General features: G+C 44.8%; 1 protein-coding gene across 2 annotated transcripts; it reads left to right on the top strand.

Moving 5' to 3' along the window:
• Positions 1 to 12,814: 12,814 nt before the first annotated feature.
• LOC133905062 (uncharacterized protein At3g27210-like) lies at positions 12,815 to 15,652 on the top strand. 2 transcript variants are annotated; one of them, XM_062346764.1, is made up of 4 exons: positions 12,815 to 13,194; positions 13,312 to 13,489; positions 14,998 to 15,081; positions 15,182 to 15,652. In XM_062346764.1, the coding sequence occupies exons 1-4, from the start codon at positions 13,111 to 13,113 to the stop codon at positions 15,451 to 15,453; spliced, it is 618 nt and encodes a 205-aa protein (XP_062202748.1). In that variant the 5' UTR covers positions 12,815 to 13,110; the 3' UTR covers positions 15,454 to 15,652. The 2 variants fall into 2 exon arrangements, with proteins under 2 accessions (XP_062202748.1, XP_062202749.1); XM_062346765.1 differs by having other exon boundaries at positions 12,816 to 13,489; positions 15,182 to 15,651.
• The last annotated feature ends 55,633 nt before the right edge of the window (positions 15,653 to 71,285 follow it).

The raw sequence follows: 71,285 nt of genomic DNA, 5'->3' as shown, positions 1-71,285 counted from the left end.
CATGTCATGAAGGATTGCCCAAGCCAGCGAGCATACTCCGCAACAGCAGATGGTGGATATGTTAGTCATAGTTATGTCGAGGAAGAATATGCATTTGAAGCTAATCTTGCAGCCGATCATGACATGGATAGTGAGGGGGGGGGGGGAGATTAGTGATACCACTGCCACGAAGAGTTATGCAGCACGCACCTTCATTGTGAAGCGAGTTTTGAGTTCTCAAATGGAGCAAGCAGAGCAGCTACAACGCTATAATCTATTCCAGACATTCCTCATTGTCAAAGATGCACGTGTTCGTACCATAACTGATGGCGGGAGTTGCAACAACCTCTTGAGCTCCGATCTTGTGAAGAATCTTTTCTTGCCAACACGTGCACATCCTCATCCATACTACATTCAGTGGTTCAATAACAGCGGCAAGGTTAACGTAACACAATCTGCGAGAGTACATTTTTCTATTGGTTCCTACAATGATTATGCTGATTTTGATGTAGTGCCTATGCAAGCATGTTCACTTTTGTTATGCCGTCCTTGGGAATTTGATACCGATGCTACACACCATGGTAGAAGTAATAAATACTCTCTCATGCACAAGGGAAAGAAAATCACATTGCTTCCTTTGACACCTGCTGAAATTGTGCAATGTGATAAAGTGCTAGCTGAAAAAGAAAAGAAAGAACGTGTTTTGGAATCTCAAAATCAGCAAGTAGCTCAATCTGTTTTCCCACCTAAGAAAGAGAAGAACACACCTAGGTCCGAAGGCATTAAGTTAAACGGTGGTGTTATACTTGCTACTAAATCTGACCTTGCTGAAATTCAAGATAATGATGTTTTGTGCTATGCTTTGGTATGCAAAGAGGTTTTATTTTCAATTGATGATATACCTAGCTCTTTGCCTGCTGCTGTCACTAACCTTTTGTAGGAGTATAAGGATGTCTTTCCAGCTGAGATACCCCCGGGGCTGCCACCATTGAGAGGGATAGAGCACCAAATAGATTTGATCCCGGGAGTGACTTTGCCAAACCGCGCTGCATATAGGACCAATCCGGTAGATACTAAAGAAATTCAGCGACAAGTCCATGACCTGTTGGACCGTGGGTACGTACAAGAGAGCCTTAGTCCTTGGTGATGTTCCTGTTCTTTTGGTTCCTAAGAAAGATGGTACATGGCGCATGTGTGTTGATTGTAGAGTCATTAATAATATCACAATAAGGTATCGTCACCCTATTCCTAGGCTAGACGACATGCTTGATGAGTTGAGTGGTTCTATTATTTTCACGAAGATTGACTTGCGTAGTGGTTACCACCAAATAAGAATGAAATTGGGAGATGAATGGAAAACTGCTTTCAAAACTAAGTTCGGTCTATATGAGTGGTTAGTGATGCCTTTTGGTTCAACTAATGCACCTAGCACTTTCATGAGATTGATGAATGAGGTTTTACGTGCTTTCATAGGAAGATTTGTGGTGGTGTACTTTGATGATATTTTGATCTATAGCAAGTCACATGAAGAACACATTGATCATCTACGTGTTGTTTTTACTGCTTTGAGAGAGGCACGTTTGTTTGCTAACCTTGACAAGTGCACCTTTTGCACGAATAGAGTTGCTTTTTTTGGCTATGTTGTTACTCCACAGGGAATTGAAGTGGATGAAGCTAAAATTGAAGCCATCAAGAGCTGGCCGACCCCTGGGACTATCACACAGGTGAGAAGCTTTCATGGTCTTGCAGGTTTCTATCGGTGTTTTGTGAGAAATTTCAGCACCATTGTTGTCCCACTCAATGAGTTGAAAAAGAAGGGTGTTCCGTTCCAATGGGGGCCAGCACAAGAACAAGCTTTTAATACGCTGAAAGAGAAACTTACACATGCACCTCTACTCCAACTTCTGGACTTTGGTAAGACTTTTGAGTTAGAATGTGATGCTAGCAGCATTGGAATTGGAGGAGTGCTACTACAAGGAGGTAAACCCGTTGCTTATTTTAGTGAGAAAGAATGGGCCATCTCTGAATTATTCGACTTATGATAAGGAGTTGTATGCTTTAGTGCGAGTTTTAGAAACATGGCAACATTATCTTTGGCCCAAGGAGTTTATTATTCATTCTGATCATGAAGCTTTGAAACATATTAGAAGCCAAGCCAAACTGAACAAACGTCATGCTAACTGGGTTGAATTTATAGAGTCGTTTCCTTATATCATTAAACACAAGAAAGGTAAAGACAATGTCGTTACAGATGCGTTATCTAGACGTTATACCATGCTGTCCCAACCCGATCATAAGATTTTTGGTTTAGAAACAATTAAAGGATTATATGCTACTGATTTTAAAGATGCTTTTGAACATTGTAAAGAAGGAAGAACTTGGAATAAATATGTGCTGAATGATGGATTGCTATACCGTGCTAACAAGCTATGCATCCCAGCTAGCTCTATTCGCCTATTATTCTTGTAGGAAGCGCATGGAGGTGGTTTGATGGGACATTTTGGAGTGAAGAAGACCGAGGATGTACTGACTGCTCACTTCTTTTGGTCTAAGATGAGGCGCGACGTCGAGCGCTACATGGCACGCTGCACTACTTGCAATAAAGCTAAGTCTCGCTTGAACCCACATGGACTTTATATTCCTCTTCCTGTTCCTAGTGTGCTTTGGGAGGATATTTCTATGGATTTTGTTTTAGGATTGCCTAGGACCAAGAGGGGGAGGGATAGTACATTTTATACCTTGTCACAAGAGCGATGATGCTACACACATAGCTGATTTATTTTTCAGGGAAATCATTCGCTTGCATGAAGTGCCTAACACCATTGTTTCGGATCGTGATGCAAAATTTTTGAGCCACTTTTGGAGGTCACTTTGGAATAAACTTGGGACAAAGCTGCTATTTTTGACAACATGTCACCCTCAAATCGACGGACAAACGGAGGTTGTGAACCGCACATTATCCACCATGTTACGGGCTGTTTTGAAGAAAAATTTGAGAATGTGGGAAGAGTGTTTACCCCATATTGAGTTCGCTTACAACAGATCAGTTCACTCCATCACCAAGGTAAGTCTATTTCAGGTAGTGTATGGTTTTAATCCCCGTGCCCCTATTGATTTACTGCCTTTACCAACATCCGAGAAATTGAATTTTGATGCTAAGACACATGCTGATTTGATTCTGAAAATGCATGAGTTGACTAAGGAAAATATTGAAAAGATGAATGAGAAGTATAGAACTTATGGTAGCCAAGGTCGGAAACATATTACTTTTGAAATTGGTGATCTTGTGTAGTTACATTTGCGCAAAGATAGGTTTCCTGATTTCAGAAAGTCTAAATTGCTGTCTCGAGCTGATGGTCCTTTTAAAATTGTGGAAAAGATCAATGATAATGCATATAAGCTTGAGTTGCCTGCAGATTATGGGATTAGTCCCACATATAACATTTCAGATTTGAAGCATTACTTGGGAGAAGAAGATGACATTGCGTCGAGGACGACTCCAATTCAAGAGGGGGAGGATGATGAGGACATCACTCTTTCGGATACACAGACACCGAGTATTCCTCCAACAATAGGTCCATTGACATGAGCTCGTGCACGTCAACTAAATCATGAGGTGAGCTCGTTCCTTAGTGTTCCTTTATATTTTGATAAGGATGGGATGCTACTGAATAATTGTGATGTATTGTTACTTAGGAACACGGGAGAAGACCAGCAAGGGCGCCCAAGCCAAGGTGGAGGTCCAATCAAGTTCGAGTCCGTTTCGGAGTCCAGGATGAGACTGCACTAAAATCGTCGCCCAGGACGCATACGGACTCCGTTTTTGATGTTCTACACATGGTTGGAAAGCTAAGGAGATAGGCTTTCCAACGGGACTGGTCCCATGTCCAAATTCTTTATGAGTCAACAGGAATAGTCAAAATAAGTGGATGTCCAGAATCTGTTAGGGTGCTGCGCCACCATCTTTTGGCCCGTTGGGCCGTGTAACGTGTTGGAGTCCATTAGGGACGCATCCAGGGGTCCTTGGCCGACCCTAGTCTCTTATATACAGTAGCTGCCACCCCAATTAGGGTTGGATTTTTCTTAGATATTGATCTACACACAGATTGTGAGATTTTCGCTCTTGTTCCGGACCGACTAGGCCGCCGCAAGTGTTTGTGGAACCCCAACTTTGAGTGCTTGAATTCTATTCGCAATATTTCAGATTGCATCTTCTATGTTCTTGCTTGTATTCTTGGTACGCTTGCAGGGATTGAGCCTTCTTGGCGAGGTCAACCGAGCGACACGGTTGATAACCAACGGAGCTGTGGTGTAGTGATTGCAAGGGAGACGATCTGTTCGGGTCGAAGCCTTTGGATCATCAATGTCGAGTTCTCCACCTACCGACTTATCGCTACCTATCGGAAGATCAGGCCAACAATCTCATCAGTACAAACCTGAGTTTGATCTCGATGTGAGTGGTGGAGCGTTTAAACCTCGTCGTGACCGAGGCTGATGCCTCCGAGGTGGCAGAGGGGTTGGGCCTTCGAGGTGCGAAGGGTTTCAACCTCGACACCAGTGGTGGAGGGTTTGGACCTCGATGCCAGCGAGGCTGATGCCTTCGAGGTGCAGAGGGTTTGGATCTCGATGCAATCGAGGCTGATTCCTTTGAGGTGGTGAAGGGTTTGTACCTCGACGCGAGTGGTGTAGGGTTTTGACCTCGACACGACCGAAGCTGATGCCTTCGAGGTGGTGGATGGTTTGGACCTCGATGCGAGTGGTGAAGGGTTTGGACCTCGACACGACCAAGGCTGATGCCTTCAAGGTGGCAGAGGGTTTGGACCTTGACACGAATATTGAAGGGTTTGGACCTCGATGCGACTGAGGTTGATGCCTTTGAGGTGCAGAGGGTTTGGACCTCGATGGGACCGAGGCTGATCCCTTCGAGATGGCAGAGGGTTTGGACCTCGACGCGACCGAGGTTGATGCCTTTGAGGTGCGGAGGGTTTGGACCCCGAAGCGAGTGGCGGAAGGTTTGGATCTCGACGCAACTTAGCTGATGCCCTCGAGGTGCCGAGGTAGCAATGTGTCTTGACTTGTAGTAAGTAACTAACTGATGGGTGTGATGAAGGTAGCATCCCTGATTTAGATAGAATTGGTCTGAGCTGTGAGTTAAATCACCGTGGGTTCTGTACGTTAGAAATGCTGCCATAGGGTAAGGCTACCGTAGGGAAATTGTTTGTTTGACTCCTTGGGTTTCGCATTGGCTGCCACATGCACGCGCCGAAAGTAGGTTGGGTAATAACTCTGATGGGACGCATGCGCGAAAAACCGGGGCATTTATGTGGCCATTTGTTTTATATCTTGAATTGGACTCGTCACGAGCGGCTTTATAAGCCAGGTGTGTCCTTGGGACGCTCCTGGCCCTGAGTAAGACGAGATATTTTCTTTGCAACTCTTATTGTGTCGCCTCCTAATGCGGGCGCAAATGGTTGGGGTGACCTACCGCGAACACCGGCGCCAGTCCCCCAGGCTATATTGCCGCTAGGGTGGGTGATCTCTGGGCCCTCGTCACCGAACTACCACTACCCACCATTGTCCTGGCCTCCCTGCAGAGGGGGCCATGCTCGGTTATCCCAGGCCGACCTTCAGCCCTTGCGGTTGCCCCGATCAAGGTTGTCAACATCTCTGATTATGAAGAGGAGGTTGACTGGGATCTCCTGGAGAAGGAGATCAACGAGGAGGAAGCCAGAGTGAAGCCTGAGGAGGAGTCCTCTTTCTCATCGTCATCTTCTGACGATGGACACTACTACATCAGTATTCGAGCTGGTGCACCATGTCTGAAACGCATGCGCCAGCCTTAGGGCCTCGGATTCTGCTACTCTTTTTTTTCTTTTCTTTTTTTAGCCCAGAGGGATGATCTCCATTTGGCATCCGCCATTGTATGTATGACTTGTTGATTTGAATGGCTTGAAGATGTGCTTCTTGGAGATGCTCTTGGAGATGTCTGAAACATCATTAATTTTTTATTAGCATATACATGTGCTCTTGGAGGTGCTCCGCTAGCTCCCTATTTTTACATGTAGTACCTCCAAAGTGCCTCTGCATTCTAGGTGTGCTCGAGGAGGGCCCCTTCCGTATTCGCCAAGTGATAGGAACCTGGTCTGTTAGACGTGAGGATGAGGTAGGGCCCTTCCCATTTGTTGCACAGCTTCCCCGGAGCCAGTGCTCGCCGTAGGACTTGATCTCCAGGCTTGAAGGCTCGTGGCGCGACCTTAGGATTGTATTAAGCCTTGGTTTCAATGATATAGCGGTCGAGGTTTTGAACGTCATGAAGCCTCGTGTCCTTTGTAAGGTCCAGGGATACCTCCCTTTCTCCGGTGATTTCCGGTAAGTGGACCCAGAGGGAGCGTCCCTCGATTTCTGTTGGTGTCATGGCTTTGCCATTGAACAGGAGATGAAACAGGGTAAACCCGATGGGATGGATGCTCGTAGTGCGGAGGGACCACATCCTCTTTGGGATTCTTAGACCCATAGGCCTTTAGCAAGGCCGACGAGGCATCGGTTTAGTCCAGCATGGATGTTGTCGTTGGGCTCAACTACCCCATTGGACTATGGGTGATGAACCGCTGTGAAGCACATCTCAATGCCAAGGTCAGCATAGAATTCCCGGAATGGGTCGGAGTTAAACTGCGTCCCATTATTGATAGTGAGGTGTCATGGGACACCGAAGCGGCATATGACGTTTTTCCAAAAGAACTTCTGGACATTCTTGGATATGATTGTTGTAAGGGGCTCGGCCTCTATCCATTTGGAGAAGTACTCCAAGGCCATGACTACATACAGGAGGTTTCCCTTGGTGGAAGGGAATGACCCAATTAAGTCCATCCCCCACCGCGCCACGGGCCAGATGGGGGTGAGTGGCTATTACGGTGTTGGAGGATGGTGGCTCTGGCGTCCCATCTACTAGCACCCTTGACAGTTGTGGATGAGTTCCTCTGCATCAGCCATGATAGTGGGCCAATACAGCCCCTGGAGGAGTGCTCTGCCTGCGAGGGCATAGGGTGTGAGGTGGCTGCCGCAGAGCCCTTCATGGATGTCCCTTAGGAGGTCGGCCCCCTTCTCCTTAGTGACACATTGGAGGAGGGGGCTGCAAACTCTGGCTTTGTAAAGGCCTCCGTCTACCAAGAGGTAGCCCTTGGCGCGCTGTTGGATACGCTTTAGTTCAACCGAGTCGTCCTGTTCTTTGGTCCCTTTTAGGAAAGACAAGAGGGAGGCCCTCCAGTCCGATGGCCCAATGGGTAGGATGGCAGCGGTGGCTTCGTAGGAGCCACATGCTACTATCTTGTTGAGGACTTCGAAGAAGGCCCCCAAAGGGAGGACCCCTCCTCTGGATGTGGCCTCTGCCAAGGCGTCTGCCTGATGGTTGTTGGTGCATGGTATGCTTCTCATTGAGATGCCCTGGAAGAATCCTTCAATCTTGCAGATGGCATCAAGGTACCTTACCAGCTCTGGGTACCTGACCTCAAAGCTTTTATCAACATGCCCAGCTACAACCTATGAATCTATTTTGACAATACCACATGCTCATCCACCCTGTGAACCTGTTTTAACAATCACATGCCACCCATCAGAGGAGCTCCACCCTTGAGGTCATCCGGGCCTCGGGTATCTCCACTACCAGGGTCCGGATGCACCTGATCTCCCAGTTGGTAGAGCGAAGAGAGGACCCAGAACCTACATCACCATAGAACCACCTCTTCGACCACCCGGTGTAGCACTGCTCATTGATGGCCTTCACCGGGAACACTCCATGGTACTCCGGCCTCATCTGGAAGTTCATGCTCGTGAAGCTGAGCGCTTTCTTCACTCCACACTTCATCTGAAGCTTCGGCTGGCAGTTTGCCTCGTGGAGGGTGGCAAAGAACTCCGTGCACCCCTCACGGCCCTTCGCCCACATAGTCCACTCAAAGATGGCCAGGCGGGTGATGGCGTTTTTTGAGAGCTAGGGGAGCTCCTCAAAATAATGCCGAAGCACCCCCTCGAGGAGCAGTGCCACTGACTAACCTAGGGAGTTCCTGCGGGGACCACACGAATACATCGGAGTTGTCCCTTAGAAGGGCTACCAGCTGGGCTTCTTGCTCCGGAGCGAGATCTGCCTTGATTTGGAACATTCGATCAGGGTTCCTCATACCCAACGGGACGTGCTTGACATCTCCCTTTGGTCGGGGCTTCAGAGGGGCCTGGTGCTCAAGGCACACTGGAGGGGGGGGGGGTCTTTGGCCACGTTGTGCATGTGGTGGCTGTCGAGTGGGGTCGGGTGCCCGTATTTGTTGTGCCTAGCTAGGTGTTGATCACCATGGATGGTGATCAACCCCTGGGGCTCTGGCATCTTCACGCAGAGGTAGTTGTGATGGGGGACTGCTCCGAATTGGTTAAGGGTATACCAGCCTAGGATGACATTGTAGGTGTAAGGTGTGTCTACGACGTCGAAGGTGATCATCTCAGTTCGCATGGAGGGGCCTTCGCCGAAGGTGACTAGTTGTTCTATATGATCCAGGGCATCGAGGGGAGCCATGTTGAATCCTTGAAGATGCCTTTGGGCCGGAGAGAGTTGGCTTCGCGGAATGCGGAGCTGGTCGAAGGCATGTGCGAAGAGGATATCCGTTGAGCTTCCACCATCGACCTGCACCCTCCGGACTTTGACCTCGGCAATGTTAGTGGTGATGACCAGTGCATAGATATCGGGGAAGTTTACCCCCATAGCATCATTATGGATGAAAGTCATTGAGGCCTTGGCCCATCTGGGATTTAGCGGTGGATGCTGGTGGCGCCGATGTGGTTGACCCCCCGCGCATAGTCTCACCGCTACCGCTTTGAGGAGCCATCGGAAGGTCCTGCTCCCATTATGGCGAGGACTACATGTCTAGCATGACCCCCCTCATCGACGTGCTGCACCGTGGGCAGCGGTGGTGGCAGAGATAGAGCCAGCGGGGGATGGTTTGGCAAGGCTAGGTGGTCAATCTGGCGACCTGTTGCCAACCTATAACCCTCGCTGCTCGTCCCCAGCCCTATCCCCTGCCGCACGTGCTGCTTGTTTCTCGAGGTATTCTTCTCGTAAGGTGATGAGGGTCCGACAATCTTCAGTGTTGTGGGAACATCCTGCCCCGTGTAGAGTGCACTAGTATCCCTCGTTTTTTTGTTGGCCTGGTGCACGTTGCCGCTCTAGGAAGGCTCCGAAGCGTCCCTGACCGCGCCCCAGGAATGGGATGGGTTCGGAGCCCCTTGGGTTTGAGCGACGTTGTGAATAACATGTCATTGTTGTTTCTGAGGTCCTCACACCTCGGAGCCTCTTTTTGCTGATGAAGGCGGTGGGGCATGCGAGGAGCCTACTTGCGAGGCCGGCTTATCGTGCTCGATGCTGGGGGCCATGGCGAGAAGCGCAACCTCCCAATGGAGCCGCTCTTCCTCCACTCTTACATATTCCTTGAATTTGCACATGAGGGTGCTCACCGAGTCCACCATGCGTCGATGTAGCCGATCGAAGAGAGGTCCGGAGGCCAGGCCTTGGGTTGCCGCATCGATGCCTGATGATTCTGAAATGCCCTTTACCTAGGCCTTGGTATGGGTGAACCTCCAGAAGTATTGTGGAGGGTCTTGCCGGGTTGTTGCTTGATCGCATATAGGCTCCCTGATGTCACTCTCTCAACGAGGATACCCCGGAAGTTGATGCAGTAGGAGTCTCTGAGTTGGGCCCAGGTATAGATGGACCTGGGCTCAAGCGCCAGAACCACCGCAGGGCTACCCCATCCAGAGCGAGAGGAAAACATTTGACCATGGTGGCATGATTGCCTCTATTGGCCTCGATGGTGAGGGAGTATGCGCGAGTGAGCTCCTAACGGGTCTGAATCACCCTTAGATTTAGGCAGCTTGGGGGTTTGGAACCCGTTTGCGAAAGGTATGGCCTGTAGGCCCGCCTGAAGGGGAGAGCCGAAGTAGACAAGTGGGGCCTCGCGTCGACGGGCTAGAAGCCCCGCTGCCTGCTAGTTCAACGTGGACGATGTGTGGTGATGATGCATCATGACGACAAGGCCATTGTTGGCCCCCGGAGCCCAGACCAGCGCAGCGTTGGCTGCTATGGGTGCCACAACAGCTACGCAGATAGGTGGTTGGGCTGCCTGCAGAGCTACCTGTAGCTCCTCCAGTTGGGCCATGAGAGCTGCTATGTGTGCCTGCTGGTCGGGTGCGGCGACTTGTGCAGACGTTACCTCAGTCGCAGCCCCCCCGGGATGCCTCAAGGTCTGCACCTTGTTGCCTTCGCGAGGCCCCTGGACCGGTGGGATCCCTAGTGTCAATCATAGCGAGGGTGGCGTCCGGACCACCGCTGGTCCCAGGGTTCTTGTTTTGGCCCGTGGAGGGGCTGGCATCGGTGAAGCATGAGTTTGGGTGCGGCGGTCATGTGGATCTCCGCACAGGCATGGCCAGGGAATCGATCGCCTGGGCTGTCACCCCGACAGTCTTCTTCTTTGTGGTATCCTACCTCTCCTAGTGTTTTTACACTTATTGTCTCCCCATGTACAATGCCACTATTGGTGAAAGAAATTGTTTTCCACAAACAAAGTGTGGTGAGAGCCAAGTCACACAAATAGCTCAAACTTGAAGAAGAGGCGGAGAATAAGGAGACACCAAAGTTGTCTAGACAATCTTTTTTCCCCCTTGGCTTGATGGCCAAGGGTTTATATTTATATTGATATTCAGAGTGTGAATATACAAACGTGCCCATAGGAGGCAGGCAGAGATATATGTCTTATATTGTACAAACAGAGGGCTAGCTTAGTAATTATTCATACAGTTGGTAAGGCGGTTGTCCTAGCGATGGTCTTCTATTTCAGCGCTGCACTGTACCAGCATGTCAGGTATCCACCACTTGCACCATTGTGTCAGGCAGCCACCACTTGTGCCATGGTGTTGGGGGCCACCACTTGCACCATGGTGTCAGACGGCCACCACTTGCGTCATAATGTCAGGCTGCCACCACTGCACCAGTATTAAATGCTGGTCACCTCACTGCACGTGGGGTGGCCTGCAGGCCCCCTCCTATTCGATCTTTTCAAAGGCTTGGAAGGCTCCGGGTCTCTGGAGGCACGTCCTCCAGGACCGCCTTGGAGCCCTGGATCCCTGGAGGTCTTCAAGCTAGGACTTTCAGGACCAAGAGACGTCGGGGGTCCTTAACAGCGATTCCCCCAACATACGTGTTGGATTGGATCTGGACTGGTCAACTGAACCGAATTGGTTCAAATTGAGTCGAAAGGGATTGAACTCCATGGTTAAATATTTCGATCCGGCCCAGCTATTCGGTTTTGGCCCACTATGGCAGTGGCCAATAGGCCAACGGAATCCGAACCAAAAACTGTCTGAGCCCACGGACGGCCTGCTAGCTGGCCATTCTGTTTCGTGGATGTAGTTCATAGGTTTGTGGACTTAGGGGGGTGCACGGAGGTGAGTATACGGTGAGCCAATTTTGTTAACCGTAGTGCTAACTCATCTGGGCCAGAGGGAAAAGCGCACGCCATGTCAAGGCTCTTCTGACTGGCTCAAAGGTGGCGGGCAGGTGGCAGACACATGGCGAACAGATGGTGGTCGGAGAACAAATGGTTGCTTGCATAGTTGTTCCGTGGTGCAACAAAGGGGAGAACTCACTAGAATCCTCGCCGACGGCAGCTACAGGCATCGGGCCTCATCAAGATCTACATGCCAGATTAGATCTAGCGCGATGGGCTAGTGACGCTGGGCCGGTGCAGAGATGACTAGGGTGTTGGAAATAGATTTAGGGATTGTTTTGGAATTAGGATTTAATATTTGATTTAGATTCAATCTGGAGTCGGAATTTGGATAATAGAATTGGAACTTGATTTGCACTATGAATAAGGGATAAATTTAGATTAGGGACACGCGTTCCTAATTTGATTTGATAATTTGATTTGCACCTGAGGCTCAAGGCACACGCGTTCACGGACAGAGACGTCGAGGATAGTGCACCTGAGGCTCGTGGCAGCAGGCAAAGCGATTGCGAGGAACCTAAACAGGTCATTCTTCGGTGTGAAGATGGTTGGAGTGCTCAGGGATCATCCAGATCCCAAGTTTTGGTGTAAGGTCCTGAGGAGAAACATCGGGGGCCTGTCTCTGATGGGTGATGGCATTGATTACATTGCAGATTTAGCAGAGAATTTGCTGCTGACTCATGTGGACATATTCCAGGTGACCATTTCTAAAGAGCGGTTCTCCTTTCAGACACAACTGGCCAGGTTTCAGGATCTGTGTGAGCCTCATGCTAGTGAGACTTGTTTGGGATAAGACGTCAGCTTTGCGAGAGTATTGTTGTGCAAATCAATATTGCCGTTCTATAATCATTACCACATTGCTTCTTGCACTATAGGCCTAGAAAACAGTAGTTCAGAGCTCATTTGTGTTTAGTCTAATACTTTGCGGGATGATATCTAAATAGCGTTATGTGAATTTAAGGCTTTATGTAACCCTTCTGTGTTTCCTTCTGTACAAAAGTGCTCTAATGTATTTCTTTTGTCTGTCTCTCTGTATGGTCCATTTTCTGTCATGCTGTTTACTTTCAAAAGATTCCATGCAAGGTACAAGTCGTCACCTGCTTTCAGACATCTTAGTTATGAAGACGAGCGGGATATATAACAGTTCTAAAGAAGACGGGAAATGAAAACTTTGCTTTCATGATATCATTAATTTAGGTGAGGGCCGACAGCTTCGTATTCGCATCTGTAGCGATCACACGAGAGATGAAGTTCCAGAACGTACACGGTCAAAATTCAAGGTTGGTTTCCTCAAGAAAACAAAAAATATTTTAGAGTTGCAACATTGTGGTAGTGTGCTCCGATGTGATAAGGTTTTGATGCAGAAAACAGTCACTGTGATGTTCTAATCTTCTGTTAAGTTTCGTATACACCTTATCATGGTTAGTTCGTCCTGCAGTTTTCAGTTAACTGAACCGGTCCCTACTAGAGCACCTTGTAAAGTGGTTTCCTGTATATATCCACATACATCTGTTTACAGAATGCAGGGTTAGCTTCCGACATCCAACCATAAATACCCGTTCATCCCATCTACTCAAAGTGAGAGCCCAATATGATAAATATGCATCTGATCTCGCGCAGACGCCCTGAGTCAGATCCGTGTATCCAGCTGCTTTGCCTAGTATCAACCCCATTGGTCCACTCTGCACTCTGCAACTCTATAATCTATTATTTATTTTTCTCAGTCAACTGATGCTCTCTATCTCTCTGATCTCTCTTCTGAGATCACCTCATGTTTGACCTTGCAAAGTAGACGTCCAAGGGTACAGATTACAGAGGCATGAAGTTTCGCAGAGGTAAGAGCTCCAGCAAGGTCAAGGTGGGCTCCTCTGCTGCATTGCAGAATGGAGAGAAGAAGGTTGATGGAGGAGGAGCTGGTTCCAATAGCAGGCAGGTCGCGCCGGAGACCCACTTTGCGAGAATCGATTATGGTAATGTCGTTCGCTTGAGGTCTTTTAGTTCTTGTTTAGTCTTGATCATACAGTGTTTCTGTTCTTGCTCTTCAGGAATATTTTGGATATGCACGTATCTGCTATTGCAATGGTGTGGGTTACTGATTTACTTGTTGTGCTTCTGCGCTAGTCACGAATGATAGGGCGTTTTGTTATTATGAAAAAGAGTACAACTGATTTCTGGACTTTTATTAAATGAATCAGTGGCTAAGATTTTAGCTACTTATTTCAGTATGTTAATGTATGCTCTCAATTTTTTTTTACTCTGTCTTGAAATGGAATTGCCACACCATTTTTGAGCTTGGGACAATCTTATAACTTCTGCATTGTTTATGCAAACAAATCAATTTAAAAATATATTCCTTCCATGACTTTTCAAAATAATCCAACAAAATGTTAACAAGATGCCATCTTTTTGTCGATGATCAAGAAGGTTATGTGACATTTGAACTAATAAAAAAACTATGTTCATTAACCATGGGCGGCTTGTATTTGGGATTCCTTGAAAAACATCATATCACAATCACATTGTTTGTAGCAATCAGCTAAAACCATATGCATGTTATGAAACTTTATTGAGTAATGGTACTAAGCAGAGTTGTAGCAAATTCGAGTACCAATCATTTAATGAATTCAGATATCATTCATAAATATTTACACCAAATCCCAACAGTCTGTACCGCTGCTCGTGTCCTACAGTGGGCCACCATAAGTGGTTTGACAAACGTGCAACACAAGCAGCAACCTGCTTGGTCATGGCTCGCACTACCACACCGTACTGCCGACCTACACTCCTACTACAAATAGAGATAATATCATTTTCATATTTTCAGGACATAGCATTTTTTCTAATTTTTTAAAAATGGATGTGATTTTAGCTTCATAAAGCAATTTATACCTGTGTTTTCACATTTTAGAAAGACCATGTAATCTTTTACTTCTTCCAAATATTTTGGGATTCTGAAATTCAACCACCAGTTTGTGTAACTTTCGGAAGACCAGAGCCCAAAATTAGATACAACATTATAACCAGCTCGCAATCAGATAAATACACAAATAGTGCAGTTTATTTGCATGTGTTCCATGCCACAAAGCATCTGGTCCCCTAATAATAAAGAAAATCGTCCTCATATCATCCGCTGGAGCAGATCAAATGTTGACATTTCTCTGCCTCTCTTGATGCTGCTGAAGAAGTGGGGGAAATATGCGCAATCTTCTTTATGAGACGGGAGACACAAATATGGGCCTCCGCAATTTTGTGGGCAATTGTCTCCGTTGGCAGTTGAACTATTCTCATTATGAAACATGATCGTTCTTATCTTCAGACCGTATTATGATCATAATTAGTTGTCTACAATTTTCGATGGACGGTTAAACTATTTCCCATTATCAGTCATGATTGATGTTATGCCCAAACTGTACTGTGATCGTGTTTTAGTTGGCCATAGTTTTCCACACATACTAAGTTGACTGACTGACTTCTGCAGGTAGCAGCAGAGATGAAACATTCTTTGAAGCCTGTACTTGGTTAGAATCTGATTGTGAAGATGATTTCTACAGTGTCAATGGAGGTAATGATGCAAACTCAGTCTTTCTTTTTTACTTCACACAATCCTTTGACAAATGTAAATTTATACAAAAAATGTGAAACCTTTCATTTTGCATCATCAGATCTGACCCCTGCAAGATCATTCACATCTCAACACAGCAAGGCCACGCCATCTGGGCCTCCCAATCTGCCTACACTGGGTGCCATCCTGAGGGCTGAGTCCCTGAAGCCGCCCACCCCGCAGAGGACGCTTGCCGACCTCCTGCGGGAGACGGAAGACGATGGAGATAGCACCGTCGGGGGCCCCGATGACCTTTCCCGGACCGACTCTTTGCGCCTCGCCGAGGAGGCAAACCGGTGCTGTATGCCGCAATTCGCACGGGCCATCAGTTGAAATGGTAGGGGGAGGAGGAACCTATAGAATGGCAACTGCAGTGGAAGATGGCATGGCTAATCTTGGTCTGTTACATTTGGGATTTTGGAGTCTATATTGCAATGGAAATTCAAATTAGAATTTGAACGAAGCTATGAAACAGATACATGAAGTTCAACTGTTCATGGGCCAACCAGCCAGGATGCATCGTTGAGTTGAATTAAAGATACACTTCAACCATACTAAGTAAGGATATAAATTAACTAAGAGTAAATTTCACAAACTTACAATTATTTATACTTTGTAACGTAAAACAATAATTTTTTTAGATCTATTTATAAAACTACAATCACTTGTGCCTTTAATAATGCAAAACTACAATGTTTTGTTCTGATCGTACCCGTCAACTACATATCTATCATATGATCTGATCTCATCTATCAATCACACATGTTTCAAAAAGTTGTAGTTTTTGTTACTAAGGTTCAAAATAGTTATAGTTTTGTAAAATAGACTTCAAAAGTTATAGTTGTGTGTTACAATGATACAAATAGTTATAGTTTTATAAAATTTACTCATTAACTAAAGTATTAACCAATAACTGTCTATTGGGTACACTCTGTGCCTGCACTTTGAACCCAGCCTTGGAACTGGCCAAATTCTCCAGGCTTAAGATTGAAGGAATTTAGGATCCCACCACAGAAATGTCACGTGCACTCAAGAAACTTCTTTTTCTTGGGTTTTTTTTTTTTTGCGAGAACTCAAGATAGGATATGCACTGTTTTCTCTGTTTGCCGGTTCACACATTAAATTATTTGTGAACTCATTCCTCTAAAGAAAAAAAGAAGAGTTTATTTATCATAAAATGGTGGTGCTTGAACTTTTTTCTTGCACAAAGTAAACTTAATACTAAAGGCAAAGCTATTGTCTACAGTTGTAGCAAACATGGCCCTTTTAGATTATATATATTTTTAGAGATTAATAACAACATAATCAATGGGAAAAACGTGTTTGTTAAGTATATACTTTAATAGGTCTCATAGATGCAACATATGAAGAATCAACTGAAGTTGGGACAAAAATTGGATTGAATTGGATAAGTCTTAGGAAAAATATATACACCGGAGTGCTTTGTTAAAAGTGAGAATTTGAAGTTGTACACGCCGGATGGTCCGGCAATAAAGTGTTGAACACACCGGAATGTTTCTCAGAAGAAGATTGGAATTGTACAGGCTGGGTGGTCTGGCGTATACACCGGAGGCTTCGCCGGAGCAATGTCTAGAAGGATTGCCTTTGGTTCAATGGAAGAATGGGATATACACACCAGATGATCTGTCGCTTGCATCGGAGGAATCGTTGGAGGATTCACAGAGCTGCAACGGCTAGTTAATGGCTAGTGACAGCTAGCAACGATGGCTATGAGTGGAGGATACCCACCAGATGGTCCGGTGTCTAGAAGTGGTGCACGCTTGAACATCTGGCGTTCACAAAAAATGTGACTGTTGAGGCAACAGCTAGTTCGCGGGTTTGAGGCTATAAATACACCCCACTCGGTCATTTGAATGTACTGGAATCCAGATAAACACACATACACTTGAGAAGACATCCAAACCACCAAAGTAATAAAAGTGACCTTCTAAGGAAATTAGCACAAGATTAGAGAGTGATTAGTACTATTATGCCTATAGAGAGTTGTTGCTAGGTATTTCTACACAGAGAAGGGGATCAATGAGTGATCCTACCTTGTACTAAATAGTATGCCGACATCTTGGAGTCTTGGTGATCAGTGGCACCGTGAGCCTTGGTGGCTCAAGCTTGTTGACCCTCCGACTTGGTGTAGAGTGGTGGCAAGATGCTTATATGGGGATATGGAGACCCTTGCCTTGGTGGCTCAAGCTCTGAAGTGAAGACGACAGCAAGTTACCGGAAGAGAGGCTTTTGGAGCCTTGCCTTAGTAGCTTGGTGGCTCAACCTACTTGAGGTCTAGGTGGCTCAAGAGTTGTGATCGGGTACTGACCAGGAGCAATAGCCTAAGTGACTGCTTCAACGTGGACTAGGGGTGGTGTTTATGCCATCGATACCACATGATAGAAATCCTTTGTGCCAACTTTGCTCTCTCTACCTTATTTACAATTCCACATTTACATACTTGCAATATACATTTGCATGTTTATCTCTATAGTAGTTTGCTAGGTTTGGCTATAGGTTGCAAACTCTTTTGAGCTGTAGAGTAGACACACTAGATAAACTTAGAGCACATTTAGATATAAATTGATCTTGTGAAACATTTGGAGCTGATTAGTTTTAAGTGTTCTAATTCACTCCCCCCTCTTAAAACGTCACTAATCCCTTTCAACAGTCACACCACATAAGCCCTGCTAGGGTTTATTTGGCGACTAGGGTTTATGGAGGTGATTCCTATGGTTTGTTTGTTTTTGTTGTTTGGAGTCAACACTGCTACATAAACCCTAATAGGCAATCGGCTATCAGTGCCAATTTGGTTAGAACCGGTACTGATAAAGTATCACTGTCGGTTTATAACCTCAAACGGCCAATAACTTAATGAGGCCGTAGGAACCGGCAATGATATCCTTTATCACTACCACTTCTGGCATGAACATGTAGTGATATACTCATTATCACTATCGATTCGTGTTACGAAACAGTAGAGATATATTATTTTCTGTTCGTGAAATGAACTGGCAGTAATGTATCACTTCCAAAGAGGACGTGGTGTCCAACCTTGGAAATGCAAGATAAGACGCTAAGCATGGAAGTGTAATATTTAAACTAACAAGATAACTAGAAATAAGGTCCTGATTATACTAAATAAGGTCTTGATAACAAAAGAAGAGACCGTCGTTGCCTCGTCCTCCTCCGATGATGGTGGCGACCATGAATGTTGTTGGACCCCACCTTTGGGTCTCCTTGTGCAAAACTATATCAGTCCCTAAATCAATAGTTGATAAACACAATTTCAATAGAAATGGATATCACAGACATACTTCAAATACTATACCTAGATTAAAGCCTTACACTACAACGGAAACTTAATGGGCAGACTCAAGATTTACAAGTAATTTGGGTGTGGACGAAACCTTAATCTTTCACTCTTCATTATTAACATGGCATAGTTTCCTATTGGTCTTTATCTGAATTTCAACAAAGCAAGAGTGAGTACATAAGGTACTATGCAAGTCCTTCCTCAAGGGGGATAAATAGATTCATAATGGTAGAATAAGGATAAGGCTATAAATCTTTATAATTTGGTAGAAAGCCAATCTTGATCTAGGGGTTTAATTCTGCAAGACCTTTTTAAAGCGATTGAGAAAAGCAGAGTTGAGTTTAAGATTATGGGGTTGTTGGCTCTAGGGGAGATGCAATCCATCTCGCCAATTCCCAAGTATTATAGTTGGTGGACACCCTATCCTCGCCAACTCAAGGCTCAAAGTATGTAGTTTGCAAAACATGGGGCACATTACCCACTCACACATTAATGAATACTTGCACTGTTGAGTTAATCGTTAAGACTAAACCATATCATGGCCCATGACCTTGCACCATTGAGCTATTAAAATAGATTTCACTCTACCAAGGTGTACAACTTTACCCATATGATATACCCGACCTTCAACTGGGATCAGTAGTGGAGTGGCATAATAAGGCTACACGCCAATCAAATTGCTCGCTGGACTGCCAGGGGGCTAAAGCAATAGATCTCAATTAAAAATGACTCGAACACGGCCCTTAACAAAGCATCAACCAGACCTTGGACTACGCACAACCTGAGTTTTCTCCTAGTTCCCGTAGCAATTGTTGCCTATAGGTGGTTCTTTAGATAGGCCAAAAGGTGAGTTACCAAACACTTTACCCACTCTCAGGGACATGTGGTTGTACAGAAGGTCGCTAGGTGTGATGTCAAAATGAACTAGTCCTTCTATGACCAAGGTGAGTGTCTCCCAGTAAGAACACTATGTAGGTGAATCTTTGTCCCAAGGTAGCCCCACCCCGTGTGAGGTACCTTACTCACCCCATTAAATTACCATTTGGGTTTTCTTTATTAACTCACTCACACCACCAAGCACACACCACATATCACACATTTTCAAAAAAAAAAACATGATTAACACCAATATTTATCATTGTTGGGCATTTATGCAAACAATCCTAAGCATGGTAGTAAACAAGCAATCATCCAACCAAACAATATAGTTGTTGTTGGGGACCTTCTAGGGTTTGAATGGAATAAACTTAAACAATTAAAAGGCATGGCTTAAACAAGCTAGGTCATAGCTACTTCAATATTTTAAATTAGAGTTAACAATTTAAGCATATATAGTACCATAGTTTAAAACAATGGTTCTACTAGTTGTGTTTGAAAACATATGTGCAATATGGTCAACGGTGTAAGACTTGCCTTCATGAAGGTAAAATCTTGATCGGTCTTGACGTCCAAGTCTCACATATTTCTTCACGGTCGGATCCCACCTTCAGCTCCTTCCTTGTAATCTAGGTCCTCGAGGTCCTCTTTGGAAGCTCCTTCTTCTAACATACGCAAAGTAACATTGATAAGTGTCTAATCGAGATATTCTACATGAATTACTAACGAGGAATGGACACTAAGGAAAGCAATCTATTTGTTTAGAGGGATAGGCTCTACTGCTATCTACTACTAAGGGGAAACTAAGGCATGAGGTCTAAGTGATTAATCTACACTATTGAGTGTACTAGGTGCGGCTATCTAGCGAAACTAGATCAGGCAATTATTCTAATATATTTCATAAGTTCAAAGGAAAACCCAATTAAATATAACCTAATTAAAGAAACTGTTCAAATTAACTAGTTGTGATGTGGCTACTAGCGCTTCCTATGAGTTCAAGTGCTTGTGTGTCAATTTCCCTATTTTTTGGCATTTTGATCTATTTTGCAAATATTTACTTATTAACTATTATAATTAAGCCACTATTTTTTCTAATGGGAAATTACTTGTAATTATTATCTACATATTTTAAACTAGTCTAATTTGGGCAGATTTCTTCTATATCCTAGAACATGGCTATCTAATTTATCTACATCTAAAACTAATCTTAATCTAGCCAAAGAGCTAAATCTAGGTTTACATCGAGGCATAAACTAACAAACTAAATTATAAAAAAAACTAGTTACATTATAAAAAATATGAAATTGGCATGATTAGATAGATCTTGAATTTAAATGAATATTGGAGCAAGAATAATTGAAAACAACATTAGAACATAGAAGAAACAGGTTTCAGAAGATTTATCGAGAGGTTAATTCAAGTAAAAGGGAAAAAAGAATGTTCCTGGAATATTCCCTGAAAAATGGATTTTTGGATAATTATTTTGTCAATTTGGAAAAGGCACTATTCTGTAGACCAGTTCCATGAGAACAATGAATTGCATTCGGTCGATGGTGGCCTGGGTTCACATCACAGTACTGGCTCGGCTCAAGCTCACTAGTGGCTCGACTTTGGTTTAGGTGGCTTGGATCAGATTTTATTCAGCTTGGCTCAGAGGATGGCTCTGGCTCAGTGGTCGAGCTGGTTGCTAATGGCTCAGCTTTTGGGTGGCTCAGCTTGGCTAAAGGATGGGGCCCACCTGTCAGTGCGCCCGATAGGAGATAAGGAGGCGGCCAGTTTCTTTTTGGCTCTGAGTAGGGTTAGAAAAATTATTTAAAACCGCTCGATATTCGAGAAAATCAGCAATTCGGTTTGCACCAAATTCTGAATTCAACCAGTTTTTGAATTTGAAATAAAAAATTCAAAAAAAATAATAAAATTAAAAAAATCACAAAAAATTCTAAATGCTAGAGACAATTCTAAGACCTTATGTGAAACCAATTTCAAAAATAATGTCGTTTGCATCATATTTTATATGGAGGAAGTTTGAAAACAAAGAAAAATACTGAAATGAGCCGTGTGAACATGATAATTTGGCCTATCATGATCTTAACATGCAAGCACATATTTTTCTTTTCTAGGGCTTATCTTAAGATGATCTTTAAAATTTGTTTCACTTCATTTAGATTTTTATTAATTGTTCCATGATTTTTACAAAGTTCACAAGCATAAGTGAACATGTTAACAAACAGCACTGTAATTAACCTTTTCATGACTGCCATTATTTTTCCTAAATAAAGCATACTAATATAAGTGATTTCACTAATTTTTGAGGTGTGATTTGTTAGTTATGAATTAATCTAGTTGCAACACATTTACACAATCCTGCATGTTAGAATAACTATTTCATGAGTAAATGTATTTTTAAAAGACATAAAGTCATGTAAGAAGACTAAAAAAATTGTTTTCATGATTTTTGGATTAGTAAAGAATTAACTATGCATTTAACTATGTTTAGCAAATATATTTTCTCACAGACAATATACAATTTTTTTCAAGAGTATACATACTTTTATCATGTAGATCATGTTACAAGGAAACCAACAAAATTTATTTCACTTGATTTGAAGCTCAGATGAATTAGTTATCAATTTTACAAAGTTGAGTTATTTTGTTAAGAACTTCACTGAGATTCGATAAAATCAAACAGTTTTTGATGGAATTCGAGCGGTTTTTTTTATCACAAATGAAATATATGAAATGTGATCAGTTTTCAATGGAATTCGAGTGGTTACCAAATGGTCGGTTTATAAGTTTGACGGAGTGAATTTGTTCAGATTCTCGCCAAATTTCAACCAAATTTTCCGATTTTTGCGAATATTGGAAAATCATTAGGGGCAGTTTTCGGGTCCCAAATTAATTTTTGAACCTTGTCTCTAAGGTGGTGAGAGAGAGAGAGAGAGAGATGAAACGGGAGATAGAGACAAAGAGGAGGGAGGCGATAGGCGGTGGTAGCACCTATGATGGAGTGTAACGGTTGCTCTGGCGATCGACAGAATGAGATGACTGTCAGATCTAGCTTAGGTGAGGATGGATCTAGACTAGCTAGCAACAATGACAGTGAAAGCAACTGACAGTGGACTCTGGCAAACGGCGAACGAGATGGAGGAGATGTAGACCTAGATCTGGGAAGGCGGCCACAAAAGTTTCAGCTCGGGCAGCTCATGTAAGGTGTGCTCTAGGGTAGGGTTCTGGGGGTTGCTTCGGGTGGGAGAGGAAAGGAGAGGGGATGGGCTTACCGGTGATCAGTGGCGATGATGGAAATGGCGGCGACCGATTTTGAGTGTGTACCGAGGGGATTGGAGCAGTGGTGTTGGTGTGATCACGGTGTGGTGCGGAGGTGGAAGAGGGCACTATTCCCCATTTTATATGTGGCTGGGTGAGGGGCGATGACATGTCATGAGAGGAGGCATGGGGCAATAGGAAGCACGGGGTGTGGTAGAGGGGCGTGGGGTGAGAGGAAGCGGCTCATGGTAGACGATGATGATGGCCTTTGGCACAGTGATGGGATAGGATGACGCGGTGTAGTGCTAGGATGGTGTGGGTGCTCTAGCACATTCGGCGAAGAGCGACGCTCAGGACACTATGGTGCAAGGGTGAGCGGCGATGACAAGGGTGCACGATAGTGACAAAGGGGTGTGGTGGCGACTGAGGGGATGAGACAAGATAGAGAGAGATAGAAGAGAGATGAACGGAGAGGGGGAGATGTTAGAGATTTTTTATTTGATTTTAGTTTTATTTTTGGTGTGTTCTTCTAATTTGATTTTTTTTGGGTGTGACACATATGAAGGAGAGGCCAGAGCGATGGATGGTAGAGGTGGAGGAGGAGGGATGGGGGTGGCGGTGGAGGATGAGAGGCCTTGATGTGTGGCTATGATGGAGGATGAGTGATAAGTGGATGGAGGCGCAGAGGCCAGGGAGGGTGCGAAGTTTTGTTTTGGCCAATTGAGGAAGAAGAAGAGCCGAAAATAATGTGGCTCGCATGAAAGACAATGGAGTGAAAATGGAACAACAATAGTTTTCTTAAAAAATAATGTAATTGTAACTTCATGTTCTTGTTACCAACCAACTGTGATTAATATCACTACTGGTTTGAAACTACGACTAGTAGTGATAATGTGTCCATATAACTTGTCGATGATTGGTGAATCGCCGATATTACAAATTTGTAGAATAGATAAGGGATGCCTTGAGCAAACGAATCAAAAGAGTACACAGAGGGTTTTTAGACAAGTTTGGATCTCCCTTAGCATAATAACTCTATGTCCTGTTTGTCTTTTATTGATATAAGCCTATTACAAGGGGGTGCATGGCTAGAGTAGATAGATTTATCCTAGTCGGTGACTTTCTTGCTTGGCTTGTGGTGTATTCTGGCTTCTAATAACTTTTGACTTGTCCTTCGCAGGGTCTCCATGCTCTATATATATAGGGGGAATCGTACGTCCTTTGAAGTCTTCTTTCCTATTCCTAGAGATAAATTTCCCTGTGGATGAGATACTCTTGATAACTATGGGTAGTTTCCTTTCATCTTGGGATCCCTTTCCCGAATATAGAGATATGTCCCGAGAATTACAGGAAACCCTAGGGTCCTTGAATATGATAATTATCTAGTATCCATCATCAAGCTCCCTACCAATACATGAAATGAGGTTTGGTCATTGAGGTCACATCTTTTCGGCGGTGATCCATCATGTGACCACACCCAAAATTAATGCTTGGGAGGCAAAGAGATACCATCCCCTAACCCCTGGGTGCCAAAGCTTGGCTACAACAAACCTTTGTTCGATCATAGAACCTCCTTCGATCCTTTGCCAGAATGCTCTCCCTCTTCTCTGAAATATTCTTCATCTTCCCTCGAGTACTCTCCCCTCACACCACCATAATCTCCTATTACATCTAGTTCGGTAGTGGAGGTTGTCGACCTCTCCTCCAACAAGGAGGGTGAAGAGAAGGTGGTGTCCTGTTAAAGACGACAAGCCCTTGGCATCCTCAGGGTCGTCCTAAGTCCAAGACAAAGTGGACTAGGATCTCTTGGAAGAAGAGATGGTGACTGAAGTGGAGGAACAGGAGGTGTCCGGTAGCATCTACGTTAAAGACAGCAAGGCATTGGCCACTTCATCCCCTTCGTCCTCAGGCAATGCTGATGAAGCCAATCGGAGGGAGTAATCAGGGGAGTGACACCGATGGTTCGGGGAGGAGCCAATGCCTCTCCCAAACTTGTCATTGTCGGAGATGTCGGTGGTCGGGCAACAACACCAGCGAGTTGAGCATGGAGTTGGGCCTCTCTAATGACCTCATCTTCTCTACCGGTGTTGGTGGAGAGAGTTTAGGGAAGTCTCTCCTTGCTCTTGCTGCACGGCATCGAGTAGATCTTTAGGACTTCTTATAATCCTATTTCCCTTAGCTTATCTATAAAGGGCTTTAAATCTTGTTAAATGAAAGAATCATATTTCTACTGCAATGCTTGTGTATGATTGTGAATCTCTCATGAATACAAGAAGTGTTCAAGCAAGTGTTCGGCCTTTGTTTCTTCCAAGTAGCTTAGGGAGTATCGTGATCTCTGGTCAGGATGTTCATCGCGATTACCTTAGGTCAGACTTCAAGTGAAAAGCGACTTAGCTTTTAGGCACCCGAGGACGTGATAAGGTTTTCCGTGGTCCCTAAAAGATATTCCTCCCTTCTCATTAGAAATATGGCGTGCATGATAAGTTTTGTAATCTGAGTATATCTAAAGCCCCCGACTGGTTATTAGGGAATGATTCTCGAATGGGCAGTCTAGAAATCCGAGTGCATATATGGGCATAAGTACCCGAATAATGGCTTATCTCAGCTCTTGGAGGCATTGGATCGAAATAGGTAAAATGAAATACATTGATTTACAAAGCTTGTTGATATTCTAATAATTGTTAAGGACTTGACCATCCTACATAGCTAACCTATACGACCTTGGTTGGTTTGACTCGAGCACCCTATAAGGACATTCCCACTTTGGAGATAGATTGTTGCTATTTTTCTAGCTTTGTATGAGTTGTAGAACCAAATCTCCAGATCTGATGGATCTTTTGCGGATGTTCTGGTTGTGGTAGCACTAAAGAGCTTGTTGGTACAATGCTAATCTTATCAGCACTTACATCTTTTTTTCTTCGAGAATATTGAGGTCATCCTACCTTCTTGGGATTTCATCCTTATCAGCGTATAGTTTGACGTCGGGAGATTTGATCTTTAGTTCAAGGGCAATATTGCTTCAGCCCCATAGACTAGGTAGAAATATGTTTCACCCGTCACCCTATTGGATGCTGTTTGGAGTGCCTAGAGTATATTAGGCAATTCAAAGGCCCAGGCTTTAGTGTAGACAGATAAGCGGCTGAATACGCGGGTCTTAATTCCTTGGAGTACTAAGCCGTTTTGCTCGCTTGACTTGTCCATTGCTTTTGTGGATGAGCCACAAACGCACTGGAGAATTGAGTGCCATTGTTAGTGATAATCCTACTCGGGAAGCCGAACCTTGTCATAACACTCTTCATGATGAACTTCTTGACAGTTGCTGAAGTGATTTTACTGACCGGCTCAGCTTCACTCCAATTGATGAATGTGTTGATGGTGATGAATAGGAACTTCAAGCCCTCGAGCACTACCAAGGAAGGGCCCTAGAATATCTAGCCCCTAAGTCACAAATGGCCACAACAAGGGCATCGTCTATAGGGCTTGAGCGGGTTGATGTATGCATCTACTATGAAATTGATATCTGGTACACTTTTTTACCAACTCACTCATATCATGGAGAACCGTATGCCAATAGAAACTTTGTCTAAATGCCTTCTCGACCAGGGTTTGGAAGGAAGCGTGAGCTCCGCACACCCCTCTATAGATTTCTTTGAGTAGTTCTCTACCCTACTTCTGAGAAGTGAATTTTATGAGTACTCCATGAGTGCCTCTTTGATATAGGGCACAGTCACAAGGTATATATCCTGGATCGATAGGAAATTTTCTGAGTTAGTGCATCATATTTAGGCATAACTTGATCTTGAAGGTACTTGCGGATTGGGTCCATCCATATAACTTCACTTTTGAGTTGAGCCACGACTGCCCCCATGACTCCTTTTGGGGCATTGATCCCTAGTGAGCCCCCCGAGCTAGTTATAGGTCTCGTAGACCACCACTCCTTTGGTTGTGGCATCTTATGATTTCACATATGGCTTCGAGAGTTTCTCTATGAAAATCCATATTTGTCCTGGAGCTCATGAGGATGCTAGTTGGGCAAGACTATCAGCAAGGTAATTATGTTTCTTTTGCATGTATTTGACCTTGAGTCCAATGAATTTTTTTCCAGCTTCCTCATCTCCGTGAGGTTGTCCATCATTGTCAGAGGGTGAACTCCTGTCGTAGGGATCCTGGGGGACCTCTTTTTAGAGATTCGGCCAGGGGGATGACCAAAATCACAACTAAACCCATAACCACAACCCACTAATCATGTGAGGATCCAAGTCTCCCATAACCGCATGCACAACTGTTATAACAGTTTTTACACTCTGCAGAGGTTGTCCAGCTTTCCCCATGAGTTAGCGAATTCTATGTTGCCGCGTTTGCGAAACACTTAACACACGCCAGTAGTACGCCACCAACAAATCACTGAGTGACATTTTCTACTAACTAGAGCCTAATCCAGTAAGCATCTGCCCACTAGGTATCACCGTCAGGGTTTACGTGAGGCTAACTCCTACCCAGAAACCGCCTTTTGTGTTGACACAACACACACTAGATAGACTCTAACTAGTATGTCACGTCTTACCCATATCAACCTCGTGGTCGGTACGTTACTTCTTGGATTATCGCTCTACGAACCGGTCCTTACTTAGGTTACTTGAGCAAACGCTAAACCAATAACATAACCATGACAACCACCAAAACCACTTTGCTCAAGGCCTAAGTTTCCATGTTGTTAGACCATTAACACATTAATGTCCATTGTTGCATAAGTTCATTAATCAAGTATATGACACTTCTCAATATCCCAAAAGCATAGATAAGCAAATCTACCCAAGAGACTCATATCAATTACCCCTTAGGCTTCAAGGAATGTAAAGAAAGAACTAGGTAAACCCTAACATAGGTGACTACCCATCAAGTTGATAGACATTGCATGAAATTTTGTAAAATAAAATATTTAAAACATAGGTTCAAGATTATCAAGGACACTTTCCTTTTACCCAATGCTGCTCAGTGTTGTTCCAATCTTGGTCTTGATGTCTCTTGAACTATTCCGGAACGCTATTGACTAATCGCAGTAACTACCGACAAACAACACAAAGCAAACACTAAGAATAACATACCAAATATCATCAAAATAATTTAAAAACACTATGGTTGGATAGGTTTGATTTTAGAAACATTTATATGCAATAATCTCCTAAATCGGAGTTAAGATGAAAAGAGAACAGTTTTTGGAAGATGGATTAGATTGAAAAGGAAATGCTGGTTTACTGGAGTTATCTTCCTATGAGAATAGGCATTGTCACGTAATTATTGTGTCAGGCTTGACAACATCATTGCAAAAGATTCAAGAAGTATAGGGTTGACTAAATTTCACTGACTGGCTAAGGAGGATGATGTGGCGCTAATTTGGCATGCTATGCAAGCACCGTCTTGGGTTTAAGAAGGGGTACATTGACATCTAGTCTCGACCACCTATGATGGATCAAAAAGGCTGGAGGTTGTGCTTCTGGTTTATTGGTACTAATGATGACTCTACATAGCGGCGGTAGCTTGGTTTTCATCGTAGATGGTGATCGGGTGTGTAGCCACTGACATCGATGTCAGGCTTTGTTGGCGTTTCAGCGAAACGTGGGAAGCATGGCGTAGAATGTGGAAAGACTAACTCATCACTATGGTTGGTTTTGGAAGGGGTCATCCGAGGTAGCGGCAAAACAGCAATGACTGCTACTAGGTTTGGTGGTGACCGTGAACAGACGTAGCAACGAAGATGCTCGCATTCCCCGAAATTGACTATGAAATTTAAGAAACTATCTGAACAGAGACGTTCATATTTCCTGGGAACACAATGCTACATCATGGGTTTTGGTAGATCATCCTCTGAGAGGAAGAACGACCAGCGGAGATGAGATAGCTGACGGTTGCAACATGTTGTGGTTGGCAATCATGTTCCAGTCGTGTCCCTGCACAAACGGGGATGGGCTCCTAGGGTCATGTAGAAGACTCGATTGGATACTCTGTGACATGGTTGGTGCATCCATACGGCTTTCGGATTGACAGGGAATATGAATGCAAATCTGGTGAGCACGCAGAACACTTTAGAAATCGGACAGTGGGCATGTTGACCTTGATACCGGTGGTTTGACTGCTCTACTGGTCGACCTGGTTGGTGAGGGTGTGTGGAATATCATGGGTCATACGTTGGTGAAAGTGCATGGCGAACGGTGTAATAGTTGGCTAGGAACGCTGATGCCAATCGGCTATAGCGCAGCTATCCGCGACGGCAACAACTATGGCGGTGTAGATCGGGATTTGGTCAGGGCTAGGGCTTAGCTAGAGACTTAGTATGATGGTAAAATAGTAGTAAGGGAGGAGAAGAAGGGGTCCTCACCTTGCTTCGATGGTCGAGGAAGGAAGATTCGCAAAGACGACAATGTAGCGCATCACTAGCAGCGGAGGCGGTGGCTCCGGTGAACGGTGGTGCATGGACAGGGTAGCAGTGGCATCTAGGGCTAGGGGAATGAAATAGGGCTAGAAGAGGGCGTGTAACTCCTATTTATAGGTCTAGGGGTGGCTGGTTGAGGTGGAGTCCAAACCGGACATGAATCGGATTCGAGTTCGAGTTGGTTAGGATTACCTTTTTCATAGCTCTCTATTACGAGGTTGACATCTCTTCAGTCTGAACTCCAAATTGGATATTGCTGGACTCTAAATTATAGTACTCGGAAAGATCTATAACATTGGTATTCATTGGAACTTCTGAAAATGCCATCTTGATTTTCAAAAATGCACAACAAGATAAACTGTTTGAACTCAGACTTATCTGCATAGCACTGATTTCGGGGGCAATAACTCCTAGCTCTATTATCCAAAAGGGGACTTTCATAAGTTCAAATCGAAGATGTCAACGAGACCTACAACTTTGTTATTGTCAAGATTTGTATTTGATGCCGTTTTGAACTCCGAAACTTCATGGGAAAATTAGGCTGTCCAGTACTCCGCGAAAATTTGCAGATTTCGTGGATCCTTTGTTGGGCTTTCTAGAAGACTTGGCTAAGAGTTTGACTTGAGCAATATTGAGCTCAAAGACACTTTAGGTATATCTAGGGTTTAGAAAACAAACTGTTGCAGATAAATTTGAATTGAATTAGAGAAGGATTATATATGATCAATAATTGAATAGATGATGAATTCGAGAATTTTGAATTCCAACCATCAAGATCCTTAACTTATTCACTATTGAGTTTTACAAAAACCTTTTTGATATTATTTTCACTTGAAACACCAAAGAAAAAGAAAGAGAAAAAGAACTCTAATACATTTACCTGGCTCATAACAAAACTCAGCATGCAAGGCACACAAAATAATAACCTATTTTGATTGATTGATTAGGAAAATAGGTTTCAAACCTATTCTACTGGTGAAGCTATTTAAAAATCTTGGAAAATTTTAAAAAATTGTAAATTCTAAAAATGAAGGTGTTACAAATCTACCCCCTTAAAGGAATCTTGCCCTCGAGATTCGGGCAGATCAGAGAAGCAAAAAAGGAAACTTGGTCTTCAATTTTTTTTCTTGCTTTCCAAATTGTTTTTTCTTCTCGGTGGTAACCTCATTGTACTGACTTAACCTTCTCAGCTTGCTTTTGACGGCTTTCTCAACTGTCTTCAAGAAACCTTTATCGATTATCATGAATATGTGAAATTTTTTTCTTTTGAATATTCCATTCCTGGTATCTTCAACGGTTGCAGTAGTCCCTAATGTACTGCTTTAACTCCGTGACAGATATCACACAGGGCCACCTACTTTACTACATATATCTTCTTTCCATACCACCATTAACGATCCTTGAGATCCTGACATATCTTTTGTGCTTCTTGAACTATCTCTTGAGATTTCGTAACTTTAGCACTCCTGATAATTCCTTCATTTTTAACGATCTTCTCATCTGTTAATTTGACCTTGGCGGACCTTCTTATCCTTGAAGATTTAATAAGGCCTATCTTAATTATGAGGAAAGGGTACTTATTCTTGACAGCTAGTTATGTGATTTGAGTGTAATTTTTGTGTTTACTGTCCTTCCTTTGGCACACCTTACTACACCATTCTTGCTGACTAGCCTCTTCTAGGAACAGCTTCTGCGTCTTCAGATTCCAGAACCAATAGATTGGCTAGAGGGTCTACCCCCCTTAAAAGAGTAGACTTCTTTGACATGCATTTCCAGTTCATGAGAAGTAGACAGACATACAGCCTTTGACATGGAATATATCACTCTTTTTTTTTCCTACTGAGCTTCTGTGAGTTTGATGGGATCTCGTCGATCTTGGCTATCTTGAGATACAACTTGAAAGTTGTGACAGTCTGAATGTTGAACTGAGATCTTCATTTGGGATTTGGGGTTGATCCAGTTCCGTGTGGGGTACTTCATAGGACATCTTTTGACCCAACGCATAGGTTCTCCACAGTGGACACACACCTTCTTATCATCACGTACAAGGATCCTCAAGGGACATCGATTGGCATAGCGTCTTTCTTCTTCATAGCATAAACACACCTTCCTTACAGGGGTACTCTGAAAATTTTCTCTCGACCTGTGAACCTTCTTGGTTGACAGAACAAAGTGCTTGTTCAGGAGTGGAACGTAGCTGAGAACTGTTGTTTGCTTGATTGTCTTCAAAGGCTTTCTTCCTCTTCTTGTTGTTTCCTTGCTTTCTACGCTCGTCTTCTGCACTCAGAGCTTTGATGATCTGTAGCAAACTTTCTATATTATGAGTCATTCCTTGAAGGATCGGAGTTTGGGTCTTAAAATATTGTTCCTTGTTGAATTGAGGTGGCATCTACTGGATGTTGTTGTTATTGTTGTTGGTACCATAACCAAGCTGATCTTTCTTTGTGTTCACCATCTAATCGGGATTGAGGTGGAAGGTTTGGCAAGAAAACAAGAGACTAGAAGGAGAAAACCCAGCTATACTATTAACTATAGAGATATATAAGGAATGTCACTGTTACCATATGCTAAAGCATCCCACAACACATACCAGCACTTAAATAGAAAATATAAATCAGACCAGGCACACAACAAAAGCACACACTACTAATATCTCTCTAACGTTTCTGAAGATTAGGGAAAATCCTCATATAACTCAAAGAACTAAAACTGGGAGCAGCACAGAGGTAGATCTTCATGCCTTCAGTGTTGTGGTAGAATCTTCCTTGTCGTGATGGATCTTCATCTTTATCATATAAATCTTCACACAAGGTAGGAGCGCCAAGAGAGATCTTCAAGTGCATCCTTCTCGAACAGAGTAACCAGGATTGTTCAACAACACTTTGCTCAAAGCCTAAGGTTTCATATTGCTAGACCATTAACACATTAACGTCCATTGTTGCATAAGTTCATTAATCAAGTATATGACACATCCCAACATCCCAAAAGCATAGCTAAGCAAATCTACCCAAGAGACTCATATAAACTACCCCTTAGGCTTCAAGGAATGTAAAGGAAGAACTAGGTAAACTCTAACATAGGTGACTACCCATCAAGTTGAAAGACATTGCATGCAATTTTTTAAAATAAAACATTTAACACATAGGTGCAAGATGATCAAGGACACTTGCCTTTTACCCAATGCTGCTCAGTGTTGTCGAAATCTTGGTCTTGAAGTCTCTTGAACTATTCTCGAACACTATCGACTAATCGCGGGAACTACCAACAAACAACACAAAGCAAACACTAAGAACAACATACCAGATATCATCAAACAATTTAAAAACACTATGGTTGCATAGGTATAATTTTAGAAATATTTAGATGCAAGAATCACCTAAATTGGAGTTAAGATGAAAAGAGAACAGCTTTCGGGAGATTGATTAGACTGAAAAGGAAATGCTGGTTTACTGGAGTTATCTTCCTATGGGAATAGCCATTATCACGCAATCATTGCGTCAGGCTTGAAAATATCATTGCACAAGATTCAAGAAGTATAGGGTTGACTAGACTTCGCTGACTGGCTAAGGAGGATGATGTGGGGCTGATTTGGCATGCTATGCAAGCACCTTCTTGGGTTTAAGAAGGGGTATGCTGAGGTCTCGTCTCTACCACCTATGATAGATCAAAAAGGGTGGAGGTTGCGCTTCTAGGTTAAGGGTACTAACGGCAATTCTGTGTAGCGGCGGCGGCTTGGGTTTCGTCGTAGATGGTGATCGAGCGCGCAGCCACTGACATCGATGTCGGGCTTCGATCGCGTTTCAACGAAATGAGGAAAAAATGGCGTAGAACGCGGAAAGACTAACTCAGCGGTATGGTTGTATTTGAAGGGGTCATCCGAGGTAGTGGCAAAATAGTGATGACTGCTGCTAGGTTTGTTGGTGACCGCGAACAGACGCAGCAAAGAAGATGCTCGTGTTTCTCGAGATTGGCTATGACATTTATGAAACCGTCAAAATAGAGACGTTCATATTTCGTGGGAACACAATGCTACGGTATGGGTTTCAGTAGATCATCCCCTTAGAGGAATAACGATCGACGGAGCGTTCCAAAATTTTGCGTGTGTGATACATGTCCCTTCTATTTCCTACTTTCCTCCACATTTTCTCAAGTGGTCATGCTAGAGACAAAAACAATCATACCGGACGCTCCTGCCAAAACATTGACTTAGCAAGACATCAAAAGAAATATTTTATCACCCATTAAAAACACTCAGATACCAAAATGATATCCTTTTCGAATCCCCAATCCACAAGGGGTAGATCTATCAGGCATATGCGAACACATACTTCACAAGCAATACATTTATCAAATTCATGAGATAGGTGACGGTTGCGACATGCTGTGATTGGTAATTGCATTCTGGTCGTGTCCCTGCACAAACGGGGATGGGCTCCTAGGGTCACATAGAAGACTCGATGACACACCATGACATGATTGGTGCATCCATATAGCTTTCGCATTGATGGGAAATGCGAATGCAAATTCGGTGCGCGCGTAGAACGCGTCGAGAAACCGAACAACGGGTATGTCGACCTTGATTCCGGTGGTTTGGCTACTCTACTGGCCGACATGGTTGGTTAGGGCGTGGGGAACATCATGGGTCATGCACTGGTGAAAAGGCATGGCGAATGGTGCACTAGTTGGTCAGGAACGTCGATGGCAATCGGTTACAGCGCAGCTGTCCGCGACGGCGACAACTATGGTAGTGTAGATCGGGCTTTGGCCGGGGCTAGGGCTTAGCTATGGACTTAGTATGATTGTAAAATAGTAGTAAGGGAGAAGAAGAAGGGGTCCTCTCCTTGCTTCGATGGTTAAGGAAGGAGGATTCGCTGAGATGATGACGTAGCGCATCATTGGCGGCGGCTCTGGTGAACGGTGGCGCATGGACAGGGCAGCAGCAGTGTCTAGGGTTTGGGGGCATTGAATAGGGGTATAAGAGGGTGTGCAACTCCTATTTATAGGGCTAGGGGCGGCTGGTTGAGGTGGAGTCCAAGCCGGATACGAATCGAATTCGAGCTCGAGTCGGTTATGATTTCTTTTTTTAGCTCTCTTTTCCGAGGATGATATCTCTACCGTCCATACTCCAAATTGGAAGTTTTTGGACTCTAACTTGTAGTACTAGAAAAGATCTACAACTTTGGTATTTATTAGAACTTCTTAAAACGCCATCTTCTTTTCAAAAATGCACCATTTGAACTCAGTCTTATCCGGGCAGCACTGATTTTGGGTCATAACTCCTAGCTCCATTATTCAAAAGGGGACTTTCATATGTTCAAATCGAAGCTCTCGGTGAGACCTACAACTTTGTTATTGTCAAAATTTGCATTTGAGGCCATTTCAAACTCCAAAACTTCATGGGAAGATGAGGCTGTCCAGGACTCCGTGAAAATTTACAGATTTCGTGGATCCTTTGTTGGGCCTTCTAGAAGACTTGGCTAAGAGTTTGGACTTGAGCAATATTGAGCCCAAAGACACTTTAGGTATATCTAGGGTTTAGAAAAGAATCTTTTGCAAAAAAAGTTTGAATTAAACTAGAGAAGGATTATATATGATTAATGATTGAATAGATAATAAATTCAAGAATTTTGAATTACAACCATTAAGATCCTTAACTTATTCACTATAGAGTTTTAAAAAAACCTTTTCGAAACTATTTTCACTCAAAACACCAAAGAGAAAGAAAGAGAAAAGGAACTATAATGCATTTACCAGTCTCATAATAAAACTTAGCATGCAATGCACATAAAAATAAGAACATATTTTGATTGATTGATTAAGAAAATTGGTTTTAAACCTATTCTACTAGCGAAGCTATTCAAAAATCTTGGAAAATTTTAAAAAGTTGTTCATTCTAAAAATCATGGTGTTACAGAGAGAGAGAGTTGACTTTGTATATATTATATCTTACTTTTGTTACATTTGCATTGTACCGCATCATGTAAGATAATCATAGTAGTTGAGCTTTGACTTGTTTGTCTTTAGCATTTTCGATTGCTAGACTTAAATTTGGACTAAATTGAGTAATTGTACAGAGCAAGCATTTAATCTTAGGCTCCTCTTGATGCTTTGATATGAAATATTTCAAACAAGCTAGTTTTCCTTAAGAAGAAATTTGACAATTTTATGAATCATATTATAAAATGCTACATTCTTGATCACCATGTTCCTAATTAATTTAGCTTAGTCAATGTTTATGTTAAGGCTACTTTAATGAATATTTTGCTCTAGGCTTCTTAGTTCATGTAAGTGGATTAGAGAATATTGCACTATGTTTTCTGTCTTTGTCAAATGTTAAGCTTATGATAAAACCTTGGGGAACATGTGTTCCTTGTGTCACAAAGACACTACTTGACTTGATCATGTGAAAACTTGATTCTTTGTGAAAATGTGTATAATCTTATGAAATCAAGTATCTTATGCTAAAATATGATCCAATACGGTTATCTTGAAGTATTAAGGTGTTTGTCATACCCAGTTATTGGGGGTCGTTGTTAAGGACCCCTGACGGCCCCATGGCTCAGCTAGCCCATGCCCAGCGAGCCATGCCTCCCAAAGCCTCCATCTCCCAGAGCTATACCTCCCAAAGCCTCCATCTCCCGGAACCATGCCTTCCGAAGCCTCCATCTCCTGGAGCCATGCCTCCCGAACCCTCCATGTACCAGAGCCATGCCTATCGAAGCCTCCATCTCACAGAGCCTCCATCTCCTGGAGCCATGCCTCCCCCGGAGCCCCCATCTCCGAGGCTCGGGCAAGCTTCCCAAAGACTACAAGGTGAGTCATCAAGCCTCAAGAAAGATCGACCAGAATGAGAACACCGGTCATCCTTTACATGCAAGGAAGTGATCGGCATTAATACCTAGGTTAGTGGATGCCACCCTGACACCCCAGTAGAATGGAGGTTATCCTGACACCCCTAACAGTGCGGTGTTAGGCTGCAATTGGCGACTGGCTCACCCCTCAAGGTGCAGGCACCACAATAGTTATTATGGTAGATATTTATCCTCTATGCAGGGTAAAAAGTAGTTATCAGGGATAAGACCCAGTAATTCGGTCAGGTCCTAGATATTTGTACATCGTGATAACTTGTACACTAAGCTACGTACCACCCTATAAATAGCGGGTAGTGGGTTGTGATACTCCCCCAGACCGATCCATTTTTCTACAATCAATACATTTGCTGCGTTCCTTCCTCTCAAACTTCATCTCTAAGCTTGAATCTCCTCCTTAGAAGAAACTCTCATCGTACTTGCTGGGGCAAGACAAACTTTTGCTCCAAAAGCACACCATCCGTGGGGAATCGAACATAGAAGTGCTAAGAGAGGTAGGATGCCACCCAAGAAGAAGACCACTAAGGCCGCAGCAATGGCGGCCGACCCCCCGGTCACACCTGTGCGATAGTCCGGGTCATTAAACACAGGCCGTGCCAACGACGGCCCCCAACTGGGGGAAATGAGGGCCTTACGGCCACTGCTGATCTAGCCATGACCATAGCTACAAATGGAACTGAAGGCTCCTCTACCCCAGAGACCCAGCTGCAAGGCGAGGCCCCTGCTGCGCCCCTAGGTGCTGCGGTCGGCACCACCGCTGTAAACACCATTCCAACCGTGCGTTAATCACACTTGGCGGTGCTCCTGACCCATATGGAGGAACTACAAATGGCCCTGGAGGTCGATCGGCAAACTACCCCGCACGACCACTACCGCCCCGTGATGACCGGTGCTATTCCGACCCAAGCCCTACGGGCAGATGAACTCTTTAACACCAGGACCCTGCCCATTTGGCCTCTGGAGCCTCGGGGCCGGCGTCGCGTGGATCCCCTACAAGACTACGACTCTCCCCTGCAGGCTGACCTGCAGGCTACGCCCTTCCTGAAGGGCTTTTAGACCCCAAAGCTACCTAAGATCAAGGGCAATTCGGACACCAATGAGTTCGTCCATTCCTACGCCCTTGCCATAGAGGCCAGCGAGGCGGACCAACCACCATGGCTAAATGCTTCCCTCTCACCTTAGAAGGAGTGGCCATATGTTGGTTCTGGGTACTAGACCCTGGCGCCATTGACGCCTGGTCCTAACTCCGAGACCTCTTCCGCAGCAATTTCCAGGGCACCTTCGTTGAGCCTGTAACCTTTGGAAGCTTGTTCACTATCAGGCAGGAGTTGGATGCAACCCTCCAGGATTACTTTCGAAGGTTCTCCCAGACCAAGGCCCGGATTAGGGGCATATCATACTCTTCGGTCATCAATGCTATAACCCAGGGTCTGGCCAAAGGCCCCCTATACGATCGGTTGAACTAGTGTCCTATACCCACGATGGAAGTCCTCATGAGCAAGTTCGAGGAATATGCACGGGTAGAGGAGGAAGAACTCCGCCAAAGGCGCTCTTGAGCTACCGAGACTACTTGTGTCAACCCCGAGAAGTCACACTCACAGGCGAGATTGTCACACGCCCCCTCCCTACCAGCGAAAAGGGGCTTCGAGGAGGCTCATACCTCCGGGTCCCAAAGGGGGCGGCAGCGACAACGCCGAAACATCAAAAACATCAGCCTAAGCTACGGGGCTCCAAACCAAAACCACCCCAGGGGACACAGCTGGGGACGCCCTGGAGGCCTCCCGGAGCGAAGCCACACTCCGAATCGACGTTCTGAGGAGAAATCTTGGTGCACTCTACACGGTGCAGGACGAGGACATAACACCGATGACTGCTAGACCCTCACCACCTTCCAAGAAGAGTACCTCGGGAGGCAAGCAGCCTTCGCCTCGACTGAGGGGGCCACCAAGGAACGATCCGAGAATCGCAGGCCACCAACCAGCTGGCCGGTCGATCATCTGGCCTTGCAGAACCCTCCGTAGTTGGCCCTACTTTCTTCACCCCAATCATCCGTAGAGCGGTACAACAATGAAGGGACACGGAGCAGATAGATCATCCTCACTATAACCAGCGGAGGGAGCTCCAGCTGCACTTCGAAACGGCATGCCTCCCGAAGCCTCCGTCTCCTAGAGCCATGCCTCCTGAAGCCTCCGTCTCCCGAAGCCATGTCTCCCAAAGCCTCCATCTCCCGGAGCCATGCCTCCCCTGGAGCCTCCATCTCCCGAAGCTATGCCTCCCCCAGAGCCCCCATCTGCAGGGCTCGGACAAGCTTTCCAAAGGCTACAGCGTGAGTCATCAAGCCTCAAGAAAGATCGACCAGAAGGGGAATGCCGATCATCCTTTCCATGCAAGGAAGTGACCGGCATTAAATACCTAGGTTAGTGGACGTCGCCTTGATACCCCAGTACAATGGAGGTTATCCTGACACCCCTGACAGCGCAACGTCGGATCACAATTGGTGACCGGCTCACCCCTTAGGGTGCAGGCACCACAATAGTTACTATGGTAGATATTTATCCTCTATGCAGGGTAAAAAGTAGTTATCCGAGATAAGGCCCAGTAATTCAGTTAGGTCCTAGATATTTGTACATCATGATAACTTGTACACTAAGCTACATACCACCCTATAAAAAGGGGGTAGTGGTCATCTGGGAAAAGAGAGTCACAAGGAGAACGCTCAAGGCAACACGCAGTACACAATGGTGTCCAAGTGCTAAACCACATTGTTTTTCTCCCCCAGATTGATCCTTTTTTTCCTATTACCAATACATTTGTGGTGTTCCTTCCTCTAAAACTTTATCTCCAAGCTTGAGTCTTCTCCTTAGAAGAAACTCTCGTCGTACTTGCTGGGGCAAGATGAACCCTTGCTCCAACACCAGTCGCGTGATACTTTGCTTGGATAAGAGGTAACTTGAGGATAAAAATGAAAGAAATGTGCCTAATTGCTCATTTTTTATTTTATATCACTTGATCTAACTAAGTCTTGATTTCATATGTGAGCTTTTGCAAAGCCTACTATCATGAATGCTTGTTTGCCTAGTTTGAGATTGAAGTTGGCTAGTTCTTAATGCTTTTATTGCCTCGGCACGAGTGGATGCTTATGTGGTCACTTTGAACTTGATTCAGTTATGTGAAATTAAATACGCCAACTAATTCTTCGGGTCTAGTTTGTACAGCTTCCCATCTTCTACTTTCTATAGCCCTTTGACATTTCTAGCTTTTGTAAATGCTTTGTGGTATACTTGTGAAAGCTCATTAGGATTACATGATCATGCATAGCATCATGTTTTGTCCTTGATGTTTGCATTGCCAAAGGGGGAGAAATGAAAATTTTGCACAAATCAAAGAAAAATCTTGCATAAATGAAAAAATTGCATTCATCATAGGGGGGCATTTGATTTTGTGTTTTTGAGTTGTTATTGCTCTTTTACAGTTTTTGGATTGTCTCTTAGGTCTTATGCAACCTTTCTTATGCCAAGTGACATGTTTTTGCTCTTTCTTAACTTTTTGGTCACTTGGATGAGCCTATCTTCTTCAAACCAAAATCTTTGTGCTATGAGGTATTGTCAATGCACTCATTAAGGGGGAGATTGAGAAACTAAGTTGAAATATGTTTTGGTTTGTATGTGATGAGTGATTGACAAGGTTGTCGATTTAATTATTGAGTTTTGGATTGCTTGAGCTTCATTGGAGTATTTTGATTATGGACTAACTGGAGTTGGAGTTGGAGAAATATATTTGCTTGTCTCATGGTGTGCAGGTGACAGATGCAACTTGGCTGTCGATGGTAGGTTATCTGGGCTAAGCGGGTGCTTGGTGCCGGATGATCAAGGAGGCCGAGCGGAGTCAAGGATGATCCTAGTTGTACACGTGAAGGTCAAGCAAAGCATGAAATGGAGAATGAAGACGGGATGCCGATGTAAGTGACAAGTCAGCCTGAGGGATCGGGAGCGGGAGAGACTTGTTGGCGGTCAGGATCACAAGATGGAGTACACATGTCAACATCAGAGCGCTTGCTTAAGGTGTAAGCAAGTTGTGAGTCACGCTTTAAGAAGTGTGCAGGGGATTTCACGGTTAGGCCCCAAAATCATGGGAGGATTGGAGTATGTGGCACCATCATGAAGCTTATATCGAGGTGAAGCTAAATCATGAAGGCGCCACAGTCATTTGATGGATAGAGCAAGAAATGGACCAAAATACCCTCAGTGCTAGGTAGGAGTGTACTACAAGAGAGAGGTATTTTGGTAACAAGCTAGGAAACTTAGAGTTCAAGTTTTCTAAGCCTATAAATAGAGAGGCAGGGCTATGGGAGAGTTAGAACTAGCCACTTGAGCCCCTTGTGCTACCCATTTGAGAGTCTAGTGCTAAAGTTTAGAGGAGAAGAAGGATGAGTGCTTAGCCTATGTAATAGGTGTGAGCTTTGAGAGGAAAATCTTTATAATTTTCCAATAGGGCTGAGCTCTTTGAGTAATAAAGTTTATATTTTTGCATATGCTTGAATTCCCCTCCATCTAGTTTTCTTCTATTGGTTCCCTTGTTTTATTTTGCAAGTTTTCGATCTCGGTTGTGATTTTTGTTTTCGTGCTTGAGCTAAATTTTTCCACCTTATTGGAGTTAATATTCTAGTTGCTCGAGGCATAAAATTCGCGTACAAAAGTACACAATTGGGTATACCCTAGTTTTCCTTTAACATCCTTGTCGCAATGGTTATTGTTTTGGTCATGAATATGTAGACCTTGCTTGGCCTTGCTTTCAAATGGTGATGATGATAATTGCTCAAATGAATATTATAATGACTTGATGCAACTATGATAAAAGATGATAGAATAATATTTTGTTAGCAACATTGACAATGGGTAGTATAAAACTATTGTATATGAGTATCCTATACATATCCATATCCCCTAGGGTTTCCTTTATTCTTCGAGCATACGTCTATGCCTGCGAAAGGAATCCTTAGATGTATGGAAGTTGCCCGTAGAATCCTACTCAAAAACGAGTCTGAAGGCTATACGACAACCCCCATATATATATGGAGCCAGGGGACCCTACAGTGGACAAGAGACGAGCCCATCACCCAAGCATACAGAAGCCTCAATCCCCGGAGCCTTCTATACTCGCGATCTACATCAACATCTCACTGAGACTACACTCAAGGAGCCCTCGACTAGGTTTAGATCCATCTAGGCTAGCCAAGACGCCTCTCAGAGATTAATACAAGGCCACATGACATATGGTTATTATCATTTGGGAGGTTTGAACCTGTATAAATCTTTGTGTTTTGATGTGTGATTCAGCGATAGGAAGTATCTCCTACTTCATTCACGTATTCATAAGATAGGTGGTTTACAAATCATCGACAGCTAGTGCCATCCAAAGATGTCGAATCCTTGTCACACAACATGTCGCCTACTCCACCCAAGTCTACATCAAGAACCGACTTCTTGAACGAGGGGTTCTACAATAACTTTACCCTCTCGACCTATAAGGACCTGATAGTCGATCGAATGGATATGGGAGACGACCTTACTGGCGATGATTCCAGCGATGAGGTCATTTCATGAATCAATGTGCCAGAGATTATGACATCAAGCTCGAATTGCCCGGTGACCAAGACAATCGTGCAAGTGACGTTTGCCGCAAGTCTAGATCTTCCCCCACGGCGTTCGACAACATGGATTATCAAAGAACCTACATGGCGGCCTCCTTTGATGACAAGTCCATGATGGATTTAGACTCCTCCACTATAGGAGATAATCCTCGAGAAGTCTTTGCTCTCAGAGACAGGGGTGCTAATCCATCTAATCATGATGACAATCCCACAAATCCGTGGAATCTCACTGATCTGGTTGTGAAGAAAAACAATTAGCCCCCACTGATGACACTACTCCAGCCCAAAATCCCAATGGTATCCCAAATCTCATATCTCCCAATCATCAACAAGGAACCCATCGTTTCAGATTTGCAACGACTCAGAGGCACCTACTTCTATAGGGGGCCCTCCGATAGCCCCCCACTACAGATTTGACTACCCCTGACGGCCATGGCTGGCTCAACTTGATGAACAACATATCTAAGGAAGCTTAGGCTCAGGCCAAGAACACTCATCAAGTAGTGGTCGTGAACAACTCTAATCGAGGGAAGTCCTATGTTGATCCTTCTCACGATGATTAGATCTAGAGAGGTTGTGAGGGAAGTCCTATGTCATCATGGTTGATGGCGGGAGGTTGTGATAACATCGACGTTATCGACAAGATAGTTGTAGAGCATGGTGTGGTGTGGTGTGGTGTGAGAGTGGTTGTGGTGGTGTGATTGATGCTTGCAGTGTAGAGCATGTGGGGCCATGGCAAGGTGGTGACAACGAGATGTTGTGGTGTGTGTCATAGTCATGCATGTAGTTGAGCCCATATATATTTGAGACATGTGTGTGGGTGTAGGTGTGTGTGAAAGATGATGAAGTATTGTTCGACATTCTCAATAGAATGTGTGCAGGATGATGAAATAGTGTTCGTCGTCCTGAATCAAGTTAGTGCAGGGTTGAAGAAGTGTGCTTGCCATCCTAAGCTAGGTGCAAGTGAGTGCAGGTTGGAATAGATGTGCTCACCATCCTGAAATGAGTGCAAGTGTGTCTAGGGTGATGAAGAAGTGGTCGACATTTTGAATCAAGTGTGAGATTGACAGGTTATAGATTAGCCTGGCTGCATCGACAAGTGTTAGATAAGTTAAAAGATTAGAGTGTGTGAAGAAAACAAGATTAAGAGGTTGATTGTTAGAATTAATCTTGTTTTTTGGTAGGATTAATTTTGGCATGAACATGCATGCAAGAGTCCATACCAAGGTCGAAGTTGTGTCCTAATAGAAATTTAATACGTATAGAGTCGGAGTAGAAATAAGAGTAGGGTTCAGAGTATAGTATTCGGTCTCTATATTTTGAAGGGTGGAGAGTACCCTATAGTGTGCCACGGGAAAAGAGTCGTGTTCATAAGTTATAATGTGTGTGTGCGTGAGAAATAAAGTACGTGTTGAGAACAAAATCCCGTCGTCCTTTTGTGTGTTTGTATTCTTTACAATTTTTTTATTCATGGTGAAAAGCCAACAGTGCTGATTAAATTTGTTGCTCAGGCCTTAACCACGTACATGATGGGTGTTTTCAGACTCTAGTGTGTGAGGAGCTTACACGCAAGATTCGCCGATATTGGTAGGGTGCAGAAGAGGGGAAACGAAAATTAAACTCATTGTTGGGCATGGGAGAAAATGATTTGATGCAAAGGTCAAGGTGGTTTGTGATTCGCGATCTGCCTATATTCAATCAGGCCTTGTTGGGACGTCAGGCTTGGCGACTTATTCAGTTCCCAGACAACATATGTGCACGTGTCCTGAAAGCCAAATATTACCCCAATGGCCATTTTTTGATACAGTCTTCTCGGGGGTTGCATCTCCGACCTGGCGACCCATTGAGCACGGACTGGAACTGGCCAAGAAGGGTGTATTATGGCGAGTTGGAAACGGCACTAGCATCAAGATATGGCGAGATAACTGGATTCCAAGAGGAAGTTCGTTGGCTGTTATGGGGAAGAAGAAAAGGAATCGACTCCGCTGGGCATCAGAGCTGCTAGATTCAAGAACCGGAACATGACACAATTCCCTTGTGAAAGAGATCTTTTTTTGCTCCTGATGCGGATGAAATACTGAAGATCAGAGTTCCAGGGAGGGGACAGAAGGATTTTGTTGCCTGGCATCGCGAAAAAATCAGGCCTATACAGTGTTAGGAGTGCCTATAAGCTGGGATTCAATCTTGCATATGGTGAAGTTGATGGATCCTCAAGCTCACATCCTATGGCTCGAGATCCCTGTGAAGTCATATATGGAGGGTTGGATTTCCTCCGAAAATCAAAGTCTTTGCTTGGAAAGCAACAAGTGGTGTTCTACCAACGAAAGCAAATAAGTCTGCAAGAATACTAGAGGAGATTGGCACCTGCGACATATGCTGTATGGAGGATGAATTGGAATTTCATGCCCTAGTGAAATGCACATGGGCACGAGCCCTTCGTGAAGCAATGCGTGAGATCTGGCTATTGCCGGACGAGACATAGTTTACTACTCCGTAACTCGGGACCGGACTGGCTTCTGCTACTCCCGGCAGGTTGTGATCCTGAGGGCAGGGATACGCTGTTGTTCCTTTTCTGGAGAGTGTGGCACAACCGCAATCAAGTAGTGCATGACGGCCCGAGAGAATCAATGGAGTCATCAAGGCGGTTCCTAGACAGCTATTACTGCTCTCTGTCAGATATAAGAGAAAAGATGAATATGATTGATCCAAAGGGCAAGGCTATCTGTGGCGGCGTTGCAGCACATACCAAACAATTTGCTTCTGATGTAGTACGATCAGAGCCAAGCTAGATGGATTTGTCCGAGGCCAGGAAGAATCAAAGTAAATGTAGATCCAGCTTTCAGGCCGACGTCAGGGGATGCTGCGGTGGGGGTTGTCGCGCGCCATGAACGCGGCCTGGTGAGACTCGCTTCAGGGCGGGTACGGTTTAATGCACTGATGCGGAGGAAGCCAAGCTGCTTTCATGCCGTGAGGGCCTGCACCTCGCTATCCAGTGGCTAGATGCACCGATCACATTGGAATCGGATTATCTACTAGCTGTCCAAGCCTTGAACTCCCAGGAAGAGAACAGAAGCATGCAGGCGCTGCTGGTGAGGGAAATAAAATCCCTCGCAAATGAGCTCAGAGAGGTTGAGATTGTTCACTGTGCTAGAGATCAGAGTAGGGTAGCCCACAATTTAGCAAACTATGCGTGTACTGAGGTATTATGCAAAGTGTGGCTTAATCAAGTCCCTTCCTTTATAAAACATCTGCTGGATGCAGATTGTAAATCTATCCTGATCTAATAAAGTCTCAACCTTTCCTCGCAAAAAAAAGTAAACCTAATACTAGTTGTTTTGAAACTCTGGTTCCACTTATTGTTGGAAGAGAAGATATCAGAGGTTTAGATGTAAATCGAATGACAAATTTGCCTTCAGGCAACCTAGTTTACAGTTTCGTCTCGTAACGACAACATGCAACCACGGAGACAACTTTAGTTGCCCATATTGTACCGACAGACCTTCAGCACCAAGAGAAGGAATCCCACAGTGCTATGTTCTTTAGGCTGTTTTCATGTGATGCTCTCTGTCCTATATAATCGATTAATTCTGCTATGATCTGATTTCAAATGCAAATTATAGGTCAGTTTTGCTGTCAATTAAGGTCATTGCAGTACAATTGATGACAATATTTTATCATTACTGCAGTTTTTTGGAGAGCTGAACTGATGCATGCTACTTTGCACACTACTGATCTTGATTTCTGTGCCTGTGCTTTTATTTCTGAATGCATTCGTTCAGACTAAAGTAATAGATTAAATATTTAAGTAATATGGACCTACAGATTTACTATGTGCATTTATACTTGTGAATTGCGGGGTATGCTTTCATACTCCTCTTTTCATTGTTTTAAAGTCCTAAAACATTATTAAATTTTATGGAAAGAAAACATGTTTTGACCTAAAAGATCAAATTAGATATTTTCCACCACCTAATATTCAAAAGATTATCGGATTGTGAATTTGTTTTTTAAGGTTTGTACAGATTTGCCCCGTCTAACATGAACCACATTGCTTCAAAATTCCAAGAGCTTACTAGAAGGGAAGTGGTAACGCAGACCTTACGAATTATTGGTACGAGTAGGTCGGCGTTGTTATTGAATACGTGCCTCCGAAGAAGAAAAAAATATACTATGAGATGAGTTAGTTTTTCCCTCTGAAAGTGACCACCTTAATACAAAATTTCAGATATTTTGAGCAGAAGATCAACATTTATAAACTGCTTGACTGCAGACAACCGCTTTAAAAAACCAAACAATCCAAACCTCCCTACCTCCATTTCTCGGGCTGGCATAAATTTACTAGCAAGTGGTGTGGTTGATTGCTACACATCGAAAGTGATCGCGCTGTTTCTTGCTGTCAAAATTTATAAGTACTGAAGCAAGTGGCCTCCAAGCTCGTTGGTACTTATCCATTTGCTTATTCCTATGTACTATTATATATCCTGATCACGCAAGCCTCTTATGCAAGCATCAGCTAGAAGGTTCAAGGGTTTGATTTATTTTGTGATCAGCTAAGTGAGCATGCGCAGGCTAACTGTGCGTGTTGAGTGTGTGGTTCAGATGGATGCGATAGGAAGGAAGACTGCATCTTGAGAAGATTGTCGGATCTCTCACCTAAATCCTGATAGTAGGCTTTTAGGGGCGCATTTTGATTCTCAAAGATACTGAGAACAATGTGTCCGTTGACATTGTTCCCACATGATGCTCGTGGTCATATTAATATACAGATGTTTGGCAGGAAAATTCAGTTGCTTGCTTGCAGCAGGCAAAGTAATGTCTTTTGTTTTCATTCGAAGGGATGACATTATGGCCTGTAAAAGTGAAAATCATTAGAGCCATCAGGTTTTACGTGATCTTGAAGTGAAAGGAAATTTTTTGAGATCTTCCAAGACTAACAGATGCATAATGTGAGTTTTAGACTTTCTCTCCATTCACACGAGTATCTCTTTGACTTCTCTCTTTTACATATTCGGATATTCCCATGCATGCATGAATGCATGCACGATGTGTTCATACTCATACTCATCCTATCCGTTCATACGAGCATTTCTTTGACTTCCCTCTTTTATATCTTCCTATGCATTCATGAATGCATGCACAGCGTGTTCACACTCTTTTGCGTGATAGTTTGAGTGTTATATATTTGTAAATTGTAACCCTAAATATTCAATCAACAAAGATCGTGTGATTCATTCCACTATCATAGTATCAGATAGGTTCACTTTTACGACCTTGCTTCTGCCCCTCTAAACATTCGTATGCGACATTCGTTCGTCGGTTCTCTTCCCCATCTCGTTACTCTCCTGCACGAGACGTCCACTTTCCACTCCGCCGTGCTCTCTCTGCACGCTTTCTTGCCACTTCCCTTGTCTTTCTTCCACTCGTTGCCATGGTTCTGACCAAGGCTGTGCGCGCTGAAGCTACGCACACCGAGGCCGCACACCGTGTTGAGGCCGCGCGCACCGAAGCCACATGCCTGGAGGGGCAACGTCACCTCGATGTTGAGGTCGCGGTCGCCCGTGCCCTCGTGCTCGCCAACTCCACGGTGGCCCTGCACGCACAGGCCGTTGCCATGCAAAACTTTCGTGCAATAGTCCCCATCGTCCTCGATACCAGCTCCACCAACTATAGCCACTGGCGCGGCCTCTTCCTCAACATCCTCGGCAAGTACGCTCTTGCTTACCATATCCTCTCTGACGACGTTCTGGACGATGAGTAGTGGCGTCGCATGGACTATCCCGTGAACTCGTGGATCTACACCACAGTTTCTCCCGAATTTCTTGAGATCATAATGGTCCTCAACACCACTGCTAGGGACGTGTGGCTTCATCTTGAGCATCAGTTTCTCGGCAACCAGGACACACGCGCTATCATCCTCGATGCTAAGTTCCAAAACTTTGTCCAAGGGGATCTCTCTGTGACGGACTACTGCCGCTGGCTCAAAGCAATGGCCGACGCTCTCGCTGATTTGGGTGAACCGGTCACCGACCGAACACTCGTGCTCTCCGTTCTTCGTGGCTTAAATGAGAGGTTCTCTCATCTAGCCTCGATCCTCAAGCGCCAACGGCCCTTCCCACCTTCATCGATGTGCGCTCGGATCTTCTTCTCAAAGAAATCACCATGCAGAGCAAGCATGACGCGCCTTCTATAGCTTTCATTACCAGCACCAATTTGAGCTCCAAGCTCGGCCAACCTGGAGCCAATCGCCAGGGCTCCTCATTTGGCCATGACACAGGTGGCGGTCCGCCCAGCAACCCCGGCGCCCAGTCCAACTCCACCAGCAGCAACTAGTACATCTCCGGTGGTGGCGGCTCAAATTCTTGTCGTAACCACCGACGTGAAAGACGTTGCAACAATGGGTCACCGACTCCAATTTTGCCCCTGGGAACTCCCGTTTGGGAGGCTCCCCTCCTGGAGGCCCATCCCAGTCTTGGCCTTCTCTGTATAATCCACAGACTAGAAGCATCCAAATGTGGCCCGGTCCGGTGCCGCCCTCCGCTGGTCTGCTTGGGCCCCGCCCGTGAGACCAAGCTGGGCCGTATCCACCCACCGGACAACAGCAGGCTTTCTTCAATGGCTTTCCCTAACAGTCGGTGCCGTTCCTGGGCCCTCTTCAGCAACAATCGGCCGGGCCCATGGTGCCTGCCCCCAACACTGGTGCCTATGGCTTCTGGGACCAGCATGAGCTCGCCAACTCGTTCAATACCATGACTATCACCCCACCTCCGAGCGGTGCATGGTACATGGATTCGGGAGCATCTGCACACATATCTTCCACCAATGGTAATCTTCAAGTTTCCTCCCTACCCGCCCCCTCTACTCCAACCAACATCATCGTTAGCAACGGGTCTCTCCTTACCATTACGTCTGTTGGTTCTACTTCTTTTTCTACCTCTCAAAGTCCTCTTCATTTATGACAGGTTCTTGTCTCTCCGCATATTATTAAAAATCTCGTTTATGTCTATTAATTCACTACTAACAACAATTATTCTGTTGAATTTGACCCCTATGGACTCTTTGCGAAGGATCTACAAACCAAGAATGTGATCATCAGGTGCAATAACTCGGGCCAGCTCTACCCCCTTTTGCATCATCGCCTCCTTCGCACGCACTCCTCGCCAGCACTCCTTCCTCTACTGTCTGGCATCGATGTTTGGGTCATCTTGGTCATGAGGCCCTCTCCAAGCTCGCCCCCGTTGCAGGAATCTCATGTACTAAATCAGAATCCCTTTGTCATGAATGTCAACTTGGTTGCCATGTGCGTCTTCCGTTTCCGAGCTCCAACTCTAGAGTCGTCCGGAATTTTGATTTAATACTTTGTGATCTTTGGACTTCTCCTGTTGCCAGTATCTCCGGTTATAAGTATTACTTAGTCATTCTTGATGATTGCTCTCATTTTCTTTGGATGTTTCCTTTGCGACTAAAATCTGACACTTTCTCTACTTTGTCGCTTTTTTTCTCCTATGTCTCTACACAATTTGGCCGCACCATTAAGAGTTTCCAATGTGACAACAGCCGGGAATTCGATAACTCCTCCACTCGTTCCTTCTTCCTCACTACTGGTGTCGAACTGCGTCTCTCATGCCCCTACACCTCCCCACAAAATAGTAAGGTTGAGCGCATCATTTGTTCTATCAACAATATTGTTTGCTCCCTTCTCTTTCAAGCTAGCATGCCTCCCTCCTATTGGGTAGAAGCACTAAACGCCACCACCTATCTCATCAATCGCCACTCCACAAAGACACTCCATTTTTTTACACCCTATTTCTCTTTACATAGTGTCCAGCCCACATACTCCCATTTACGTGTCTTTGGGTGCAAGTGTTACCCCAACCTCTCCGCCACTACTCCCCATAAACTGTCACCTTAGTCCACCCTCTGCGTTTTTCTCGACTATCCCTCGGATCACAAAGGATACAGATGTCTCGACCTTTTTTTCCAATTGCATCATCATCTCAAGTCACGTCATGTTTGATGAGTCCTCTTTTCCCTTCCCCGAGGTGTCTTCCCCACCTTCATCCGACATTGATTTCTTGACCGAGCTCAACACTATTTTCCTCCCTTCTATACTAATCGTACAGGTACACTCAGAAGTCCCTCCCACGGTGCTGCTGCCCCTACTGGTTTCCCACCACAGGCTGTTGCCAGCACACCGGTGCTACACCAGGGGCGCTTCTACTACTGTATCAGGCGAGGCGGGCCTTTCTCCTGCTGCCCCTGCCGACCTCTAGCTGCAGGTTATTGCCAATAGGTCACGGCCTAGCCGCCCACCTGGTTTTCCCCCCTGGCTGGCCAAACTCACATTGCTCCAGCCCATCCAGTGGACGTTTGCGCCATCCCACCTCGGGTTGGGCCGATCGCTGCCACGCCCTAGGATATCAGCCCAACTAGTGGCGCTGATCCACCCCTGGCACCCCAGGTGCCCATGCCTGCTCAGGCGGTCGTGCCTGTTTCCCATTTGGCGCCAGGTCTCGCAGCCCATCTTTCTGGTTCGTTACCCCCGTGACTTGGGTTACTGCTAGTCGAACCGGAAAGAAAGTTGCTATCTCCATTCCATCAGTGGCCAACTAGCACCAGATGGTCACTTGCGGCAAGATCGGGTTTCATTTCCCAGTTAATCACATAAACCTTCATGCCTCCACCCTCTCACCGATTCCTAAGACGTACTGTGGTGCTCTGTCAGATCCTAATTGGCACACTACTATGAGTGAAGAATTTTAGGCTCTCCAGGCCAACAACACTTGGGATCTCATTCCTCGACCTCCAAGCACAAATATTGTCACCGGCAAATGGGTCTTTCATCACAAGTTTTGGCCGGATGGTTCTCTTGATCGCTACAAGGTTCGTTGGGTTCTTTGTGGTTTCACCCAACGTCCCAACATTGACTTTTATGAAACTTTCAGTCCTAACGAGAGCCCACTACTGTCCACACAATTCTCACATTGGCTCTCTCCCGTGCCTGGCCAATTCATTAGCTCGATGTGAAGAATGCCTTCCTACATGGAACGTTTTCTGAGACAGTCTACTGTGCGCAACCCTCTGGTTTTGTTGATCCTGCTCGGCCTGATGATATGCCTCGATTGAATAAGTCACTATATGGACTCAAGCAGGCACCTCGAGCATGGTATAGTCGATTTGCCTCCCACCTCCTGTCTATTGGTTTTGTGGGGGCCAAGTCCGACACATCCTTATTCATTTTTTGGCGTGGTTCGGATACTATCTACCTGCTCCTATATGTTGACAATATTGTCTTGACAGCTTCATCTCTGAGTCTTCTTCGTCACACTATTGAGGCTCTTCAGCAGGAATTTGCGATGAAGGACCTCGGACCTCTTCATCATTTTTTGGGGATTACGGTTAATCATTGTGATGGTGCTCTTTTTCTCTCATGGTGACAGTATATCCTAGATATCTTGGAGTGGGTAGGGATGCCAGCATGTAAGCCCTGCAGCACCCCAATCGACACACATGCCAAGCTCTCCGGTGACGGTGCTCCCGTGGATGACCCGACTCACTACCGCAGTCTGGCAGGTGTTCTGCAATATTTGACCATTACTCATCCAGATATCGATTATGCCATACAACAAGTATGCTTATTCATGCACGACCCTCGTGAGCCTCATCTTAATTTGGGGAAAGGCATTCTGAGATACCTTCAGGGGACTCTTGACTATGGCCTTGCTCTTCACCGCACCTCCACCACTATTTTGACTGTCTACATCGATGCTGATTGGGCTGGTTGCCCTGACACTCGGAAGTTCACCTTTGGCTTTGCGGTCTTCCTCAGAGACAATCTTATCTCTTGGTCATCCAAATGGCATAATACAGTATCCTGGTCCAGCGTTGAGGCTGAGTTTTGCTGTCGTTAATGGTGTTGCAGAGGCTTGTTGGCTGCATTAGTTGCTCATGGAGCTCCGCAATCCACTTCAGCGTGCCACTATTGTTTATTGTGAAAATGTCAATGCGGTCTATCTCTCCAGTAACCCAGTCTAGCATCAGCGTACCAAGCATGTGAAGATTGACTTGCACTTTGTTCGTGAATACATCAGCCTCGGTGACGTCCATGTTATTCATGTCCCAACGTCATCTCAGTACGCCAACATCTTCACCAAAGGGCTGCCCATTTCGGTCTTCCAAGAGTTTTGCTCTAGTCTCAACGTTTGGCAAGCTCCCGTCTCAACTGCAGGGGAGTGTTAGACTTCCGGTCCATTCACACGAGCATCTATGTGACTTCCCTCTTTTACATCTTCCCATGCATCCATGATTGCATGCACGGTGTGTTCACACTCTTCCTGCCCATTAACACGAGCATCTCTTTGACTTTTCTCTTTTACATCTTTCCATGCATGCATGAATGCATGCACGGCGTGTTCATGCTCTTTTGCGTGATAGTTTGAGTGCTATATATTTGTAAGTTGTAACCCTGAATATTCAATCAACAAAGATCGTGTGATTCATTCCACTATCAGTGAGAATCTTGTGTTTCATATATGCATTAAGGCCATCATAGCAGCCCTGGAGTTGGACATAAAAAAGTTCAAGGACTGATGGAAGCTCCCCCTCCTCCCCCCTACCTTCTCCTTTGCCAGCGCTCCTCCCAAGCTCAGCATTCACCCACCATGCCTCGCCTCTCAATGAACTCTCCTCCCCTTTGTCACCGCTAGTCTCCCCAATTTTCCCCTGTGCCTCCTTCGCAGGAAGAACAAAGGTACAAAGATGGCTACACGACACTCTGGTCTCCACCTCTTTGGCCGGGAGTTCACCTCTGCCTTCAGCACTCCCACTTCCTTGGATTCCAACGCCGGTGGGTTCGCGGTCGCAAGCAAGGGGAAAGCCATCCTTTGTTCCCTACCCTCTCGTCCTCTCCTATAAGCTCCACCCTATGGTTTTGTGGTCGCTGCTCGGAGGACACGCGCCCTTGTGGCTGCTCCTCACGGTCGTGTTAACACGGTAGCCTTCCGTGGTTGTTCCCCATGCCGCCCTCAAGTGGCCACGCGTGCCCAGGTTGATGGCGAAGACTAGACCTTGGTCACAAACCACCGTCGGGTGCGGCCCAGGAGAAGCGGTCCTGCCCGCAAGAAACCTTCTCCACTCAACGGAGCCTACCTACTATCCTTGATGGATGGTGCCTCAATTGCTTATCCTAGACAAACCAGAGGGCAGACTGTCGCCTACCAACAAGGTGCTTCCAGTGCTAAGGATTGTAGACGCTCGTGGCTGTGCTCCTCTAGATCAGACGATTCCAGCCACCCTCTACTATCCATGCGTGTTTTTTCTGGAGGATCTACTCTGGTCGGTTCCACAGTGGGCGCTATCACATCGACTGGATCTTCCTTCTCCGGATGGAACTCCATGCCCATTGGGTTCACGGCTCTAGGCCCCACTCCATCGATGTCCCCTTCGGTGCACATTGCCCTTGCCTCGCCGTAGGCTCCCCCATGCTCTGGCATCGGGGCTCTTGTTACTCTGACCTCCGAAGTTGCTATCTCTGAAGCTGCATCATCGTTCGAGCGTTGCATTGTTCCTTGGTCTGATGGTTTCTCCACTGATGAGGATGACTTGCGTTAGTCCCTCCTCTCTTATGTGGACCGAGCTCGGTGTGGGTTCCTACTTGACACCTCAACAGCGCCATATCTTGTTCCCTAGACATCCCGGTGGACAAGTTCTCCATCAAGACATCCTACCCCAACAATTTCTTAATAGTTTTCCGATCTCAAGATGTGCAGGATTCTATCCTCGCCGCCAGCGGCAACCCAATGGCCGTTGATGCTGCCTGGTTCTTTCGACCCTGGACTAGGCTAGCGTTTGCTACCATCAGAGTTCTAGCCTTTCAGGTCGTTCTTTCTTTGTGCAGTGTCTCGCCGCACACTTGGTCGGTCTCCACAACCCAACGGATCCTTGCCAATCATTGTTGGGTCGAGAGGATAGAGAACGAGGATGCCTTGGTTGAACGGACTGATCTCGCTTTTCTCCGAGTCGTCGGCTAGTGCGACCAACCACATAGCATTCCCAACGCCATCTCTTTCGATGTTTCCAAGCCACTCGGTGTTGTTAGCTACGATAATCCTCCAGCCGAGCAACCCTTCGGTCGCGTCCCGCCACACATCATGGAGATGGGGTTCCTCAGGTACAATGTTGAGATCTGGATCATCTTCGTAGCGGAGTTTCACGTTCCTTCTTCTTCCAACAGTGATGGTTCCATTCCATCCAAGGATGGGGATTGTGAATTCGATGGTAATCTAGCGAGCGACACGGGTTGTTCAGGTCTTCCTCGGGGGAGACGACTATCGTTCCTTCCTTTGCTTGCAGCGTCTGCGGGCACCGACATATCATCGGTTGAAGGTCACACTCGCAGAGTGTTCTAGGCGGCTGGCATCCTTCCTCTAGCCTTGGCTTCCCCGCACGTCGTGTTTGGTTCCTTCAACGTGAGGCCGTTCTATGTAGGGCCTTTGACCCTATGACTGACGAGTCCATCCCTTGCATCACGGGTGTCAAGGCTGACAAGCCTTTGGCGACGGACATGCCTATGGTGAGCGTCTCGGCTCATGAGGCTGGTCTATTCTAGGCGTCACTATCGCGCTGCCAAGGCCGGGTGTTAGGCACCGAGATACACGGTCACTCCTTCCACCGCTAATTCTGGTCCCTGCGCATCGCTGGAACTTGCGTAGGCCTTGATCCACTCACCACCAATGACGTCTTCTATGGGTTGTGGCCTGCGACCCAAGGTTGTTTGCACGATGCAAGGCTCACCTGCAAGGCTTGCTCGCCATTTTTGGTGCCCCTCAGCTTGGCTCGGTGTCCGCCTGCTGATTCGGTGCCTAGCTGCTTCCTACTGATGCGCCGATTGGGTCTTCTCCGTGAGGGGGAGGTGGTCAGCCCACAGCTGCATCGGAACTATACCTAGCTTTTCGAGCACCTGTTGTCTTCACAACACCTCCAGGCACTCTAGAGCCTCTACCTTAGCCATGGGTTAGCGGCCTCGGGTGCGATGGCAGTTGCTGACCCGCCGGCGTGCTAGAGGGCCCTTTCTCTGTTGTCACAGTTCCAATGGACAACCACAATATTCTGAGTTGGAATATCTAAGGGCTCAATTATAAAGCCTAGCGCTACGTTGTTCGTATGATGGTGTATGATCATAATGTTTTAGTTGTTTGTTTACTTGAAACTAAGCTCGATGTAATCACCAATTTCCTAGTCAATGAGATTTGTGGACCTACCTTTGTGGGGTACTCTTTCTTGCCAGCAACAGACACTAGGGGGCTTACCCATTGCCTGTCGTCAGCCCCTTTCTTTGTTGGCTGTCCAGGTGCAGCAATTCTCGATCATTGTTCTTTTCTCTTGTCAGCCGTGTATGGTCCAACTGATGAAGGCCCAATGATTCCTTACTCGTCGAGCTTGCCAATGTCCACGGGCTACTACTGGATCCCTGGTTGGTCTTAGGGGACTTTAATATGATTGTTGTGGAATCTGATAAGAACAACAACAACATCAATAGTCATTCCATCTCTCTTTTCTTGCAGATTCATCTCTGAGCGTGAAATTAAGGATCTGATTGGTTGCCGTTACACATGGTCAAATGAGTGTTCTTCCCCAGCCCTCGTCCGCCTTGACAGAGCATTGCGTTTCCTAGAGTGGGACGCATTGTTCCCAGATTGCTTCTTACAAGCTTTGTCTACCAATTGCTCGGATCACTGCCCTAAGCTTTTGACCTCGCTACGTGTTGCCAATCACCGGTGATTTCGATTTGAGGCATTTTGGATCAAACTACCTGGCTTCCTTTCCATGGCCGAGAAGGGATAGGTGCTGAGACCCAATGAGCTCTCCTTCCCTCCCCTGATGTAGCTTGACATCCTACTCCGACGCACTGCCTTAGAACTGCAACGTTGGAGTAGCAAAAATGTGGGAAATATCCGGGACCAACTTCTCATGGCCTGTGGGGTGATCGCTCACCTTGATGCTGATCACAATATGAGGATCCTCACATCGGATGAGTCACAGTTTTGTAACACATGTCAATGTCATGTCCCTTGGCCTTGCTTCGCTCGAGCGCTCGATCGCTCGGAGCCGCTCCAGATTGGCATGGTGGCGTGATAGTGATGCTGACATATGGTTGTTCCATTCCTTCGCAAGCTACTGCGCACAGAAGAAGTTGATCTCTTCCCTCGTCATGGAAGATGGCACGGTTTCCGCTCACCAGGCGATGGAGGAAGCACTGTTTCACCACTTTGACTCCATACTTGGCATCGCTCCATCCCGGCAGTGCTCCATCGATTTGTCTGCTATTGGAATCTCGCCTCAAGACCTGTGGTCTCTGGAATCCCCATTCAGCGAGGAGGAGATCTTAGATGTCATCAAGCATCTGCCTTCAAACAAGGCTCCAGGCTCGGATGGGTATCCAACCGAGTTCTATCGGGCGGCGTGGCCTATCATTAAGTTGGGCATGTACGCTGCAGTTTGTACATTCGGTCTTAGCGACAGAAGAGGCCTCAATCAATTCAACAATGCTCTTATCACTTTGCTCCCTAAGACGGAATCGGCCTGCTCTTCGTCTGAGTTTCACCCGATTAGCCTGATACATAGCGTCAGCAAGCGGATCACGAAGGCGATGGCTCTCAAGCTCGCTCCTTGATAGGGTTCGATGATCTCAAACAATCAAAGTGCTTTTATAGCCGGTCAATCCATCCATGATAATTTCAAGATGTTGCATTATGCTACCCGTCTGCTGAAGAAGTCTAATCGACCAAAAATTATGTTGAAATTGGACATCTCCAAGGCTTTTTACTCGGTTTGTTGGGCTTTCCTCTTGGAAGTCTTGTGGTCTTGGGGTTTCGGCCACTGTTGGTGGAGCTGGATCAAGGGTATTATGGGTTCTTCGTCAACTTGGATCCTTCTCAACTCTATTTTTGGTTCGACAATTCACCATGCCAAAGGGCTATGGCAGGGCGACTCTCTCTCTCGTCATTCCTATTTGTGTTAGTCATGGATGCGTTGGTTCGCATCCTACACAAGGCTAGGGAAGCTGGTGTTGTTGATTCTATTGGCCATATTTAAATTAAGCACCGTTGCTCACTTTATGCGGATGATATAGTGGTATTCCTATCCCCTACATCAAATAACATGCTTGCCCATTTTGCCATCCTATGTTTCTTCAGTGAAGCAATAGGTCTCGAGACGAAGCTCGACAAGTGCACGGCAGCCACCATTAACTGCTCCAACGAGGAGATCAACCTCATCCAGGCACTGCTTCCATGCAGTCTCTCTACCATTCCCCTTCAGTACCTGGGCGCTCCACTAGCTATTGGTCGTCTGAGCAAGTGTCACTTGCAGCCATTGGTTGACCGGGTGGTGGCAAAACTTCCAATTTGGCAGGCCAGGCTTTTATCCAAGCCGGGAAGGGCCACGTTGGTGTACTCGGTACTATCCACTACCCAGCTGCACACTTTAATTTCTATTGCGGTACCACCATGGGTGATCAAAGAGGTTGCAAGATCAAAAAGGCTTTTCTTTGGGCTGGTGACAAAACCGTGCTCGGTGGGCACTGCACCATCGCTTGGTCAAAGGTGTGTAGACTGTTGGAATAAGGAGGTACACCATCGCTTGGAATAAGCTGAACCATCACTTGTGTAACAGAAATACAAATAATATATTAATATAGTATTCAACATTGGTACACTCATGACAAAAAATTATCTTACAACACCAGTAAGGATAACGTCACGTCACATAACTCCTAAACGCAAATCTTGAACCAAACAGTTGCTTGGAACACCAATTATCTATTTTTTGAAAAACCGGCCCCTCTTACCCAGCCTTCATTTGAGGCTTCTACGGGGGATGTGCGAGGTGGGGGATCGTACCCCGCCGGTTCGGCACCACCCTGGTGCTTTACCACTAGGCTCCATGCTGTTAACCCAAAGTTACAGCACTATCCTGATCTTGTCATCTCAATGCCTCACAATGCAAGCATTAATTCACAGGATGCCCTAAGGTCACCACATCAGTCTACGAGACATTAAAACCCTCAAATAGTTGCAGTATAACAACGATGAAGGTCACAACAGCAGTCACGAGCTACCGCAGCAGCAGCAGCATCAAGGCACAGGTGCCCATAGCAAACCAGTGGAAGGATTAAAATGGATGTACCGAACAAACCGTCCCACCAAAATAGATGTTCTACCACTTACGAAAAGCTTTGACTATAACCTACAACTTTTGTTTTAATCTTATAGTTGAGCTCGATACCAATTAAATGTCAATTTTAATTTAAGTTGCTGCATGCTAATGGATCAACCAAACATCACTCTGACAATGAAAAAGATCACCCCCACTCAACTCAAGTATCTAAGGACTAATTGAAGGTCACCTTTGCTGCGAGGAAGTTGAATCATCAACAAAATCAGTGTTTCCCATGAAATCCTCTCTTTTCTCTCTCCTCCTCTTCTTCTTCCTCCTCCTTCGTTCTTCTTCCCTCCCGCTCTATGCTCCTCTTGCCCTCACCGGCAGACGATACTCCAACGACAGCAGTCGAGCGTAGGTGGTGTTAGCGGCCAGCGAGCGATGGCGACAACCGGGCTGGCGATGAGCGGCGGCAGCCGTGCCAGCGGTGAGCGGTGGCCACGCGGTGGCTAGGGTTTTTGGGTAGGAGTGGTGGGGTGTGGAGTCAGGGTGATCTGGATGGGTCAATCTTTTTTTCATTTAACGGTCTGTATTTATTGGGCCCGTTACATATTCACGAGGTGTCTAACGGGACATTTAGATAGTGAAATGGAATTGTCTCAGCGAGATCTATGCATCTGAGGTCTCTAATCATTCATCCGAGCAGTGGATCAAAAAGTCAAATTTTACGCCCCTCACCAGTCCCGCGGTCAACGTCTGATTTTTGTAAGTCTTCGAGTATTACATTGATGCCATCATTCCCACACGAAATCTCACCATCTTGAAAATAAAGCAAAGTCCACTAGCGATTTCAAATGCAAAACGTGGTGTGGGGGCACATAGTGCTTTCTCTCTTTCATAGTGTGAGAATAGATCAATAAATGTCAACAGGCTTCTTCTTGATCAAAATTGAGCTTGAATTATGGGAAAATCAATAGGGGAGAATGGATGAAGTGGTTGCTGTCAAGAGAGAGTTTGTGAGGAAGAGAGTTCTGAAGTGGTATGTTAAACTCGTGCTAGAAGAAGCTAGGGAAGGGGAGGGCATAGGCGGCAGTGATGTCCTTCTATCACTATCGATCAGTGGATTAAGCCAATAGTGATGAAAAAGTAAAGTATTATTGTCAGCTTAATCCATCAGTCGGCAGTAATAACCTTTATCACTAGCACCGGTTTATAAGCTCCGACGGCTGATTCTTTCCGTACAACTTACGAACTGGCAATGATGCCATATCATTACTGACCTATGAGGAACTGATTGTGATGCGCTAGTATATAAGACCAGTTCTGTAGTAGTGGGATTACACAAAAAGATGCAGCCGGACTGGAATAAGAGATGATAGATGGACTCATCCTGGCTACACAGAACATTTGTGCAATTTCTAGGTCCCCCATGAACTTCTTATACTGATTTCACTCTATACTGTTTCTTAGCATCCCACATCCGAAGTTTTTTACTATAATCCTAAAACAAATTAGTGAATAATAGGGCAGCGAAAATATGTGTCAACCTAAAATAATTCAGTTAAGTATTTTTCACCCACCTAATATTAAAAAGTGTATCCATGTCTAATCATCAATTTGACTAATGAATGATTGTACAGATCTGCATGCCACCGTCTAATACGGACCCACTTCGCTTTAAATTCGTGAAATTTTCGAGAAGTAGTAAAGCAGACTTTACCAATTGATGGTACGGGTATGTCGGCATTGTTATTGAATACGTCCCCCCAAAGGAGAAAACTTTTACTAGAACATGGTTCAGTTGTTCCCTCTGAAAGTGACCACCCTAATGCAAAATTTCAGATATTTCAAGCAAAAGATCAACATATATAAACTGCTAGACCTACAGTCTGTTTGAATAAAAAAACAATTCAAATATTAATCTCTTTCTGGCATGTACTAACTAGCAAGTGGTGTGGTTGATCGATCGCTGCACGGTAAAGTATACACACGGTACATACATGTCGCATTTCAAACCAAGCACCGATAGTGATAGCCCCTATTTCTTGCTGTAAAAAAAAATAGAAGGTTGGATTAGAAGGTTCAATGGTTTGATTACTTTCTTAATTTCTGATTAGTTAGTTCAGTGGGCAGGCAGAGGCTACGGAAGCGTGTTGGATGTGTGGTTCAGATGGATGTAATGGGAAGGGAGACTACGTATCTTGAGCAGATTGTAAGATCTCTCAACCGATAGGCTTTCAGATGGGCATTTGGTTCACAAAGATACTGACCACAATGCGTCCATTGACATTGTCCCACATGAGCTCATGATCATTAAAATAAAGATGTTTGCCATGAAAATTTAGTGATGCTTGCGGCAGGCAAAGCAATATAATGTCTTCTGTTTTCATCGGAAGGAATGACATTATGGCCTGTAAAAGTGTAATTATACATCATTGGAGCCCATAGGTTTTGAATCGTCTTTGAAGTGAAAGGAAAATATGTAAACATCTTGTCAGGCTGCAGCTAGATGCATATGAGGATGTTGTGTTTCAAATACCGTGATCATGCTGGGTCGTTGGGTTCCTTAGGCACTAGATTGTTCGGGACTAGCCAGTTCTGGTCGTGAAACATGATCGTCAGTCCAGATGGAAAAATAAATGTTCGAATCGATTGCTACCACTTATGTATTGTCGGGAAAAATGATTTATGATACGTGTTAATGTAGCAACTTTGTTTGAATTCCGTTTTGATTTAACACGAAATGGTATTATCTCTCAAAGGAATTGTACGATATTCAGTTGTTCTGAACGCAGAAGGTATTAATTCGTATAATTTGCAAGAGCTGGATTTAAAATTTTGTATTCCTGTTTTCCAGTTTGGACTCGTAGCAACTTTGGTTGGTTGAAGTTTCACCTAATAGGAGGACTTTTGATTTATTAAGTACTCAACAGGGAAATTGTTGTCATTGTTCCCACAGGAATTTCACGGTCCTTAAGAAAATCAAAATTCGTTGGCAAGTTAAAGCGCAAAACGTGGCAAGTGAATACATTGTGCGTTGACATTGGCGCTAATGAAGTCCACACAGAGACGTTAAAACCTGTTGCCAACCTACTTAGGATCTGTCTCCTTCTATGTCGCTTGAGATTTTGTATTTGTCACTTTTATGATCGTAAAAACTCATCCTTACAATTGTGATAACTACCTGTGATCGTAAAAACTACCCTGCAACTATAAAATTCAGTGTAGCTTCTACAGTCATACATGTCCGTGACTGAAAAAAAAACAAGATTTTATTGTTGCGTGGATTAGTTTTTACTGTCACAAATGTGTCAAAAAAATAAATCTCAGCGACTTAGAACTGGCAAAACAGTAATACCCAAGAATTTTCAAAAATTTAGAAGCTACCACGGGACCCGCGAGGGATGCAAAATGTGCCTTTTTTATTCCTTGCCTGGACGGACGATCAGAGACCACGGATGCGTAGATCTCATTGAGATGTTTCTGTTTTGCTATCTAACGTTCCATTTGAACTCTCAAAGAAGCCGTAGCGAGTCCAATAATTTTAAACCGGTGGATAAGAAAAAAATAAAAAAAGGATAAGGTCGGGTGGTATCGTCACCACCCGATCCCACCCGTACCCGCCCGACCGCCCGCTCCTACGCCACTAGCCCTACACCAGCCACCGCCAGCCACCTCCACCAGTCACCACTACCCCGCCACCGGTGGTGCTTTCCAACGGCATCGTCGCCATGGCCATCGTCCGTGTCGTGTCTACCTCTGCCCCTATCGTGCCCGGCCGTCGCCCCTGCCACACCTGAATGCTGCTGGTGAGCTGCCGACCGACCAAGGTTGAGGTGGGGGCATGGTGCAAGGGGAGTGGGAGACTAGAGAGGGCTGGCCAGCCAAGAAGAAGGAAGAAAAGAAAGAAAGAAAAAGAAGAGAAAGGGAAAGAAGAAAGGAAGAAAGGAAGAAGGAAGGAGAGAAGAGGACAAAAGAAGAGAACAAGAAGGAAAGAGGAGGAGGTTTCATGGGAATCACCGAATCCGTTGTCGATTCAACTTCCTCGTAACGAAGGTGACTTCTAATTAGTCCTTAGAAGCTTGTAGATCTATTCCATCATTGGATTAGTGTTTCAATGATTTATTTAGCATGCAACGATTAATTGGAATTGAGGTTTAATATGTGTCGAATTTGACCAAATGGTTAAGAAGAAAGTTGTAGGCCACATTGATAGCTCTCTATTTGTGTTGTTCTTGTTCTTGTTGATTGGGTGGTTTAGGTATTTTTGGCTAATCGGTGTTGTTGTTTGGCGAGAGTTAGTTCGTGCATTGTCGATTGTTGTTCTTAGGTTTTCGACCTCTTTAGCAGAAAAGTTCTCACTTAATGTCTTTCAAGCTAATTAGAAGGTAAGGTTCTGTAGACCCCGGTTGTCGGGTTTGCGGGGTTATTAGGTATAGGCATATGTGCCTCCTTTTCCTTTTGTTGTTGTAGCATTTTTTGTGCTAATTTATGCACTTATTCAGGTGTTGCCACTACGGAACGCATCTAGTTCCCGCTTTTAGCGTCAGTAAAGGCAAGCGAATATAGTGGTTGCGTTATGCTATAGTTTATTACTTTGTTGCCTCCATCTTTTAATTGCTACACTCTCTAATGATCTTTTAAATTGGATGTTAGCATATTACTTCATTCTATCTTCCAAAGATTTGATGGTTTCATGGATTATGAGGTAAAAGTAGTGGGGTGTGTCATTTACTTGCATATGTTCATACTCTTCGTATGCAATTTTTGAAGTACATTCATATATTGGAAGTATGTCTTTCGTTTATGCATGAGCTCGTTGCCCTAATATTTACTTTTCCGAAGTTTACGTGAATCTTGAATTAGGAAGTGGATAAAGCAAGTTTCATCGCTTTGTAGTTGTTCTTTATTATAGTTATGCAGTTCTTGAAGTCTTAAGCATATCCTAGAAGTTATGTTGTTGGTTATGCATAAAGCATATCATATATATACATCGCAAGCATTATAAGTTTTGTCACCGTCTTTTGGCCGTGACCGTACCAGTACAGCAATGTATGTTATCTGAGAAGGGGTACGGGGCACACCCTTACGTTAGCTAAGGAGAGGTAAGGGTGAGGAAAAGCATAGCATGTGCATCCGTACGCATTCTGATGGAAGTATTTAACCTTAGAAGTTATGTATTCACTTATGCATGAAGTTATATATATATATATATATATATATATATATATATATATATATATATATATATATATATATATGCTTTATGCATAGAAAGTTATGTCATGTAGCGTTCATGACCATACCAGTACGACACTATATGTTACCCAAGAAAGGGCATGGTGCACACCCTTACGTTACCCGAGGAGGTGTAAGGGTGGGCAAGAGCATGTCTTATGCATACATATGCATCCATATGGATATCTATACTTTATTTCTTCGACATCGTTCTCATATTGCAAAGAAGTCTTTAATACCATTTTTTGGATGGAACTGATATGGTGAATCATAGCTAGCGGATGATAAAATGTGGTTGTTGATGCTTTTGTCAGACTTAATTATGTTTTTTAGTTATTGTTAACCTGTACAACTTATTATCTTTGTTAAAGATGAATGTTTAATAATTGTAGCTCAATAGTTTGTTAAAATAATTCACTTGCTGAGATTTTTGAATCTCACTATTGCTCTCTTTTCAGGTACGCCTTGAGGTGATGTCGAGCATGTGGGATGGGCAGCAGCACGTCTTTTGCAAAATCGCCTCCACTTGTCTTTTTTGTTGTAATATCAGTTTGATGTTGTTGAAGATTAGTTCCCGATGATATATCCGTAAATTGATTGGGTACCTTCGAGTGAAGGGATTAATTACAAGACGAGACACGATGTATACAGGTTTCAGACCTCCGATTGGAGTAATACCCTACGTCCTGTGGGGGTGTTGCTATCGTATATCTATGATCTCGGGTACAAGCAATGTGGCTAAGACTATTATAAGGAGTAGATCGGATCTAATCTAACCTAGGGCTAAAGTTGCAGAGTAGCTCCTCTGTTGGGGTCTTGATGCTTGCCTCTCTCTCTTTCTTTCGTCATCTTCTTCTCCCCTCAACCTTTCCGCCTTATATATGGGTGAGATATCGACTCCTATCCAGCCGTAGTCGATAGAGAGCTATCTTCCTTAATGTCCAAGTAGATATATCTGTTTTGGATACTGATCGTATCGAGTTGGGTAACCAATCTAAACCTTCCTAATATGTACTTCCTTGATTCCGAGTGTATTAGATACCACTGATTCGGTTCTGTGATATCTGAAACTGCCTAATATATGTTGTACATACCTTGTCTATATATGATATACTCTTTATGCGTATATACCCCTTTGTTAGATATTCGACAGTAGCCCCCTAACTCTACCCAGGAGGAGAGATTTTCATAAGCGCCCACTCGAGTACCACCAAGTTTGATCTTGGTTGAGTAAAGTGGATCAGGCTCATATTCGAAAGAATTGTGTATGGACGGATCCTTCCTCGAGTATCGAGTTGAAGTTTAGTCGGGTCAAGTGCCCTGCAGCTAATCGCACTCGAGACTTGGAAGAAAAAGATTAAAGAACTCAACTGATCGACACCCGACTCCAAGTAGAGTTAAAAAACCTTTCAAAATTTGAAACGGTGGGTATATGTGCATTTAATGCAGGTAGAAGGGCGTATAGAGATTCGCACGTCGTCATCATTCCTCTTTCCACGCCAGTCGAATCGTTGTAAAGGTGGGAGTGGTTGAAGAGGCAGTACCTTTTTGGTTATTTACCCGTATGACCCAGACTTGTAGCGGTCATTTCTCGTCATTGCCATCAGTCTTCCTGCACAAGCCTCTTGACTTTCTCCGCCCCAGCACGCACCATCGCCAAAAGAAGTTTAGATCCATGGATCCCAGCTCTTCTTCAAAGATCCTGACTTCCTCTTCGCCAGAGAAGCGGTCAGACGTAGCAGCCACCTGCGCCTCGCCCAATCAGTACAATGAAGCGCGGTTCATGATCGAGGCCTAGACACCCTCGGCGATGCAAGAGTCTCGGCTGACGAAACTCGAAGCGGAAGGAGTGGTACCGCCATGTAGCCTGGTTGAATGGAGGATGGCATCTGGTGAGAGATTCCATTCCTGCAAGATCGAGCATGAGTTTGTGGTTTTTTGAATGTTTCTTCCTTGCAGTTTTAACATCCCTCCTTCCAAATTTCTTCTCAATGTGTTTGATCGATATCAGATTGAATTTCACCACCTGAACCCCAATTATGTCACCATGTTGAGTGTTTCTGTTCATCTATGTGAGGCTTTCCTTGGCATCGAGCCAAGTTTAAATCATTTTTAGTACTTTTATAAACTGAAGAGGATTATAGAGAATAAATGTGTCGGGGGTGTGGTTTCCAATTTAGAAGTGGAACGAAAAATTCCTATATCTTGGTTCCGCTAACCTCCTCTTGGTCGAAGGGTTGGAAAAACTTTACTTTTATGTCTCCAATCCTGACCCGATTGGTTTTCCTTTAGTGTATAGAGGTCTTTTCCCCGTCCAAAATCTATCTTGGACACAAGAGTACGGAGAATCCAACCACACCACCTACTTCGCCAATAGGATTGTCATGCTGAGGCAATTTGGCCTAACTGGGTGGCATGTGGCCAGAGATTTTATCAGCAAGAGATTGAGTCCCTTGAAGGCTCAAACGTGCTTGGCTTGGGAATACAGTGGGGATGAGGATGCTTCTAGAGATACTTCTGGATGTAAGGCTTAGTTAGCACTTTGCCCTTTTCTTTTTGCTATAACCTTCGAGCTTTGTTGGATAACCTTTCTTCTCTTTTTCAGCCCTACCTGCACATGCTGTCACCACCCAGTTGAACAAGCTCTTCTCTTATGAAGCACCGGAGTGTGGCATTCTGCCTTATTCCCTAGCGAATCTATGACCAGATGTAAGGATTTTCTTAATGGAAAAGTAGGACCGATTATTGTCTATTTGATCTGACTTGTCTGTATGACTGCAAGCTCTAGTCTTCTACCAAGAAAATATCCTTTCGAGCGAGGTCTTTAATTTTGATGACGCTTCTTCCGCTGATGCTGTCGACAAGGGGGAAGGATCAGCCAATGAGGAGGCCGAGGGGTCTCTTCAATCGAAGAGATCGTCCTCGTCTTCTCACCTACTGCCTGATCCGTGCCCTCTCAAGCGCAAGCGAAGGAGCCCTCAGGTACTGAAATCAAAATTCTTATTATCTTCTTATTTCCTTTCAAATTATCAAGTGGATACTTGAATATGTTCAGTTTGAATGAGTGGCCTTTTGTTAGGGGACGATGAGCGTACCCGCCCAATCACCTACTCGAGCAATCGACACTCTCGATGACTCGACCGAAAAGGTAACTCTTTTTGAGTTATCGATTTTCTTTTGGTCATTCTACTAATGACGAATTTGCATGGGTGGCTTTTTTAGGGGACGTCTAGCGAGTCCTCACAATCGCTAACTTGAGGGACTGTCATGCCTGATGACTCGACTAGAGAGTTAATTTCAGTTGAATTATCACGCTTTAGTTGGTCATACTTTCACTCGATAATAATGTCTTATCATCTGGTTCTTTGCAGGCTACTAATACCTTAGTTTTGCCTGGTCCATTTGTAACTCCTTCACCAGCTCCACCTATCGGTCCAACAACAAAGAAGGTGACCACAAAAAGGCCAAAGTCAAGCATCATTTCGCACTTCCCAATTTCAAAGAGGTTTGTCTTGGATCCTGATCTCGACTAGCAGTCTTTTCTTTTCCTCTTCCCTTATCCTGTTGATTGCAGACTATCAACTGATGCGCAAACCGAAGTTGCCAGCGTCTCGACTAGTCATCTGGGACTGACTTCCCCGGTTGACTCAGCCTCGGCTACAATTCCTCATACTAGAGATCCTGCCTCGAGCGGCCGGAAGAAGACCTACTGCTCAAGGGAAACGAAACTTCAATATCGATCCCAACCAATGACCCTTGTGCAGCGATAAAGGTTCTTCTCTAGGTTACAAGTGCTTAGGTAGCTGCCGTCGAGGCCAACCACCACAAGAAGATCGAAGCCAAGAGGGAGAAAATCGAACGTAAGTCCGTCCCTGATCACAAGCGCATGATTTAATTATTGGGTGACTAAAAAAAATTACTTTCTGGTTTACCTTCTTCAGGCCTTGAGTCCTCCTGTAACAACAAGGAAAAACTTCTTTCTGACGCAATGAAGAAAATTCACGACAACATCAAGTATCGAGAGAAACCCAGGAATCAAGTGAACATCGCGCGAGCTAAAAAGAAGGCCATGATGAGTGAAAGGGATGCTGCCATCGCTCAATGAGATGCTCCTGTCCTTGCTCTTCAAGAACTAAAGGAGCAGACACTTGACCTTATGTCCCAAGCAGCCTCTGCAAGCACCACCACATTGCTAGGTATCCTCAAGAGTTAAAATCCCACACTCGATACCTCATTGGAGATAGTCAGGTTCAATTGTACTAGCGAGGAGGTCGCAAACTTGTTGAAAGCATCCAGCCAGTGGTTCCAGCCTTTGTTGAGTCGTTAAGGCTTAGTCTGCCTAGTGATGATAGTGAGGGAAGTCTCTTGGACTGATGATCCATTCTGCTCTAACACTTGTAGAACATATTTTATGATCTGAGAATGGCCACAACAATACTATATTTGACTAGTCTATTATGCTTTTGTCTACTATTCCCTTGTCGATGAAATAGGATTAGCATAAGTAGATACAATAACTGATAGGTACATGTTATCATCGTTCTCAAGACCATACGATTACGCATATGTCAACGTCTGAAATCTTAACTAGATAAGCCATTAGATGCGCGACCCTCGAATACTCGAGAAGACCACAATAATGAGGAAAAGACTAATACAGAACTAGAAAAAGAAATAGCATATCGAATTTTTTGCGAACTTTTATCAATTTGTGCATTTGATTAGCATACAAACATGAACTCGATAGAGAGCACATGTGAGGCAGACTAGGACTTCAGAACCCTTTTGGCCGTTAGAAGAGAGATTTTTGACAATCTTTGTGCCGTTATGCCTCCTAAGGTATAGTTGTCCATCATCGACCCAACACATGCCTCCATTGGTTCTATTTAATGTGATTGGCGCAGAGAGAGATAAATTTTTACAAAAAACATATAAAAGAAATACGGTATTACGATGTAGCCACCGACTCTATGGTCGAGGAAGAAATTACTCGATTGGAAAGTAGAAAAGGACATACATGTACCATTGATCAAAGAGCAGTGTTATAGCTCTCGACTATGTACTCGATAACAGAGTCAGACGAAGAGTAAAGCTTGCTCTCAACTATGTACTCAATGACTGAGTTGGACAAAGAGTAAAACTCGTTCTCGACCATGTACTCGATGACAGAGTCAGACGAAGAGTAAAGCTCGTTCTTGACTGAATACTCGATGACGGAGTCGGATGAAGAGTAAAGCTCGTTCTCGACTCAATACTCGAGAATGAAAGCCCCCGAGTGTTATGGTTTTAACTACAATGTTGTTATCGAGTAAACTCGAACCGCAGGGTAGGTGGGCATTAAAAGATTATACTCCCATTTGTGCTCGTTTTCACCACAATATTGATTTGACACGTCATAATGGCCGCCCATCCCTCTTTGTAGAGACGAGACAAGCCATGACATCATGACTTCCGCCAAACATGCTACATGACCGAGGCAACGCCATCGTTTCAGATCTTGACGGCTACGTTTACACAGTACAACCCATTTCCCCTACTATAAATAGAGGGGACTTGAATCCATTTATCTGTCATCTCCTTTGTTTCCTTTGCCCATTGCCTCCTACGACTCATAGAGCTTGAAGCCATAGCCTCCACTCCATCTCCGCCTCTTGAGCCAATCCCAGAAGTCCTCTCCCTAGGCCTCTCACCATGATACTTCCTGAGGTCATCATCATCACTTCCTCCAATGACGAGGACTCGAGTGGCGGGCCTAAGAAGGAGAGGGAAGAAATGCCCACCATAGATCGTCGCTGTCCCCTCACTCAGCGCGTTCGTCGTTACATCAAGACCTATGCTTCAGGCTAGACGCCGCAGCACTTCACACCGAAAAGGAATGAGGATGGTGGTGATCTCGACCACATTTGTGCCACGCAAAAGACCACTCGGCATCACTGGCGTCGGTCAGCAGCTCCAGAAGGGCCTTCGCCTCGGCCACTTTTCCTGGCCCTTATGCTAGTCAGCTGCCGATTCCTGGAGTGATCATCTACCACCCAAGCGAGGAGTATAAAAGGTTCCTCGGCTCGTTCAAGGGCGAATGACGGTCCATACGCTTCCAAACTTTTGGAGGTGGTGGATCTTCATTATTTTCAAGAGCTAGGCAGATCCTTTCTGCTAATTTTGCACTAGTCACACGAATTGAGGAAAAGGGAAGATTATGTAATCGAGTAGCTAACCGGATCGAATGTAATCGACTTACCTGTAACCTACCTTTTCTATGAATAAAACTTTTGGAGTTGGTTGATATTCCATGAGTGCTCGAGTATCTCTCCATTTAGAGTAGATAGTAGTACTAATCCAGGTCGAGTGACTTTGACTACTATGTAAGGTTCTTCCCACTTAGGCGATAACTTGTGGCGCTGGGCCAATTTCTGCACCTTTTGTAGGACTAGGTCCCCAACAGCGAGTTTCCTGGGTTGAGTTATCTGGTTTTGATATCTACGCAACGCCTGCTGATCCTTAGCTGCTCGAATAGGTGCTCGATCTTGGTACTCCTTGAGTAAATTTATGTCGTCCGCTTGAAATTGCTCCTGCCTTTCTTTGGAGTAACCTTCCACTCGAGGTGATCCAAACTGCAACTCACTCGGGAACATCCCTTCTGCTCTATAAACAAAGAAGAACGGAGTTTCACCGGTGGCTCTATTGGTCGAAGTACAAACGACCCATAGTACTGAGGGAAGCTCTTTAACCCAGCATTGCGAGTAGGCTTTTAGCCTGTAGAAGACCCGAGTTTTGATGCCTTGTAAGACTATACCATTAGCATACTCAACTTAACCATTACTCTGCGGGTGAGCTACTGAGGTAAAACAAGTTTTGATACCAAATTATTTGCAGAACGCAATGAAGGTCCCACTTCTGAACTAGCTACCGTTATCAATAATTATCTGATGCAGAATGCTGAATCGAGTAATTATGCTCCTCATGAACTTCTTGGTCGCTTCTGCAGTTATTTTTTCCTACGGGTTTAGCCTCTATCCACTTGGTAAACGTGTCGATAGCCACAAATAGGAACTTTTAACCACCTTGGGCACTTGGGAACATTCCCAGAATATCCAAGCCCCAGACGCAGAAAGGCCAAGAAACAATAATTATTTGCAGAGCTTGGGTTGGTCGAGTGGTTTGCCTTCCAAAAAATTGGCAACTCTCGCACTTTTTGACTAGCTCGAAAGCATCCTGGAGGGCAGTTGACCAATAGAATCCCTGGCTGAAATTTTTTTCGACCAAGGTGCGAGAAGACACAAGATTACCACACATTCTTTCATGGATATCGAGCAATATTTTACTACTCTCTTCCTTAGTGATGCACTTCATCAGGATTTCGTTACTCCCCTTACGGTAGAGCTTGCCGTCTACCAAAACGTAGAGCTTGGATTTACGAGTAATTTTTTTTTAGACGCATCATCATCAGGGATGTCTCGACCCTCGAGATAGGCTTGGTACGGAGTCATCAAAGTCAGGTTGCGTTCGAGTAGTGCAGCATCTGTGTTTGCGGGTTATGCTTCGTTGACCTAGCCAGACTGCTGGTTGGGTTGGGAAGCATCCATTCGCCGAACTATCAGGATAGATGGTTTAAAGAGTTTCTCAACGAAGACCCCTATGGGTACCTGTGCTCGAGAAGAAGAGAATCTAGCAAGTTCATCCGCACCAGAGTTATCACTCCTTCTGATGTGCGTCACTTCTAGACCTTCGAACTTTTGCTCAAGCTTTCGTACCTCGAGTAAGTAAGCCACCATATTTTCATCTGAGCACTGGTACTCCTTTCGAACTTGGTTCACAAGTAGCTATGAGTCCCATTTCACAAGAAGTCATTTAATTCCAAGTGATGAAGCTATGTGGAGCCCGTTTACCAGTCCTTCATATTCTACAACATTGTTAGAAACTTTAAAGTCTAATTGAACAACGTACCTGAGTTCGTCTCCTTTTGGAGATTTGAGTACAATGCCAGCCCCCGAGCCCTAGAGCATGAGCGATCCACCAAAGAAGAGCATCCAGTGATCTTCGACCATGTTTGACCTTGTTTCTTCAACGCTTGTCCATTTAGCAATGAAGCCCACTAACACTTTGGATTTCATGCTTGTGTGTGGTGTGTAGCTTATGTCGAACTCATTTAGCTCTACCACCCATTGCACGATTCATCCAATAGCTTCTTGATTGCGTATTACATCCTTCAGTGGGTACATTGTCATGACGGTGATCCTCCACGCTTGAAAGTAGTGCTGTAATTTCGGGGAAGGCATCAAGACTGCATATATCAGCTTCTGTACTTGTGGGTATTGTAGCTTAGAATCGTGTAGAACCTCGCTCACGTAGTAAACAGGTTTCTGGATC

Source organism: Phragmites australis, chromosome 22 (genome assembly GCF_958298935.1).
Source record: "Phragmites australis chromosome 22, lpPhrAust1.1, whole genome shotgun sequence".
Classification (NCBI taxonomy): domain Eukaryota; kingdom Viridiplantae; phylum Streptophyta; class Magnoliopsida; order Poales; family Poaceae; genus Phragmites; species Phragmites australis.
The sequence above is the reverse complement of the archived record's forward strand: the minus strand, read 5'-3'. Positions and strand labels throughout refer to the sequence as shown.

Bases quoted from the DNA above. Each gene is read 5' to 3' on its own strand.
- LOC133905062 (XM_062346764.1), top strand. From the start codon at position 13,111: ATGATAAATATGCATCTGATCTCGCGCAGACGCCCTGAGTCAGATCCG. The intron at 13,195-13,311 runs GTCCACTCTGCA...CTTGCAAAGTAG, and splicing joins GCCTAGTATCAACCCCATTG to ACGTCCAAGGGTACAGATTA. The intron at 15,082-15,181 runs GTAATGATGCAA...TTGCATCATCAG, and splicing joins TTTCTACAGTGTCAATGGAG to ATCTGACCCCTGCAAGATCA.